This window comes from Capra hircus, chromosome 19 (genome assembly GCF_001704415.2).
Source record: "Capra hircus breed San Clemente chromosome 19, ASM170441v1, whole genome shotgun sequence".
NCBI lineage: Eukaryota > Metazoa > Chordata > Mammalia > Artiodactyla > Bovidae > Capra > Capra hircus.
In genome coordinates this window covers 13,883,019-13,954,255 of record NC_030826.1, presented here as the reverse complement: position 1 = coordinate 13,954,255, position 71,237 = coordinate 13,883,019, and the positions used below count along the sequence as shown (strand labels likewise).

The 71,237-nt window shown below is 44.7% G+C and overlaps 2 protein-coding genes and 2 long non-coding RNA genes across 9 annotated transcripts; 2 read left to right on the top strand and 2 right to left on the bottom strand.

Moving 5' to 3' along the window:
• LOC102180344 lies at positions 2,641-4,493 on the bottom strand. Its single transcript, XR_001919671.1, has 3 exons — positions 4,473-4,493; positions 3,707-3,855; positions 2,641-2,879 (listed from the first exon to the last, which is right to left on the bottom strand). It is a non-coding gene; the product is annotated as an uncharacterized LOC102180344 (long non-coding RNA).
• On the top strand, positions 20,466-23,235 carry LOC102179878 (WAP four-disulfide core domain protein 18). Its single transcript, XM_005693167.3, has 3 exons — positions 20,466-20,610; positions 21,473-21,621; positions 22,991-23,235. The coding sequence occupies exons 1-3, from the start codon at positions 20,526-20,528 to the stop codon at positions 23,036-23,038; spliced, it is 282 nt and encodes a 93-aa protein (XP_005693224.1). The 5' UTR covers positions 20,466-20,525; the 3' UTR covers positions 23,039-23,235.
• LOC102179590 (C-C motif chemokine 3) lies at positions 31,107-69,535 on the bottom strand. 6 transcript variants are annotated; one of them, XM_018064211.1, is made up of 5 exons: positions 69,417-69,522; positions 63,135-63,236; positions 61,394-61,495; positions 32,009-32,123; positions 31,107-31,606 (listed from the first exon to the last, which is right to left on the bottom strand). In XM_018064211.1, exons 1-5 carry the CDS (start codon positions 69,481-69,483, stop codon positions 31,516-31,518), a joined length of 477 nt encoding a protein of 158 aa, XP_017919700.1. In that variant the 5' UTR covers positions 69,484-69,522; the 3' UTR covers positions 31,107-31,515. The 6 variants fall into 6 exon arrangements, 5 of the variants coding, with proteins under 5 accessions (XP_017919700.1, XP_017919701.1, XP_017919702.1 ...); XR_001919669.1 differs by lacking the exons at positions 31,107-31,606; positions 32,009-32,123 and adding exons at positions 32,793-32,899; positions 45,091-45,224 and having other exon boundaries at positions 69,417-69,535; XM_018064212.1 differs by lacking the exon at positions 63,135-63,236 and having other exon boundaries at positions 69,417-69,524.
• On the top strand, positions 54,382-56,016 carry LOC108638245. The gene is made up of 2 exons (XR_001919670.1): positions 54,382-55,391; positions 55,620-56,016. It is a non-coding gene; the product is annotated as an uncharacterized LOC108638245 (long non-coding RNA).

The window sequence follows — 71,237 nt, the reverse complement described above, 5'->3', positions numbered from 1 at the left end:
TGCCTTGGCTGCTGCAGACACCTGATGGGTTCAAATGATAATATGTCACGAGAATTTACTGGATCCCCACGTGTGTGATTGTCACTCCAGTCCCAGAAGTCCATTTTTATAAGGGCATCATCTTGTTTTGTTTTTCACGAAGAAATAATGTTTTACCCAGACAGTTAAATTGCTCCTCGTTTCCAGGTGCATGAAAAGCATCTTGGGGATTTTTCAGGACTTCACCATTGCAGAAAAGGGGATCCCTTCCGGGGCCTGAGAGTGGACTCTTGTCCAACACTTGGAAATGAATTGAGACATGTGCCGACAAAGCCAGAGAATTCACTGGAAAGGGGCACCCAGGTGGAGAACCGCAGGGTAAAGGAAACCAGAGAACTGCTCTGCCATGTGACTCGCAGTCTCGAGTTTTATGGTAATGGGGTTAGTTTCCAGATTGTCTCTGGCTAATCATTCCAACTCAAGGTCCTTCCTGATAGTGGAGGCATTGCTCAGCCAAGATGGATTCCAGTGAGGAGGATTTGGGGAGGCTGACAGGATATTTGGACAGGCATCTCCTCCCTCCTTTTGACCTTTTCCGAAATCTTCATGTTGGTGGCAGCTTGTTAATCCTGAGTTCCTTACCAGGCTCTCTTGTTGTAAGATAACTCGTGGAAGTGGTTACTATCTTTCCTGGCCAGGGTGGACAGTTTCAGTCAGTATTTCTCCTAACAACTTCTGCTGAGAGACTTCATACTCCAGATTCTTTCTGGGAATTAAGGCAGAGGTCTCTTTCTTCTAAAACTACTTCCTGCTGAGAGTGGGCTTAGACCTGCCTAGCAGGGTAGAAGTCTCTCTCCCCCTGATTCAAAACGAGGCATTCTGGGTCCCAAACCAGCATTCATCCTTGTAGTAACAATGATTTGGCCTGAAATTGTTGGACCTTGTCAGATACAAACCTTGTAAGCAGTCGAAATAGAGAGGGGGCCAAACAGGAGGCCTAAAAGGATGATTTTAGCCGGACTCAAGAACAGAAGGCAGAATTTGGGGTGAGGACTGCAAGGGGTATAGCTTTCTTCTGATTGGCTGGTGGTGAGGTAACAGGGTGGTGCTCCAGGAATCTTGCACTCAGCCTGAAGTTATCCTCTTTCTGGTTGAAGGCCTTAGTTCCTGCAGAACTCAGAGATACTGTTATGGGTGCTACTTGAGAGGGAATTGGGACCCTACCTGAAGACTGTACCACCCTCGACTGCCCCTTCCCTGTTTTTCCCTTCCCTTCCCTGATTAGCGAGTGTTTGCAGTTGCCCGATGGAACTCAGAGAACTCAGAGGTCAGGGAGGCTGAATGAAGCGTATACCCAGCAAACAACAGGGGACACAGAAAAGACTTGTACTCTGGACCCTCCAAGAGTTCTGCTCAGTTTCAGTTCAGAGTACTGGGAGGAGATGGCTCTGGCCACCTTCTGCTAAAATGGGGCAGAGTTCTTCCCCAGTTCGGAGAATTGACACTGAATTGGAAATATTGCTGAGTTTCAAATCTGGAATGTGAGTCTTGTATTATCTGGGCCTTATCAATTTCTATAGGGAGAAATAGAGTTTTCCCTTAGATATAAAGGCAGTTTATATCTAAGGTGAGAAAAAGGAGAAGTTTACTAAAAAGCACAAACAACTTTCTAGGGATATCTGTATTACCTGAAGGGGAGAAACATACGTGGAAGTTGTAGGAGGCCATCCTCCAGTATCTTTGCCAGGGAAGGCCATACTTTGGCAATCAGAATGGCAGGTAAATGGTGAAATTGATTGGACACTTTTTAGAGGTATGCTCATGAACCCCCATAAATGACCAAAGGGAAGGGTTTGGGATGAGGATGACCAGACAGTGACAGAAGATTTCAGTGCTAATATGCTTTCGTTCCTCTGCACAGACAGGTGAGGCCACATGACACTGGGCTTATGAGATGTACAAGAGCAGTGTTGGTGACAGGGAGACACAGACACAGAAGACCACATTTCACACTCATCAGGCCAACTGGAGGAATCTTGATGGAAAGAAGTGAACAGAGAACTCGATTCTCGGGAGAGATAAAGTCAGTCCCGTCCATCATTGTTGTCAGAATCTTTGGGAGACTAAGATTTAGCTTACGTCTCAGGGAAGTCTGAATGGAAGGTTACATTCTCAGAGTTTATCTCCTAACTGTATCCTAACTTCAAATCACTTTCAGATAGCAGCTGGCACTTCCCAATTCATGTCACCCACATCCCAGGGAACAGGATGACTCTCCCGGAGTTAGGCATCCTGCTAGATGTCGGTGTGCTGCCTTAGAATGGGGTATCCCCACGCTTGCTCCCGCTCCTATTCCTCTGGGGTCTTGCCCTAATACAAGCTGCTGCAATCGGCCTACTAGGTGCTACATACTCATTCATTTTGTTGTTTGACAAAATCATCTTCACAGGACGCTTGAGAAAATATTCTCGAGCCTTCTGCCCTGTCTAGAGACAGAGATGTGGAAGGAGGAAAGGAGCTAGCTGGGAGGAACTTGAGTCTGATCTGTTGGTTTTCTGAGTGCCTTATATTCATGGGCCCACTGCAGAGTACACACATGGTCCTTCTAGCCAAAGAAGATCCACCAGAATGCCTAAATGGAAAGACAGACATAGCCCAAACTATGCCACAGATTTAGTTTATTTTGAACACAAGTGTTTTTAGAAACAGCCCCTGCACCATTTTAGATCTTTATCCCCCAGGGCTACAATTCCAGGCAAAGGAAAGAGCAAGGAATGGATATGGAAGTCTTGTTATGCCAAGCATCGAATTCGTGGATTCATAAGAAATCTTCAGGTGCTGTTCTTCAGGTATGCTCAATAACTGTCCAGCCCAGCTTTCCCACGGCCACCAGAGCCAACCTTCTAAAAATACAGATTTGATCATGACATTAACTGGGCTTAGAAACACCCAGCAGTTTACCAAACCCTTCAGCAGGAAGCTGTCTCTCCTCACTGGACTCTGGCATGGATGACCCTCCACCATCCCCCTGAGATGCTGCAACCCCTTCCTACTACCACCACTTCCCCGTCTCCAATGGAAGACCCATACTCCTCCCACCCTCTCAACTGCCCTGCCTTCCTCCTGCTAACTTTCTGCACCCTGTATTTGTAAGCTCAATGTTCTCTACTCTCTGACAACCTTTCCAATCTCTCTCCCTCTAGGCAAAGCCCATAACCCTTCTCTTTCTCCCACAGATTGTACAAGAAATCTGTGCAAAGCACTGGTCACCCTACATTTAGATTGTTTATCTATGTCTGTCTCATTTATCCAGTTGTATCTGTCTTTTTGTTTCAGTTTCTGCACAATGCATGCCTGACACAGGAGATACTCAATCCCTAGGGATTCCCTTTCCCTTCCTTCCTCCTCCCGGGCTGTTCCATTCTCCAGGAAGAGTTAAATCCCTTTGGTGAGGAAGGAGAAATAAAGTGAGAAAACCTTGGTTAAGAATGACCTGTGAATCTGTATCATGGATACTTGTCTCAACTGAACCCATCAGCGTTGTCCTGGGAGAAGGCTCCTCTTTTAGGATGAGGCCTCAGGTAGTGTGGCCAGCTGTCCTTCTGCCGTGTTTCGAGCCCCTTTCTCTGGGAGTTTTCTAGACTCTCCTGTGCAGTGGACATTTGAGCAAAGTCCACTGGAGAGTTGTGTGCACCCCTTGGCCAGCTCTTGACCGACTTGTACTCACTCTGAAGACAGCAGTTTTGCAGACGTGACCACACCCATTGCTGCAGCATTTCGCTCCCTCAGGACAGGAATCATCTCCTGAGCACATTTCAACACAAATTCCCATAGTACCTTTGGGCACCTCTGGGCAGAATCCAGGTCTCTGTCGTCCTGAAACACAGGATGGTGTTTGGCGTGTGGCGCAGTCGCTCAGACAGGCCTGAGGACGGACGCTGGAGGCCTGATGCCTCCATCACAGGCAGGACTGCTGCCTCTTCCCTTGCTTCCTTTGTGCTCTGGACTCCTCCCCGAGCCTCCACTGCTCCTCTCTCATGAAGCCACAGTCTGGGCCTTAGGAGAATGCTCTCCTTTCTCTGAAGCCTGCACGGTCTCAGAAGATGAGAAACCTGCACAGTCACAACTCTCTTCTTCCCACCTTAATAGAAGATTCTAGAAAGGCCTCTGCTTACAGAGATCACCATCCCCTGTCTCACACATTCCGTTTGTCCCCCGACTTCCTCTGGGGTCCCATACACAAGGCACAGGTCCTAACTAGAGAGAAAGCTTACCCTTTACCCCCAGTTTCTAATCAGACCCAACCCAGTCTGATAGGGAGAACAGGACACACAGGATGAGTGCTCATTTAGATCAAAGAAAATGCATCTAATCAATGCCAACTCCCCACTCAGTGAGGGGACCTGGTTGCTTCCAGGCAAAACCACCCTCAGGTCTAACACTGGGCTCTGAGCCTTCTCTGCTGTCAGTTAGGGTCCCCTCAGCACCCTCACCTTTGACAAGAGATCCCTGAGCCCATGAGACCTCCAGTCCCATGACGAAGAAAGCCAGCAGAACAAAGATGGTGCCTGTCTTCATGTTGGCCTCTGGTGTGGTGCAGGGACAGAGCCCAGCTATAATTTATACTCACAGTGTCACCAGAAAGGAGGATGAGGTGAGAGGCAGTAGAACAGGAAGAGTATTAAAATGTAAGCTCTCAAGGGAGTGTCCAGGATATTCTAGTTTCTTTGTTCTATTTCACAACTGTTTTCTCAGACTAGGAAATGGTTTCTTGGATATGCAAATACCAAACCAAAGAGTTTGGGAACAATTTTTAGCCTTTCTTTCATTGCTCCATCACAACTTGGCTCTGGTTTCCCCAGTGCCTTTAGGAGCCACGGTCAAAGAAAAGAATTTTCTCCATGTAACTTAGAATTTCACACTGAGAGCTGAAATTTTGAAGCTAGGCATTGTCAGGGCCCATCTGGGGTCTCCAGCAGGTCCAGTTACACAGGATGGTAAATGTGTGCTTTGGAGCCCCTGCTAGGCATGAGGGTGGAATCATAATGGTAGTGAAGTCAGTCATCTAAGGGGATGGATGTTGTGAGATCACAAGCTGGCTGGAGCCCTTGAGAGTTGAGAGACATGGTCTTTCTTGATGATTGGTGGTCTCTGAGGCTACCCTGCTCCATACCAAGAAGTTCCTGGAGAGAAGGCTGTGTGGGTGACCTACATGAGCAGAGTTCAGTTCAGTTCAGTTCAGTTGCTCAGTCGTGTCTGACTCTTTGCGACCCCGTGAATTGCAGCACACCAGTCCTCCCTGGCCATCACCAACTCCCGGAGTTCACTCACTCTCATGCCCATTGAGTCAGTGATGCCATCCAGCCATCTCATCCTCTGTCTTCCCCTTCTCCTCCTGCCCCCAATCCCTCCCAGCATCAGACTCTTTTCCAATGAGTCAACTCTTCGCATGAGGTGGCCTAAGTACTGGACTTTCAGCTTTAGCATCATTCCTTCCAAAGAAATCCCAGGGTTGATCTCTTTCAGAATGGACTGGTTGGATCGCCTTGCAGTCCAAGGGACTCTCAACAGTCTTCTCCAACACCACAGCTCAAACGCATCAATTCATCGGCGCTCAGCCTTCTTCACAGTCCAACTTTCACATCCATGCATGACCACAGGAAAAACCATAGCCTTGACTAGATGGACCTTAGTTGGCAAAGTAATGTCTCTGCTTTTGAATATGCTATCTAGGTTGCTCTTAACTTTCCTTCCAAGGAGTAAGCATCTTTTAATTTCATGGCTGCAATCACCATCTGCAGTGATTTTGGAGCCCCCAAAAATAAAGTCTGACATTGTTTCCACTGTTTCCCCTTCTATTTCCCATGAAGTGATGGGACCAGATGCCATGATCTTCATTTTCTGAATGTTGAGCTTTAAGCCAACTTTTTCACTCTCCTCTTTCACTTTCATCAAGAGGCTTTTGAGTTCCTCTTCACTTTCTGCCATAAGGGTGGTGTCATCTGCATATCTGAGGTTATTGATATTTCTCCTGGCAATCTTGATTCCAGCTTTTGTTTCTTCCAGTCAGGCGTTTCACATGATGTACTCTGTATATAAGTTAAATAAGCAGGGTGACAATATACAGCCTTGATGTACTCCTTTTCCTATTTGGAACCAGTCTATTGTTCCATGTCCAGTTCTAACTGTTGCTTCCTGACCTGCATACAGATTTCTCAAGAGGCAGGTCAGGTGGTCTGGTATTCCCATCTCTTTCAGAATTTTCCACAGTGTATTGTGCTCCACACAGTCAAAGGCTTTGACATAGTCAATAAAGCAGAAATAGATGTTTTTCTGGAACTCTCTTGCTTTTTCCATGATCCAGTGGATGCTAGCAATTTGTTCTCTGGTTCCTCTGCCTTTTCTAAAACCAGCTTGAACATCTGGGAGTTCACGGTTCACATATTGCTGGAGCCTGGCTTGGAGAATTTTGAGCATTACTTTACTAGCATGTGAGATGAGTGCAATTGTGCAGTAGTTTGAGCATTCTTTGGCGTTGCCTTTCTTTGGGATTAGAATGAAAACTGACCTTTTCCAGTCCTGTGGCCACTGCTGAGTTTTCCAAATTTGCTGGCATATTGAGTGCAGCACTTTCACAGCATCATCTTTCAGGATTTGAAAGAGCTCAACTGGAATTCCATCACCTCCACTAGCTTTGTTCATAGTGATGCTTTCTAAGGCCCACTTGACTTCACATTCCAGGATGTCTGGCTCTAGGTGAGTGATCACACCATCGTGATTATCTGGGTCATGAAGATCTTTTTTGTACAGTTCTTCTGTGTATTCTTGCCATTTCTTCTTAATATCTTCTGCTTCTGTTAGGTCCATACCATTTCTGTCCTTTACCAAGCCCATCTTTGCATGAAATGTTCCCTTGGTATCTCTAATTTTCTTGAAGAGATCTCTAGTCTTTCCCATTCTGTTGTTTTCCTCTATTTCTTTGCATTGATCACTGAAGAAGGCTTTCTTTTATCTTCTTGCTATTCTTTGGAACTCCGCATTCAGATGCTTATATCTTTCCTTTTCTCCTTTGCTTTTCACTTCCCTTCTTTTCACAGCTATTCGTAAGGCTTCCCCAGACAGCCATTTTGCTTTTTTGCATTTTTTTTCTGTGGGGATTTTCTTGATCCCTGTCTCCTGTACAATGTCATGAACCTCATTCCATAGTTCATCAGGCACTCTATCGATCAGATCTAGTCCCTTAAATCTATTTCTCACTTCCACTATATAATCATAAGGGATTTGATTTAGGTCATACCTGAATGGTCTAGTGGTTTTCCCTGTTTTCTTCAATTTCAGTCTGAATTTGGTAATAAGGAGTTCATGATCTGAGCCACAGTCAGCTCCTGGTCTTGTTTTTGTTGACTGTATAGAGCTTCTCCATCTTTTGCTGCAGAGAATATAATCAATCTGATTTTGGTGTTGACGATGTCTTGCCTGGAAAGTCCCATGGATGCAGGAGCCTGGAAGGCTGCAGTCCATGGGGTCACTGAGGGTCGGACAGGACTGAGCGACTTCACTTTCACTTTTCACTTTCATGCATGGGAGAAGGAAATGGCAACCCACTCCAACATTCTTGCCTGGAGAATCCCAGGGATGGGGGAGCCTGGTGGGCTGCTGTCTATGGGGTCACACAGAGTCGGACACGACTGAAGCGACTTAGCAGCTTAGCAGCATAGAGCTTCTCCATCTTTTGCTGCAGAGAATAATATCAACCTGATTTTGGTGTTGACCATCTGGTGATGTCCATGTGTAGAGTCTTCTCTTGTGTCGTTGGAAGAGGGTGTTTGCTGTGACCAGTGCATTTTCTTGGCAAAACTCTATTAGTCTTTTCCCTGCTTCATTCTGCATTCCAAGGCCAAATTTGCCTGTTATTCCAGGTGTTTCTTGACTTCCTACTTTTGCATTCCAGTCCCCTATAATGAAAAGGATATCTTTTTTTGGGTGTTAGTTCTAAAAGGTCTTGTAGGTCTTCGTAGAACTGTTCAACTTCAGCTTCTTCAGCGTTACTGGTTGGGGTATAGACTTGGATTACTGTGATATTGAATGGTTTGCCTTGGAAATGAACAGAGATCATTCTGTCATTTTTGAGATTGCATCCAAGTACTGCATTTCAGACTCTTTTGTTGACCATGATGGCTACTCCATTTCTTCTGAGGGATTTCTGCCCGCAGTAGTAGATATAGTGGTCATCTGAGTTAAATTCACCCATTCCAGTCCATTTTAGTTTGCTGATTCCTAGAATGTCAACGTTCACTCTTGCCATCTCCTGTTTGACCACTTCCAATTTGCCTGGATTCACAGACCTGACATTCCAGGTTTCTATGCAATATTGCTCTTTACAGCATCGGATCTTGCTTCTATCACCAGTCCCATCCACAATTGGGTGTTGTTTTTGCTTTGGCTCCATCCCTTCGTTCTTTCTGGAGTTATTTCTCCACTGACCTCCAGTAGCATATTGGGCACCTACTGATCTGGGGAGTACCTCTTTCAGTATCCTATCATTTTGCCTTTTCATACTGTTCATGGGGTTCTCAAGGCAAGAATACTGAAGTGGTTTGCCATTCCCTTCTCCAGTGGAACGCATTCTGTCAGACCTCTCCACCATGACCCGCCCATCTTGGGTTGCCCCATGGGCATGGCTTAGTTTCATTGAGTTAGACAAGGCTGTGGTCCTAGTGTGATTAGATTGACTAGTTTTCTGTGAGTATGGTTTCAGTGTGTCTGCCCTCTGATGCCCTCTCGCAACACCTACCGTCTTACTTGGGTTTCTCTTACCTTAGATGTGGGGTTTCTCTTCACGGCTGCTCCAGCAAAGCACAGCTGCTGCTCCTTACCTTGGATGAGGGGTATCTCCTCCCGCTGCACTTCCTGACCTTCAGTGTGGGATGGCTCCTCTAGGCCCTCCTGCGCCTGCACAGAACTACAGGAGAAAGACACAAAAGCCCCCTCAGGGGCCTGTGGAAGGAGCCCGCCCACTTTCCCATCCCAATTACAAAATCTTTGAGAGAGGCATATGCAGGTAAAAGCTCAATGACGGTGGGAATGAAGAGAAAGCGACTTAATCCTTGGTGGTCAGAGCTCAGACAAGCACCTTAGGACCTCCTGTGGGGAAGCCTGCTACCCAAGAGCAGAGAAAGGCTAAGCCAGCCAAGAAAGGAGGACTCAGCCTGTCCATTCAGGCAGAGAGCTCACATTAGCATCTGGGAATCTCAGCATGTTCAAAGGGTACAAGCCCCCAGGAATGACTCCTTGGTCTGAAGGAGGGACCAGGGTTCCCGGGGAGAGAGCTCAGTCTGGGGTGGAGATCAATGGCCCCATGCAGCACAGCAAAGGGGAAGCCCTGATCCAAACCCAAGATGGCTGGCCGGACCCCAGGATGCTGTATTCTGTAGCCGTGACTGTGGGGCTTATGGACATGGGGAGAGGGGAGGAGAGGGTGAGACGCATGGAGAGAATAACATGGAAACTTGCATTACCATATGTAAAATAAATAGCCAGTGGGAATTTGCTATATGGCTCAGGATACCCAAGCAGGGGCTCTGTATCCACCTAGAGGGGTGGGATGGGGCGGGAGATGGGAGGGAGGTTCAAAAGGGAGGGGATGTATGTGTACCCATGGCTGATTCGGGTTGAGGTTTGGGTCTGTTCTTTGTTGTGGTATGTGGGCTTCTCACTGCGGTGGCTCCTCTTGTTGCAGAACATAGGCTGTAAGCACACGGGCTTCAGTAGTTGTGGTTCATGGGCTCAGCTGCTCTGTGGCAGGCAGAACCTTCCTGGACCAGGGATTGAACCTTCGTCCGCTGCATTGGCAGGCAGATTCTTATCTCCTACTAATCTATTCTTGAATGAGACTTGAAGCTATGGCTTTTCTGGTAAGGCAGGGGGTGAGAAGAAGGTGATTCCAGACAGGTAGTGGGATGACTGAGGAAGTGAAATCTTAAACTCAGATACAAAACATGACTAAGTGACTAATACAGGTGTTACAAGGCATGGAACAGAGTTCCCTGTGCTAGTAGGTCTTTGCTGTTTATCTGTTTTATATACAGTAGTGTGCATCTGTTAATCTTAACCTCCTAATTTATCTCTCCCCTCTTAAGTTTTTAATGGACTAGTTGAAGCTTCTAGTCCCATCCTCCCCTTGGGATGTATCTCAGTTGGGAATATGAGGCAGTGAATACTCAGCACAGAAAAGGAATTTAACTAGAGATATTGTATAACACAATACAATCAGCTTGTTATTGTAGTACTTTGAGTTTCCAATATGAAGCAAAGCATAATTAAGGCCTGTAATGTCTTGCTGAATAGGCATTGCAAGGACAGATGCTGCAAGATTATTAAAGAGAGACTCTGTACAATAATAATGGCGATACTTGGCCTTTTTTAAGCATGAAATTGTCTGGCAGGTCCTGTGCTTGTACTTTATATGAATCATCTCACTGAAGGCTCACAAGCCTGTGGAGTTGCTTCCATGGGCATCCCCATGTCACAGAGGAATAAAGCAAAATTCAAAGAATGTCATTCCTTGTAAACACTTCAAACCCATGATGGAGCACTGATGTGGAATTTCCCATGGCAGTGTTAGAGGACTTGGCCGACTTGGCCAGGCAAAACAGTAGTCCCTTGCATGAGTTATCTTACAACAGGAGGTACTGGTAAGGAACTCAGAACTACAAGCTACCACTAACTGGAAGAATTCAGGAAAGTTCAAAAGGAGAGATGACATGCCAGTCCAAATGTCCTGCTAACCTCCCAGAATCCTTTTCACTGGAATCCATCTTGGCTGAGCGAGGCACGCACCACCAGGAAGGACTCTGAGTCAGAATGATTAGCCAGAGACAACCCAGAAACTAACCCCATTACCATAAAATCCGAGATTGGGAGCCAGTTCCCTGGGTTCTCTTGCCCTTCAGCTCTGTATCTGGGTGTCCTTTTCCAATAAAGACTCTTGCTTTGTCAGCATTTGTGCCTCCTCAGATAATTTGTTCCTGAATGTTAAATAAGAGCCCACTCTCAGACCCTGGAAGAGATTTCCCTTCCTGCAACAAACAGCGACTCTGGTGGGATCTCTTCTTCACTACAACTGACAGCCTGACCACTTGGGGTACTTGTAGACCAGCTCACCCACTGGTGGACCAGACCCAGGGGCCACAACTGGGGCCATTTTGTCCCTGGTCTCCTCCTGATGTGGATGACTGGCCAGGGTGCCTTGACCAGGGAAGGGACAGGAGATTTTATTGACCTCTTTCCCCTTCCCTCTCTCTTCCTCGTTTCAATCCCTCCTATCCTCCTATTTTTCATTCTGTCCTGGTCCTGGACACAGGAGTCTGGTTGAAGGGCCTCTGCCTGATCTGAGGGTTGACACCTGATCACCTCTGGTGGGCAGAGAACTCTGACTCTGGTTCAGGTCTGGTATCTGGCCTCTAGTTTCTGGTAGGGTTGGGTTCCCATCCTCCCTTCCTGGAAGCCCAGGGGAAAGTCTCATAACACCTGGGCACCTGCAAGTGACAAACAGGTGTCTGTAAGGGCACCCCCTTAGTTCCTCCACCACCCCCCTCTTCTTTCAACGTGGCCTCCTTTCCTCCCTTTGAAATCTTGAAGACCTGAGATATTTCCATATACTCTGTTCATACTTGGATCTGAAGTTCGTGTCTCTGAAGGAGGTTTCCTGAGAGACTGCAATCTCTCATTTTAGGAAATGTTTGATGAGGACAGCCGGATCTGTGTGTATTTTATACTTTGAGTTCTGTGTTTTGATTTGTGATGGCCATTCTGCCTTGTGACATGGGACAACATTGTGTGGTCACCAACTTTGTTTTGACATAAGATAAAGTTAGTTTAGATAAAACTCTTAACTGGTTTCAAAACTAGTTTTTTCTGCATATACAGGTAGTAAAAGCAAGCTTGATCAAACGGCTTTCTGACCCTGAGGGAACAAGTCCTAGTAGATTGAGGAATGAAAAAGTACTAAAAAGAGTTGTGTATGTTCAGGATTTTCTAAGATTGGATTGAATTTAGCTGGGTAAATGGATTTTGTTAGGAATGGGCTAGAACAAGACTGGATTTGGTTTCTCCCTCCAAAGTATTCTAGAAATACTGCTTTTGACAACAGATATTGTGTTTATCTGCCTCTAAATGATTTGCTTTGCTTTTGTAATCTCTTGTTACTTTCAATAAGGAATAAGTATTGTCTCACAGTGACTAAAGATCTTATTTGACCATGTGCTTTGGAAACTTTTTGACAAGTGTCCCAAATACCAAATTTCAATTAAAATTCTTTTGATTTCCAAGTAAATTTGGGATAATTTAGAAGGCCTCTGAAGTATCTTGCATACTGGGCTGCATGTATCACAAGCAGGAACCAGTATTGCCAGGAAAAATCACTCTAAAGGCAGAAAGTGAAGAGGAACTAAAGAACCTCTTGATGAGAATCAAAGAGGAGAGTGAAAAAGCTGGCTTGAAACACAATATTAAAAAAAATTAAGATCATGGCATCCAGTCTCATTCAGTTCAGTTCAGTTCAGTTCAGTTGCTCAGTCGTGTCCGACTCTTTGCGACCCCATGAGTCACAGCACGCCAGGCCTCCTGTCCATCACAACTCCCGGAGTTCACTCAAACTCATGTCCATAGAGTCGGTGATGCCATCCAGCCATCTCATCCTCTGTTGTCCCCTTCTCCTCCTGCCCCCAATCCCTCCCAGCATCAGACTCTTTTCCAATGAGTCAACTCTTCGCATGAGGTGGCCAAAGTGCTGGAGTTTCAGCTTCAGCATCAGTCCTTCCAATGAACACCCAGGACTGATCTCCTTCAGAATGGACTGGTTGGATCTCCTTGCAGTCCGAGGGACTCTCAAGAGTCTTCTCCAACACCACAGTTCAAAAGCATCAATTCTTTGGCACTCAGCTTTCTTCACAGTCCAACTCTCACATCCATGCATGACCACTGGAAAAACCATAGCCTTGACTAGACAGACCTTTGTTGGCAAAGTAATGTCTCTGCTTTTGAATATGCTATCTAGGTTGGTCATAACGTTCCTTCCAAGGAGCAAAAGTCTTTTAATTTCATGGCTGCAATCATCATCTGCAGTGATTTTGGAGCCCCCCCCAAAATAAAGTCTGACACTGTTTCCACTGTTTCCCCATCTATTTTCCATGAAGTGATGGGACCAGATGCCATGATCTTCATTTTCTGAATGTTGAGCTTTAAGCCAACTTTTCTACTCTCCTCTTTCACTTTCATCAAGAGGCTTTTGAGTTCCTCTTCACTTTCTGCCATAAGGGTGGTGTCATCTGCATATCTGAAGTTATTGATCTTTTTCCCGGCAATCTTATGGCAAATAGAAGGGGAAGAAATGGAAGCAGTAACAGATTTTATTTTCTTGGGCTCCACAATCACTGCAGACAGTGACTGCAGCCATGAAATTAAAAGACACTTATTACTTGGAAGAAAAGCTATGACAAACCTAGACAGCATATTAAAAAGCAGAGACATCACTTTACTGACAAAGGCTAGGAATGGTCTTGGGGATGGAGTGGTAGCACCCAGAGGCAGGTACACAAAAATTTTGTGAGTTACACTTTAAAATTCATTTTCCCTTTTAGATCTCGAATTTTCATGAACTGATCAATGATACCAAGTATAGAACTAATCATAGTCTAAACTATGATTCTTTTCAGTAGTCAAGTACAGATGTGAGAGTTGGACCATAAAGAAGGCTCAGCACTGAAGAATTAATGCTTTCAAGTTGTGGTGCTGGAGAAGGCTCCTGAGAGTACCTTGGACAGCAAGGAAATCAAACCAGCCAATCCTAAAGGAAATAAACCCTGAATATTCATCAGAAGGACTGATGCTGATGCTGATGCAAAGGGCCAACACATTGGAGAAGACCCTGATGGTGGGAAAGGTTGAGGGCATGAGGAGAAAGGGTGACAGAGGATGAGATGATTGGATGAGATCACTGACTCAATGGACATGAGTTTGAGCAAACTCTGGGAGGTAGTGAAGGAGGAGGAAGCCTGGTGTGCTGTGGTCCATGGGATCACAGAGTCAGACACAGCTTAGCAGCTGAAAAACAACAACAAATTGTAAAGAGGAGTATTTAACTAGGATTATTTGGTTCTTGTGCTTGTGCTTGCTTGAGCTCAGTTGTGTCTGACTCTTTGCGACCCCGTGAACTGTAGCCTGTCAGGCTCCTCTGACCATGGGATTTCCCAGGCAAGAATACTGGAGTGGGTTTCCATTTCCTACTCCAGGGATTTTTCTGGACCCAGGGATTGAACCCACATTTCTTGTGTCTCCCCATTGTGCCAATAGGTTAAGTTAAATATAATCATTCATAATTCTGGTTACTATAACCAAGTTTCTTTATTGATTACACTGTAATCAGATGTTTAACCATGCCTTTTAAGTCTTTTATCCTGTATAGACACTTTTGTGGGCTTCCCTGGTGGCTCAGATGGTAAAGAATCTGCCTGCAATGCGGGAGACTCAGGTTTGATCCCTGGGTTGGAAAGATCCCCTGGAGAAGGGAATGGCAACCCACTCCAGTGTTCTTGCCTGGAGAATTCCATGGATGAAGGAGCCTGGTGGGCTCAAGTCCATGGACTCACAAAGAGTTGGACACGACTGAGCAACTAACACATTCACATTCACATTCGTACTCTGATGCTGTTTCGAAAAGCACTTCCTCATTAAGAGATTCACGGAAAGGTTATGGAAGCACTTCCGACAGTTCCGCATCAAGATGGTGGCTACATGAGAACTCCAGCCCATACAGATTAAAACACGCAGCTGTCCTACCCCTGGGGCCCCTAGATCAGGCACCCAGAGATTTTCACTCCTTCACAGGCAGTGTTGATGCCCTTCTGCTTCCCGTGAGAGTACGGGAGTAAAGTTTCTGAGGGGGCAATGAAACAGGAGAGAAGGGGGCAGGGCACAATATTTAAAAGGACATCCACAGGATATGATGATACTGGTAGAACCAACTAGGGCCAAGATGGCAGAGTTGACTTCCACTAGACCTTGAGCCTCCGGAGAAAGGGATGGCACCCTACTCCAGTACTCTTGCCTGGAAAATCCCATGGACGGAGGAGCCTGGTAGGTTGCAGTCCATGGGGTTGCGAAGAGTTGGATACGACTGAGTGACTTCACTTTCAATTTTCACTTTCCTGCATTGGAGAAGGAAATGGCAAACCACTCCAGTGTTCTTGCCTGGAGAATCCCAGGGACGGGGGAGCCTGGTGGGCTGCCGTCTATGGGGTCGCACAGAGTCGGACACAACTGAAGCGACTTAGCAGCAGCAGCAGCAGCAGGAGACCTTGAGCCTCAGTTTATGCTCACTGTAACATATCAGCAAGCTAACCCACCAGCGCTGGCTAAGTGAATAACTGCAGTTTCACAGTGATCTATGATTCTATCTGACAGTGTTCTAAACTCTTGGGATATTTTTAACAAAACTTCCTGCATCAAATTCTAACGAAGTCCTCTTGGCTTCTAGCTAACTTTGGGATGCTTTGACAGGCCACCGAAACATCCCAAAGAGATTTATTAAATTAATTAGGTTCATTTGGTATGTTAAGTTACATGGAAAGCATTACCAAATGAGTAATAAATAGCCTTAGGTTATATTGTATGGCAAATGTTACTAATATAAACATTCTAAAAATTATATGAAGTTCCAAAAATTCTGACATGTCCTGGTAAAATGTTATTGGTCATAATTCTAGTTATTATCTGCAAGTGTTGTTTGTCACAGAAGTAATCAGTTTACTTTGTCAATTGCATTGTAATCAGATTTTAAAGATGCCTTCTTCAGTCTTTTGTCATTATAGACAGTTATGATTTTATTCTGATGCTTTTGAAAAAGTGCTTCTTTGTCAAGAAGATTTATAGAAAGGACTTCTGGATAAATACAACTTTCAGACCATAGTGCTAAACTGTATCAGATGCCCCACGACTTGCAACCAGGGAAGTATGCATATTGGAAAAGACATAATTTAAAGGACCACCTCCAACTTGGATGGAAGGACCCTTATCTGTCTCTAAGGCACTCTTATCTCATGCACAGTGAAACTGAAGGAACTTGACTCTTGAATTAATTTCCACTCACAATGGGCCCTTGCACTGGACTTGCCTATAGAGAGAAAGACTGATTTCAAAATTACTTTAAAGTGACTCTCAAACAGAGGAGAAACTCCACTCACACCAGGACGAGAAGAAGACACTCTCAGAAGCAGACAGCTCCCCCAAGATCCTCAGTCTGACTTGCGTGATCATTTATAAGGTTTTCTTGACTTCTTGGACCCTTGTATATGAATCAAATGTTTTTCTATGATAGGCCTGATCCCATGCTAGTTTTAGAAATCAATCTAATTGTTGGGTTTCTGCCCAATTACTTATGTCTAGTACTTCTGAGTTTCCTTGGTGAATTTATCCACTCCAAGGCTTTAATTGGTTGGCCTTGATGAAATTGACCTTAAAAAATTATAGTCATGTTCAGATCACTTTGATATCGCTAGATGGAATCATTTCACCTAGCCAATTAATAATGTCTGCTCTGACCCTGGCCATAGATATGAGTTTTCTTCTGTCTGATTTCTCAAACTGTATCAGAGCAACAAGCAAAATTTCAGCCAAAGAATACAATTTCTCACAATTATGGGATGGGTTTTTGTAGATAACACCAGGCTGTGTAATTTAAGTGTAAAGTCTCCTCTATGTTGGGAGGAATTAAATCACATTAAAGATAATCAATGTAGTAACACCAGAAAACTGTGTTGTGTGTCTTATGGACAATACCAAAAACAATTTGCCTGAAAGGTAAGGATTGGTAGAGAACAGTCTAAGTCAAACGACCTGGGATACACTCAGTTCAGTTCAGTTCAGTCACTTAGGTGTGTCCGACTCTTTGTGACCCCATGAATCACAGCACACCAGGCCTCCCTGTCCATCACCAGCTCCTGGAGTTCACCCAAACTCTTGTCCATAGAGTTAGTGATGCCATCCAGCCATCTCATCCTCTGTCGTCCCCTTCTCCTCCTGCCCCCAATCCTTCCCAGCATCAGAGTCTTTTCCAATGAGTCAACTCTTCGCTTGAGGTGGCCAAAGTATGGGAGTTTCAGCTTCAGCCTCAGTCCTTCCAATGAACACCCAGGACTGATCTCCTTTAGGATGGACTAGTTGGATCTCCTTGCAGTCCAAGGGACTCTCAAGAGTCTTCTCCAATACCACAGTTCAAAAGCATCAATTCTTTGGCACTCAGCTTTCTTCACAGTCCAACTCTAACATCCATATATGACCACTGGAAAAACATAGCCTTGACTAGATGGACCTTAGTTGGCAAAGTAATGTCTCTGTTTTTGAATATGCTATCTAGGTTGGTCATAACTTTCCTTCCAAGGAGTAAGTGTCTTTAAATTTCATGGCTGCAATCACCATCTGCAGTGATTTTGGAGCCCCAAAAAATAAAGTCTGACGCTGTTTCTCCATCTATTTGCCATGAAATGATGGGACCGGATGCCATGATCTTCGTTTTCTGAATGTTGAGCTTTAAGCCAACTTTTTCACTCTCCTCTTTCACTTTCATCAAGAGGCTTTTGAGTTCCTCTTCACTTTCTGCCATAAGGGTGGAGTCATCTGCATATCTGAGGTTATTGATATTTCTCCCGGCAATCTTGATTCCAGCTTGTGCTTCCTTCAGCCCAGCATTTTTCATGATGTACTCTGCATATAAGTTAAATAAGCAGGGTGACAATATACAGCCTTGATGTACTCCTTTTCTGATTTGGAACCAGTCTGTTTTTCCATGTCCAGTTCTAACTGTTGCTTCATGGACTACACCTAATGGAAGTTCTTGGCTTAATTCTTCCTTATGACTGTAATAATACTGCTAGCTATGTCATTTGTATTTTACCCATTTTACAAAATAGCTGCTGCTTACATTATCAAATGTGTGACTGAGCTTCTGATAAAATAATAAATATTTTCATATAAAATCAATAGTTATAATTGTGCGTTAATAGATATGGGAAGAAGGAACAAGAGAGAATATTTTCCTGGACCATAAGAGGCTAATAGAGACAGGTGGTCTAGAGAATTTAGGGTACTGGTTTATAGTAACAGTGCATTGAGTGGCCTATCAGGGAAATCTTTGCCAGACCTGGGAATGAGCATTCTCAACACCATGGGAGAAAATAGTCACGAAAGGCAGGCCCCCAAATTTATGATCATAAAGGGGTCATGCCAGCTGGAAACTGGCACTTGCCATCTACCGCTGCAAAGATTAACTTACGATCACTGCAGCTTCTGACCTTCGACACCCCTGAAAGGAATTCAGTGTGGAGATCAGGAACGAGGCCCTCTGTACTCTGGGAAAAGCCAGCAGAATTGGCCTTCAGATAGTTAGACATTTTCAGGAGGCTATTTTTTGGGTCCTACTTCTTGCATCTTCTCATACCTAGAGAAACACCAACATTGTTAATGGTGACATCTGCTTTGGCTATTAAGGATACTATTACAATTGAAAGTCAAAATGGAGTAGCTATAGCTCAGATATCCAAGGAAATTTCTAGGTGACACTATGAGTGCAATTTCAGAAAAGTTATTGTGTTGCTAAGAACCTGAGTTTTCTAAGCTATGTCAGTCTTGGGTGCCACCAGACATTCTCAGAATGATGTCTGCTGGCAGCTAGCAACTTTACTTTTTAAAGTTTTCCTCTTGTAACTATTACATTTCTGCTGCTGCTAAGTTGCTTCAGTCGTGTCCGACTCTGTGCGACCCCACAGATGGCAGCCCACCAGGCTCCCGCGTCCCTGGGATTCTCCAGGCAAGAAATTACATTTCTAGATAAAGGAAATTGCTTTAGATTGTACATTAAGAAAAACAAGAAACATGTATGATGACCAAAAGCACCTGTTGTCTATATGTTGATACCACGTTAAAAGTTGAAACCTACTTCGATAAAACTAGATAACTGGTTACTTGGCTACAAGTGCCCCCAAATTGCCAGGTCCAGACTGGGTTTCAGGCTTAGTCTTCTGAAAAGGAAGGAGATTTATTTTGTCTATTAAAATTCTAGTTATTACTCCTCCAACTACTTCTGATTGGGTCTGTTACATCAAAATGGCAGACCAAGGGACTGAGATTTTAATTAAACAAGACTCAGATCCGGGACTTGAAACTCAGACATACTTTCAATTCAGTGTCTATTCTCCAAATTGAGGCAGAACTGTGCTCCATTTTGACAGGAAGTTATCAGAACTATAGTTGCTCAGTTCTCTGAATTAAAACTGAGCAGGACTCTGGGACTCTGGAGTACAAATCCTTTCTGTGTCCCATTTCTTGTTTGTAGGATATAAGCTTTATTCTGCCTCCTTGTCACCCCACTCCAGTACTCTTGCCTGGAAAATCCCATGGATGGAGGAGCCTGGTGGGCTGCAGTCCATGGGGTCGAGAAGAGTCGGATATGACTGAGTGACTTCACTTTCACTTTTCACTTTCATGCATTGGAAAAGGAAATGGCAACCCACTCCAGTGTTCTTGCCTGGAGAATCCCAGGGACAGACAGCAGCCTGGGCTGCCGTCTATGGGGTCGCATGAAGTCAGACACGACTGACGTGACTTAGCGGCGGCAGCAGCAGCAGCAGCATACCCATTCTCAGCTGCAAGTAGTTACGGAAGAAAGAAACCTCCACCCCAATTCCTAAGAAGTATCTTGAGTATGAAGTCTCTCAGGGAAGAGTCATTAGGGAAATGTTGGCTGAAATCACCCACCCTAGCCATGCACTATAGTAACTATTTGCATGACTTGTTTTATGACAGGAGGTCCAGGTAAGGAACAAGGAACTAACACACCATCACCAACAGGGCGAATTCGGGAAAAGACACCGAGGCACCACAAGTCCTACCTACCTCCCAGAATCCTCCTCACTGAAATTCGTCTTGTGTCACCAGGAAGAAGCTAGAGTCAGAATGATTGGCCAGACCATCTGGAAACTCACCCCACCACCATAGATCCCAGGACTGTGAGTCAAGCGGCAGAGCAGAGATCCTGGGTTCCCTTACCCTCTTGCTCTACACCTGGGCATCACTTGCCCATAAAGTCTCTTGCTTTGCCAGCATGTGTGTCTCCTCAGACAATTCATTTTCAAGTATTAGACAAGAGTTCACTTTCGGACCCTGGAAGTGGTCCCCCTTCCTGCAACACTTGAACCACAGTTCCTCAAAGGCACCGGGGAAACCAGGGCCAAGTTGGGATGGAGTAATAAATGACGGGTTAAAAAGTATTCCCAAACTCTCCAGTTTAGTATTTGCATATCCGAGAAACCATTCCCAAGTCTAAAACCAGTTGTGAAATAGAACAATAAATTAGAGCTTCTGAGGGCACCCTCTGGAGAGCTTCTGTTTGATACTCTTCCTGCTTCACTGCCTCCTGCCCCACCCTCCTTTCTGATGACACTGAGAGTATAATTGGGGCTGGGATCTACCCCTATACCACACCAGAGGCCAACATGAAAATAGGCACCATTTTCGTTCTGGTGGCTTTCATCATCATGGGGCTGGAGGGGACCTGTGCTCAGAGACCTCCTATCAAAGGTAAGGGTGCTGAAGTGAATCCTTCCTGGCAGCAGAGAAGGCTCAGAGCCCAGTGTTAGACTTGGAGACGGTTTGGCCTGGAAGCATCCGTGCCCCCACTGCAGAGGGGAGAGTCAACATTGATCAGACTCATTTCTTTTAATCTAAATGAGCATTTACCCTGTTTCCAATTCTCTTTATCAGATTGGGTTGGATTTGATTACCAACCCATCTGTTGGTAAAATAGATAAATAGATAGCCAATGGGGATTCGATCTATGACTCAGGGAATTCAAACCAGGCTCTGTTACAACCTAGAGGGGTGGGGACGGGTAGGGAGGTTCAAGACGGAGCGGGCATATGTATACCTATTGCTGACTCATGTTGATTTTTGGCAGAAACCAACACGATACTGTAAAGCAATTATCCTTCAATCAAAAAGAAATAATTTAATTTAAAAAAAAAGTTGTGGGTAAAGTGTAAGGTTCTCTCTAGTTAAGACACGTGCCTGAAAGTGGGACTCCATAGCAACCTGCAGAAAAACACAGGGTGTGTGAGTGGAGAGAGAAATCTCTGTAAGCAGGGACTTCTCTAAGATCGTCTTACAAAGCAAGAAAAAGAGGGCTATGACTGTACAGGTTTCTTGTCTTCTGAGTCTGTGTAGCTTTGGGAGCAGAAGAACTCTCTCTGAAGGCACAGACTCTGGCCTTACGAGTGAGAGAGGAGCAGTGGAGGCTGAAGGAGGAGTCCAGAGCACAAAGGAAGCAACGGGAGAGGCGGGAGTCCTGCCAGTGACGAGAGTTGCAGATTCTCAGCCTCAGTTCTCAAACCTGTCTTAGTCTGCATTCCAGGCTCCACAAAAACCACCCTGTTTTTTGTTTCAGGACAGCAGAGACCTGGATTCTGCCCAGAGGTGCCCAAAGATTCTCCGGGGATTTGTCTTCATGGGTGCTCAGGAGATGATTCCTGTCCCAAGGGAATGAAATGCTGCAGCAATGGATGTGGCTACATCTGCAAAAAGCCTGTCTTCAAGGTGAGTACAAATCAGCCGAGAGCTGGCCAAGGCTGCCAACAGCACCCCAGTGGACTTTTCTGGAACAGAGGGCTGCTCACATGTCCACTGCACATGGGAATCTGGAAAACTCTGAGAGAAAGAGGCTGGAGACAGCTGGCTGCATCATCTAAGGCCTCCTCCTTGAAGAGGAGCCCTATCCCAGGAGAGCCCTGATGAGTTCAGCTGAGATATGTATCCATGACCCTAGATGCACAGGTCATTTAAAAAATACATATTTATTTATTTATTTTGGCTGCATCGAGTCAATTACCACATGTAGGATTTTTGTTGCGGTGTTTGGGCTTCTCTCTTGTAGCATGCCAGCGTAGTTTCCCCAGGGCATGTGGGATCTTAGTTCCCCAACCAGAGATCAAACCTTGGTCCCCTCCATTGGAAGTTGGATTCTTAACCACTGAACCACCAGGGAAGTCTTTCACAGGTTACTCATAACCAAGGGCATCCCACTTTCCTTCTCTCCCCACCTCCCGCAAAGGGGCTAAAGTTTTCCTGGAAATGGGTCATCCTTGGAGGAGGAAGGAAGGGAAGGGGAACCCCATGGGACAGAGTATCTCCTGTGTCAGGCAGGTGTGGTGCTAGAGTTGCAACAAAAAGACAAGAACAACAGGGTGAGAGAGACATAGCTAGATAAATAATTACAGCCTAGTGTGCAGAGTGCTTTAGGTACGGCTTGCCTAAGATCTGTGGGAGCAAAGAGAGAAGTCATTGGCTTTGCCTCGAGGGAGAAGATTGGGGAAGTTGTCTGAGAGTGGAGAACATTGAGGGAGCATAAAGGATGCAGAAATTAGCTGGAGGAAGACAGGGCAGTTGAGAGGGTGGAAGGAGTATGGGTCCTCCACTGGAGATGGGGAGGTGATGGTGGTAGAAAGAGGTTGTAGATCTCAGGGGGATGGTGGAGGCCATCCATGCCAGAGTCCAGTGAGGAGAGAGAGGTTCCTTCTCAAGGGTTTGGTAAACTTCTGGATGTTTCTAAGCACAGTTAAGTGAACGTGAAAGTCGCTAAGTCGTGTCTGACTCTTTGCGACCCCATGGAATAGTCTATGGAATTCTCCAGGCCAGAATAACAGATGGGGTAGCAGTTCACTTCTTCAGGGGATTTTCCAACCCAGGGATCAAATCCAGGGATCCCACACTGCAGGCAGATTCTTTACCAGCTGAGCCACCAGGGAAGCCCAAGAATACTGGAGTGGGTAGCCTATCCCTTCTCCAGTGGCTCTTCCCAACCCAGGAATTGAACTGGGGTCTCCTGCATTGCAGGCAGATTCTTTACCAGCTGAGCTCCCAGGGAAGCCCATGCATAGTTAACATCATGATAAAATCTGTATTTTAGAAGGGTGACTCTGGCGGCCGTGGGAAAGCTGGACTGGAGGTTTACTGAGCATGCCTGGAGACCAGTGCTAGAAGATTTCTCATGAATCCATGAATTTGATGCTTGGCATGGTGACAGAACACTCCTGGCTATTTCCTATTCCTGGAATTGGAGCCCTGGAAGATGAAGATCTAAAATGGTGGAATGATTGCTTTCTAAAGAGCTTGTGTCCAAAATAAACTGTCTCTATGGCATTATTCAGGCTGGGTCCTTCTTTCCGTTTAGGCATTCTGGTGGCCCTTCTTGGGCTAGCAGGACCATATGTGTACATTGCAGTGGGTCCATAAAGACAGGACACTTAGGAAACCAACAGATCAGAGGCAAATTCCTCCCAGCCAGCTCCTTTCCTCCTTGCATGTCTCTGTGTCTAGACAGAGCAGAAGGCACAAGAATATTTTCTCAAGCGTTCTGTGAATATGATTTTGGTCAAGCAAAAAAAAAAAAAGAATGACTGTGTAGCATGTAGGAGGCCTGCTGCAGTAGCCTTTATTAGGGCAAGGCTCCAAAGGAGCAGGAGCAAGGGTGGGGATACCCCATTCCAAGGCAGCACACAGACATCTAGCAGGACCGGATGCCTAACTCTGGGGGAGTGACCCTGATCCCTGGGGTGTGGGTGACATGAGTTGGGAAATGCCAACTGCTTTCCCGGAATGACGAGCAGTTACTATACAGTTAGGAGATGGGCTCTGGGGCTGGAACCTTCGATTCAGACTTTGCCTGAGGAAGAGGATAAAACTTCGTCTCTCAAAGATTCTGGCAAAAATGATGACCTGGACTTGACTGCTGCATGTTTTATTTCTTCTTTCCACCGAGACCCTTGCGCTTACTTGCTCAGTGTGGGCCTTAGTATCTGTGTGTCCTGCTCACCAGCACTGCTCTTGTGCATCTTATAACCCCAGTGGCCTGTGGCCTCACTTGTCCGTGCATCAGAATGAGGGCAAATCCGCACTGAAATCCTCTTTCACTGGCTGGTCATCCCCATCCCAGACCATTCCAGGCTCCTGTCTCCCTTGGTCATTTATGTGGGTTCATGAGAATATCAATCAGTTTCACCTGTTATCTGCCATTCTGAACGCCAAGGTACGACCTACCCCTGCAAAGACACTTGAGGATGGCATCCTACAACTTCCACTTACGTTTCTGCCCCCCAGACAGTCCAGATGTCCCTGGAAATTTGTTTGTACTTTTTAGTAAACACATCTTTCTCATCTGCATTTTACTTTTTCTTTGTTTGTTTGTTTGTTTTTTGGCCATACTGCTTGGCATGTGGGATCTTAGTTCCCCAACCAGGGATCAACCCTGTGCCTCCTGCCCTGGAAGTGTGGAGCACACCTGCACCACGGAAAGTCCCTCACCTGCACTTAAACTGCCTTTATATTTAAGGGAAAATTCTATTGCTCCCTATGGAAACTGATAAGACATTTCTTATAAGAAATGCAAATGTATATTAATTTTTGACCTTATTTATTCTGTTTTGTTTTAAACTCTATTTTTATAGTAACAAAAAGTGACATTTTGATAGTCAGGGTCTTAGAAGAGTCATGACACAGTTTCTACTGTTGTTTAGTTAGTAAGTCATGCCCAGCTCTTTGCGACCCCATTGACTGTAGCCCCTCAGGATCCTCTGTTCCTGGGATTTCCCAGGCAAGAATACTGGAGTGCACCTAGTGTATAATCTATGCTTTAGGTAAATTCATTCTTGATATATATTCATGCATTCATGCATTGAAATCTATTTTTCTCCTAAATCATGCTTTCTTAAGAACTCTGTATTGTTCTCTAAGTTCTGACAACTTCACTAAGAGCTAAGTATCTCCATTTGAGAGAAGCAAAAATGTTAGCTCGGAGAGTTAAAACAACTCATTCACAGTCTTACAGCTAATAGATAATATAACTAAAATGCAAGCTGATATCAGCATTCCTCCAAGCAGCCCAGAACCATCTGGCAGAGTTGTTTAAAATGGTCACAATTGAATTTCTTAGGATCTGGGAAATATAGATTTCCCCCCCTAACTCCCAAGCGATTTACATGAAACCAAAAGACTAAAAACCATGGAATCAGTCAATAAGGATTTACCACTCTTCTTAATACGATCCATGTGGCAATAAGCGTGATACCTGGATATCATTTTCCTATAATTCATGACTCAACAAAATCAGGGGCTAACATGAGAGAAGAAAAAGATAATCAGCCAATATAAGCAATAAGACTTCTATGACGAAGGACAAATGATTTATTAGATCAGTTATCTCGATCAGGGTTAGCAAACTACAGTTCTCAGAACAAATCCGGCACAATACTGTGACTTCTCTGGTGATCCAGTGGTTAAGACTCCAAGCTTTCACTGCAGGGGCCGCCACTTTCATCCCTGGTTGGGGAACTAAGATCCCAATACATCACGTGGCAGTGCCAAAAATTTTTTTTAAAATCCAACACAATTCCTGATTTTGTAAATAAAATTTCAGAGGAACACAGCCTTGCCCATTCCATTCCATATGGTATGTCTGTGACTGCTTTCCCATTACTATGACAGAGTTAAATACTTGCAGCTGAGTCTGTAGGATGGCAAAGCCCAAAACGTTTACTATCTGACCCTTTGTGGAAAACTGTCCTGAGTCCTGGTTTAGATTATGTTTTTAAGAATAAGAAAGTTAGACTAGATCAGAGTCTCTGTTGTAAAACTCAAGAGGGAGAAATTCTACATGCTTATGAGAAATGCAAATGTGTATTAATTTTTGTTAAGCAATACTTACTTTGTTTTGTTTTAAACTCTATTTCCCAGGTGACATTAGTAGTAAAGAACCCATCTGCCAATGCAGGAGACATAAGAGATGAGGGTTTGATCCCTGGGTCAGGAAGATCCCCTGGAAGAGGGCATGGCAACCCACTCCAGTGTTCTTGCCTGGAAAATCCCATGGACAGAGGAGCCATGTGGGCTACATTCCACAGGGTTGCAAAGAGTTGGGTAGGACTGAAGCTACTTAGCACTAGCGCTCTATTTTTTTTAGTATTTAAAAGCGGAATTTTGATGTTAAGCATTTTTGAAGCGTAATGACAGTTTTTAACAAATTTTAAAATGTACATACTCTTCAATCTATCTTATTTTGAGGAATTTATTTCAAGAAACACTATGTAAAGACATAAAGATGTTCTTTGCAGCCTAGCTTGAGAAAACAATGAAAGAAAAATATATTCATCAAAAAGAGAGAGAGAGAAAGAGAGTAGTTTAAAACATCACAGCACATGCACTTCCCTCATGGCACAGTGGATAAGAATCTGCTTACCAATGCAGGGGACAAGGGTTCGATCCTGGTCTGGGAGGACCCCACATGCCAAGGAGCAACTAAGCCTGCGGGCCCAACTCCTGAGAGCCTGCGTGCTACACCTACTGAAGCCCATGAGCTTCACCCATAAGCCTTGAGCCCACGCTCCACAACAGGAGAAGCCGCTGCAGTGAGGAGCCTGTGCACCATGATGAGAAGCCCCCAACGGCTCCAGCTAGAGAAAGCCTGCTCTCAGCAACAAAGACCCAGCGCAGCCAAAATCAGACTCACAAAGAACCAGTGCACGAGCGTTCTAAATTTAAAAATATCATAGTCCACCCACATAATAAATATGAAACTACTGAAAAGGAAGAAACATTGATATGAATGTGCTGAGATGAAAAGATGTCGATGAGATTAATTTAAAACTCTGAATATCGAATATACCTTTTATATGTAGATGTTGCAACTATCTGCATAGACTGCAAGTTCACATTGGTCAGGAATTCCCTGGTGGCCCAGTGGTTGGGATTCAGTTCTTACTGCCAAGAATAAAGGTTCAATTCCCTGGTTGGGGAACTAAGATCCTGCTAGCCACCTGGTGTGGTCAAAAAAATAGTTCACCTTGAACTGCCCGCTTTCATTGGTAAACCTCTTGTTGACAATAACTGGCAGAGATACTAGTGCTCCCTAAATATTAATAGCCCATGTATTTCCTTACATGGCAGACGGATTTTGTCTCTTGTGACTAATTCTGAATGGACTGCAAGCAGAGGTGATGTGTGTCACCTCTGGACACACAGTTAAAAACAGTATGACTTTTCTGTCTCCTTTCTCATTCCAGAATCGAGAGCTACAGGAAGGAAGCAGCCTGGATTCCTGAGTCACCACCTAGCAAGCTGCTCTGGGGTCAGTACTACTCAAAGTGTGGTTCATGGACCAGCACCATCAGCATCACCTGAAAGCCTATGAAAAAAGCAGAGCTGAGCCAGACCCCAGACATGCAGCATCAGAGTCTCTCGCGTGGGGCCCAGGACTCTGTGCTTAGACAGGCCCTCCAGGTGGCTCTGGTGCACACTCAATTTTGAGAACCAGCAACCTGACCTACGTCAGATCTGGTGCCAGGGAGAAATTTTTATTTTGTTAATCCATTGAGGGGTTCTTTGTTACTCAGCTACAGCCTGTCCTATCCTGATGCTTCAGAAAATAAACATAAAATGCTGAACTTTTCCCCCACCACTGGTTTCACCTTAACAGCATTTTGGGCAGATCCACAACTTTCTGGTCACATTCAGTAATAAAAATTCTTTCAGTTCATAATTTCAGTCTCAAATTTGATCTCATCTCAGCTTCTTGCCTCCTCCACACCCCCCACTCCTGCAAATCAGGCTCAGGGGGTTTGCAGGAAGAGGAGGCTTTAGTCCTGGATGCCTTCTCTTCTTCTCTTTTAAAGGCCTACTTCTTCTGGGGTCCTGGGGAGAGGGTGGTCTATGTGGCATGATAATGGAGTTAAGAGAACTTTTCTTAACTGCACACAGATGTAGTCCCTGTTGCATTTGGCTTGTTAACGCTGCCTCTTTTTTTTTAATACCAACAAGCCACTGATGCTCTCTTGGGCAGCACACGCATTTCTTTGCATGGAGGGGGTTCTGCGGGTCCTTTCTTTGCCTAGTTCCCTGATGTCGACATCCCACTTTTGCCTGCATCCTTCACCTCTCCCTCCACCCACCCCACTGGTAGCACACCTGGGCCTTTGCTAGCCTGAGGACATTAAGAAAAGGCTCCTTCTTGGAGCACATCTGGCTCTGTGTTTGGTGCAAGACTGTAGAGGTGACATGCAGACTAGATTTCAGCATCCTTTGCCCACATAGTCAGGGACCTCTGTGTACATCAATCCTGAGACCATCTCACCAGCTCCTGCTGTTAGAGACCCTTGAAGCAGTAGACCTACTATGGATAAAATGACCATTTTGAGAGTCCAAGAGGATACTATTATTAATAATATGCTGGCACACTGGCAAAAACTGGGTCTTCCCCAGACAAGGTAGGATATATGATTCCCCAAACTGTGCAGTGTCAACTGAGAAGAAGGCTCAAGCTCCAGAACCTTCCACAGGGTGGTCTGGCCACGAGAAAACTCACTCCATGTGGTGAGAGCCCAGTTGCCCCCACACTCCTTTCCCTGCCCTGCCTCTTATCTTGATTTCTTCTCTGTTGCTCAGTCTGGCTCAGACAGTCGACATCTACAGGAAGAAGAAAGAGTGGCCCACCTGGTGGGTTCTACCTTTGTGCGGAGAGGTCATTACTTTTTCTTCTGAAACCCCATGAAGGGGTCTCAAGGCGGGTGGGGACTGCAAGCAAGCTGACTCACTCTACAGTGGAAGTCCTAAGATGAAGCTCCCAAATTGAATGGAGATCAAAAATGTACACAGAAACATGGTTTATGGTGATACTTTATGGACCACAGGGTCAAGCTTTGCCTGAAGGTAATCCATTTCTTGAAACTTCAATTATGTGAACTAACAAGCTCCCTTTATCAGTTAAGCCAGATTGAGCCAGCTTTTCTGATACAGCAACTCAAAAACCCCGAACTGACAGAGACTGCAGTGCTGCCGGCAGCAGACCCCAAAAGTGGCCTTGGCTGAGGGCAGTAGCTGAGGCCAAAGTCAGGGAGGACATCTCTAACCAGCATGACAGCTGGTCATCCCCATGACTCCTTATATATTCTCATCAAGGCCATCTGCGTCACCAAGGTTACATCAAAAAGGAAAATTCAGGGTGTTGAAGAATGATTACTTCTTGCATAAATCAGCAAAGCCCTGTAAGAAAGAGATTAGCTCACCTTGAAATTGGCTCCTCTGATAGCAGAGAAGGAAGAAAAATATAGTTTGCTTAAGAGAAACGCTTCTGCTTGCTGGTTGAGAATCAGTCATCTGGAAAAGCAGAATTCTCCCTTCCAAGCTAATGTTAGTATAAGCAGAAATGACAGGATGGGAGACTAGAAAGGACAAAAAATGGAATCCATAAGCAGCCCGGTTCATCCTGTTCTCTGACTCCTCCTTTAAGAAATTCATCCTGTGAACAAAACCAACCCTCGTGTTCCCTGTGAGGAGGCGGGCTGGTGGGATGCGTTTGGAGGCAGGGAGCTGATCAGGGCAACCTCCCTGTCTGTGGCATCGTTTCATCAGCAGAGGGCAGTTACATGGGGGAGAAGCTGTGGTGGGGAAAGGGGAGGCCCAGAGCTCCCGGCACTGTGCTATGAGAGAGGAGGAGTCCTAAATCTCTGTTCTAAAAGTAACAGTAGCTGACAGATTTTCTGCTCATTAACCATCCAATGGACTTGAAAAAAACCAGATCAGAAGTCTTGAAAAACTGGAAGGGAGTTGTATCACCTCTGAAACCCCAAGACCAGCCAAAAACAGGCTAGGACTACACCCCAACGTCGCTTCTCAAACTAGCTGTGCGTTATTAACATTTTGAAATTACTGATGCCCAGGTTTCACCTAGACGTCATTAGAGCCTTGACTTTGGAGGCGAGCTCCTGGGAATGAAGTTTTCAAAAAGCTCTCCCAAGTGATTCTGAGGCTTCCCTGGTGACTCAGCAGTAAAGAATCTGCCTGCCATGCAGGATACGTGGGTTTGATCACTGGGTTGGGAAGACCCCCTGGAGAAGGGCATGGCAACCCACTCCAGTATTCTTGCCTGGAGAATCCCATGGACAGAGGAGCCTGGCAGGCTACAGTCCATGGGGTTGCAAAGAGTCAGTCATGACTTAGCAACTAAACAACCACCACCAAGTGATTCTAATGTGAATTCGATGTTGAAAAGTACTTGCTTTCAAGCCAATCCTTAGGCACCCAACTTCAACAGGAAACAGGCAGCCTTAATGAGAGGTGTGCACCCCAAGTGGGGTCACCGGGTAGAATACAGTAATCCTAGTTAAAATTGAACTTCAGATACCCAACAAATAATTTTTGTATAAGTATGTCCCAACAATTGCATGGGACATCCTTCTGCTAAAGAATTCTTCATCCCATATTTTAAAATTTAACTCTGGCCACTCTAGCCCCCAAGTCTCAGCTCAGATATAGGCATGAAGAATATTCCCCCAAAAAGCAGAGTGCAGAACAACGGAGAAGGTGAGCAAGGCTCTCCATCAACTGGCGGGTAGGGTATTCTTGTTAAACTGCAGGCAGGGCTGGCTTACCTGTCACCAAGGCAAGCACTCAGCACAGCACTACTATAAGCACTGATCGTAACACCTAGCACTCGATAAGACCTCAACAAGTGTGAGCCACTATTTTGAAGAAATCATATACAAAAATGCAATTGTGTGCACAAATACACACCACCTTGGTTTTCATTTAAGTAGGTAAATTATGATTTGGTTATCAAATAACATGTCAGGACTTCCCCGGCAGTTCAGTGGTGAAGTATCCACCTTCCAATACAGGGAACACAGGTTCAATCCCCGGTCGGGGAACTAAGATCCCACATGGCATGGAACAAACAAGTCCTTGTGTTGTAACTACTGAGCCCACACACTGCAACTAAGACCCCGCACAACCAAAAATAAGCAAACAAAGAAATATTTTCTAAAAATAAAAATAAATTTTAAAAATTAATGTGCCAGTTTTAACTTTCCTGGACAGTATCTCCAGAGGAATGTCTGGTGTTCTTTTTCTAGGATGTTTTTCCTTGCTCGTGGTCGGCCCCTGTTCATATTTCCCTGTTCTTCCCCCGTCATCCCGTATTAGCCTCTACCCATGATTCCGGCTGCTAGAAAAGCAAAATCAAGAAAGTCACCACAGGAAAAGGCTGGTTTACCTTTTATAGAAGAGCCTTCGATATTTTGAATCACAGTCCTGGGCAAAACCACTCAACCAGTATTTGTTGTTTGACATGTATGATACTACTGCTGGCAGGAGAGCGCCAGTCACACTGATTGATCCACGTACTGAGAGTGAGGACAGTTACAGAGGAAGGGGGAGGAATGAGTGGGGAAGAGGGGGTCAGAGCAGATATTCACGACATCACACACTTCCACGGTGGAAATAAATGACAAAAGTTAAATAGGAGACATTAAAGTGAAGGAGGGCCCCGGTGGGTGGCTGGGGATGGGGTGTGACCCACAGAAGAGGTGCCTTTTGGAGTCCCAGGATCATTGCCCTACTTCCCCGACTGTCCATGAGGGAACTTATTCCCTGCAGCTCCCAGGCCACTCAGGGATTCAGCTCCAGGTCAGTGATGTATTCCTGGACCCAGTCCTCACTGGGGTCGGCACAGACCTGCCGGCCTTTTTTGGTCCAGAAGCTGTGGAGAGAAGCAGAAGGGTTACACACTGGTGAGTGCAATGTGGGGGGATCCTGGGCCCCCAGGGACCCCTCCCTCCTTCTGCCCTGGACATCTCAGGGCCTGTCCACATGCTCAAATCATGTTCCCTTCACCCTGGGGTTCACAGACCTTCCTGGGTCTCCTATGGGGGTCCCCTCGGAAAGCCAGCATTGTTGTTTGCCAAATGAGAGAGAGGACAGCTTCCTGCTATCACCCCTTCCCTCTCCTCCCTCTGCCCAGGGGCAGACCCCCGGGACCCTCTGCAGGCCCCAAACCTGGTGAGAAAACACAGCGGGGGCCGCCCTGGTGTCCTGAGCTCCAAGGAGGTGCCTAAGACCCCCAGGCTCCTTCTCCAGGGTGGGCAGGAAGGCTGGCCCTTACATGACTCCGGGCTTGGAGCACTGGCTGCTGGTCACATAATAGTCGTCCACTAATTTGCGCGGGATCTGCCGGGAGACGAAGGAGAAGCAGCAGTCGGCCGGGGTGTTGGCACCAGCTGTGAGAGATGGGACAGACCGTGGTAAGTCCTTGTTCAGGGGAAAGGCAGCCAGTGGCCCCTCGAGGGTCAAGCAGACCTGCAGGAGGCAGCGCCGGGGGGTGGAGGTGGGGGCATTTCTTCTTTCCCGTTACATTTTTACTTCTGCGTCTCTCTTGTGGCATTTCACATGCTTTGTCTGTCTTGATTTGGTGTTTCTACGTCTCTCTGTGAAGAATTTAGTTTTCCGAACAAACGTTTTTTTTCTCTCTCTCTCCCTGGGTAGCCCCCACTGGCTTCTTGAGGAGAGCAAAGGCCACATCAGTGGGAGCCCACTGGACACAGATTCCACCTATGTCAGAATCCCACCTGGGCCTCATCTTCCCAGGAATCCATAAAATGGGCCTCCCCACCACTGTCTCTCAGAGCCAGAGAATAGACCTGCTAAAATCCCCCCGGGAAGGAAAGTTCTGCTCAGGAAATAGTGTCTGCAGTCTCTCTGAAGCTCTCTGCCTAAGGGCTCAGGTGAAGGACTTCGGCACTGTGGCCCAAGCCCTGGCCAAGTGTTGGGGACAGGCCTAAAGGAAGGGAAGACGGACTCACGGGTGGCAGAGCAGGTGTGGGCAGAGAGGGCCGCGGTGAGCAGCAGGACAGCCAGGGCGGCCCCGGGGACCTCCATGATGCCAGGCGGGTGCGAGAGTCAGGTGGGGCCAGCGGAGCTGGACTCGGAGACTTGAAGCTGCAGCCTCCTGCTGGGGTCTGAGCTGTGTCCTGTCTTTATAGGCAGCCTTGGGACACTAGAGGACGGAAACTTGTGGAGACTGGCGGGGCGGGGGTGGGGGGTGTATTTTTTATCACAGCGTTGGTATCATGCTGTGAGTGGCAGAAGCCAGCAAAGCTTTGGGTCACCACAAAGGCTCAGCGTATTTGCAGGAACGGTCGTGTTGCTTACTTGATGGGGAAATGGTTTCCCCAGTGAGAGGAGGTGAGAGGCTGGTGTGACCAGCCTGCTGCTTTCTCATAAGAGCAGGTCTGTACACCAAGCATCTCCCCATAGAACTGAACCTTCTGGGACCCACCCCTAGCTGTCCCGACAACACAGCTCTGACCTAGACGATAAGACCATGGGGTCTTGAGAAGGCCCCCTCAAGATAAAACCACACCCTGGGTGGGGACAGAAGATCTGGGGAATACTCAGCTGCAGAAGGGGCCGGAGTTGAGGCTGGCCTTTCAGACTTTGGCTCATTCCTCAAACATTCTACCTTAAGCTTTTGATTGTGAGGCATCCATTTCAAAGATATCCATCTTGAATAAGCACATCCCCCGATACAGAACTAGATAATGGGCCAGGCTGCCCTACCCACGAAGTTCCCCTTTTAGAAAGTTCTGGATGACCATTTGAGTGGCTTCCCTTTTCCCTTCCACACTTTCTCTCTTATCTGTTAAATTCACCAATGAAGAGTGAACCTACAATACCCTGGGCGCCCCACCCTCACCCCAGCAAAGGCAGAGCCCCAGGTCTGAGCTCGCTCTCTCTGAGACCTCATTGTGCAGCTGCAGCCATGCTGTCTACCCTCTGGGACTCCAAGTAACACACCTTGTCTTTCAAAGTCCCCTAATGGTTGTTGAGGTTCATCTTACAATAATAATAAGAACCTTACTGGCTGGTCCAGCTTCAACACTGGCCCCAGTTGGCGAAATATCTGTGGGGCCCCCACAAAAAGTACAGTCCAGGTAAGTTCCTGCAGACATCACCATCAACAGGCCGACGGACACAAAATCACTAGTCCCTGGTTTGGAGAAAAGAACGGCAAACCACTTCAACATTCTTGCCTTGAGAACCCCATGAACAGTATGAGAAGCATAAAGATATGACACTGAAAGGTGAACCCCTCAGGTTGGTAGGTGCCCAATGTGCTGGAGAAGAGTAGAGAAATAACTCCAGAAGGAATGAAGAGGCTGAGCCAAAGTGGAAACGACACCCAATTGTGGATGTGTCTGATGGTGAAAGTCCAAAGCTGTAGAGAACAATATTGCATAGGAACCTGGAATGTTAGGTCCGTGAATCAAGGTAAATTAGAAGTGGTCAACAGTTAGAACTGGACATGGAAAAACAGACTGGTTCCAAATAGGAAAAGGAGTACATCAAGGCTGTATATTGTCACCCTGCTTATTTAACTTACATGCAGAGTACATCATGAGAAATGCTGGGCTGGAAGAAGCACAAGCTGGAATCAAGATTGCCGGGAGAAATATCAATAACCTCAGATATGCAGATGACACCACCCTTATGGCAGAAAGTGAAGAGGAACTAAAGAGCCTCCTGATGAAAGTGAAAGAGGAGAATGAAAAAGTTGGCTTAAAGCTCAACATTCAGAAAATGAAGATCATGGCATCTGGTCCCATCACTTCATGGGAAATAGATGGGGAAACAGTGGAAACAGTGTCAGACTTTATTTTGGGGGGCTCCAAAGTCACTGCAGATGATGATTGCAGCCATGAAATTAAAAGACACTTACTCCTTGGAAGGAAAGTTATGACCAACCTAGATAGCATATTCAAAAGCAGAGACATTACTTTGACAACAAAGGTCCGTCTAGTCAAGGCTATGTTTTTCCAGTTGTCATGCATGGATGTGAGAGTTGGATTGTGAAGAAAGCTGAGCACTGAAGAATTGATGCTTTTGAACTGTAGTGTTGGAGAAGACTCTTGAGAGGCCCTTGGACTGCAAGGATAACCAACCAGTCCATCCTAAAGGAGATCAGTCCTGGGTGCTCATTGGAAGGACTGATGCTGAAACTGAAACTCCCATACTTTGGCCACCTCATGCGAAGAGCTGACTTATTGGAAAAGAGTCTGATGCTGGGAGGGATTGGGGGCAGGAGAAGAAGGGAACGACAGAGGATGAGATGGCTGGATGGCATCACCGACTTGATGGACACGAGTTTGGGTGGACTCCGGGAGTTGGTGATGGACAAGGAGGCCTGGCATGCTGTGTTTCATGGGGTCGCAAAGAGTCGGATACGACCGAGTGACTGAACTGAACTGAGAAAGGAGATGCCAAGAGTGAACATCTACATTTTAGGAATCAGTAAACTAAAATGGATGGGAATGGGAGAATTTAATTCAGATGATCATTACATCTACCACTAGGGCAAGAATCCCTTAGAGGAAATGGAGTAGCCCTCATAGTCAACAAAAGAATCCAAAAGGCAGTACTTACATTTCAAAAATGACAGAGTGATCTCGGTTCATTTCCAAAGAAAACCATTCAATATCAGAGTAATTCAAGTCTATGCCCCAACCACTGATGCTGAAGAAGCTGAAGTTGAACAGTTCTACGAAGACCTACAAGACCTTCTAGCTGGGCTAATTGGGAGCTAATATGATGACCCTTAAACTGTTGCTACCCTTTAAACAGAAAAACTCTGCCAGAGATCTATCCTATGGATGCAAGCACAATGATGAGGTCACCTGTATAACAGTATTTGTCACAGCTTATTTATAACAATTAAAAGATGACTTACAGCTAAATATGATAACAAATTCACCTCTTGTAGTAATAATTCGCCCTTAGAAACTGTGGAAGTAAATAAATTTTAGAGGAAGTCCTTGCTATTAAAGAATCCTAGAACATTTCCTGTTTCCTTATTGTAAAGTCAAGGCATTTCCAGGGTTTGTCTAGCACTTCAATGACATCATTAACGACACTTCTGAAAATATCTCCCCTTCCCTCAACAGTTTGTTGGCATTTCTTCTTTGGGCTTGTCACCTCATGGTGGGGAAAGAGCGGCTGACTCAGGCATCACATCTTCTCAAAAAGTCTCAACCACTGTGTAAGAGGGAGTCTCACAGGAGTGGAGAGAGAGTAATGTTGCTAGTGTTTTAAATTCCAACTGGGCTTTCTAAAATCATAATTTGTAATGTTGACTATAGAATACTCTCAAAAGTAGTTAAAGCTGACTTAAATATATATAAAATGCAGAAAAGAATAGAGACTTGTTTCACTTCTCAAAGTTGGGTAGGCAGCGTGGCAAATGAAAGTAAGGATGTAGAGCTGGGGTTGGGGGGGGGGGTTCGTCTACATTCTTCCTGTCTTATTGTGGCATAAATGAACTCGGGCACAATCTGAATAAAATGTCTTTCCCTAAAGGTAGGAAAGGTTCTATTATCCAAACCTAATGACTATTAATTTGGTTTATTTCTTTCAAGTGCATTTTCCCCTAGGCTTATGATAGTTCCATTTACTTATTTGCTTTTTATCTCTTTTTACCGTTTATGTGGGAAAGGGCAGGGACATAATTGTAGCCATGATATGAATGCAAATTTTTATTTTTCTTATTTACACTTAACAGTACAAGACTTTTCCAAATCATTCCAGTATTTTTAAGTATTTTTAATACTGCCTAAATTCCTCATCCATCAGCCTAGTGTATTAATATTGTCATCCACTACTGTAGCACATTTGGGTTGTTTTTGATTTTTAATTGCTATAAATATGCTTCGCCAAATATCTCTGTGCATAAACCTTTTTCAACAAATGAGGTTTTTTTCCTCATAGGATATTTTCCTAGCTGTAGACTTTCTGGGCCAAAAAATAAGGACAATTAGGGCTCCTGATTTATAGAGACATCCCATGTCTAATGTGCATTCATTTATATGCCCAACTGTTAAATAAGATTTTAATGGCATGCTGTAGGGACTGGTGAATGTTTGATGAATGAAAGAGTGATTTAAAAGCCGACTTTATCTATCGCGTCAAGTGTGTCATGTCCCAGACTTCCCCAGTTCCACTCTGTCCATCTGAGTCCGGGTCAAACACGGCTCAGGCTACTGAAGACTCGATGGCATCAGTAGATATGCTGCAGTCAAAACACCTGTGAAGAACATTAGAAGTGTCTGCTCTGAGAAAGGCAGAAGGGAATGGTATGATCCATAAAGCTCTGTTCATGGTAGAAGACCAGCTAAGATTGGTCCCTTAGTGACGGCAACTCCTGGCTCCCCCACCTCCTTGTTTCTGAATCATTTCCTCAGAAGCGGTCCGAGCACCATGATGTCATGGTCCTTTTCACACAAGATGCGGTTTCCAGTGGGACTTGTGTGCTCGGGGTGCTGTGGCATCCCCCGTAGGTGTCACCCTCTGTGATCGGAACAGCTGCAGCAGAGCATCAGATCTGCTCTGTGGGAGGAACTATTAATCTGTAGATCTTTCCATGTCCTTATGGCTCTGACACTAACATCATCTCACCTCCTGTCACTGGCCAAAATCTTTCCAGCCAATCAGCCCCAACAAATGAGCAACTGGGTTCTTCTTGGATGCTCTGAACCTCTGTGTGACCCCAGGGACCCCGACATGTGCAACTCATAACAAGACACCATGCAGCAACTTCCCCTCTGATCATGCCCAGCCTCCAGCTTCTCATGCTCTAGAGTTGCCTATAAAGGGACAAGGATACAGGATGGACTCCTGAGGGCTGGAGGCAGCAGCACTTGCCCCATTCTATCTTGGCTTTGCCCTCTTCCTGCCCATCATCAACGATTTCCCCATGCTGCTCTGGTCAACCAGCTCATCACTACATCCCTCAGCTCATGAGTCTTGTCTGTATCACAAGACTCTCAGCCTTCCTTTCTTTTAGAATTGTTTCTCAATGCTCTGGACGGATGTCTAAACCACATCGCTTAAACTCGATGGTTGAGATTTCTCACATGAAAGCAAAGAATTTCACAGAAGGTTTTAAAACATGCTGAGCTGTTTCCCAAACTTCTCAGGAAGTTTTAACTATCTTATCTCTGGATCTGGTAGACCCATTGTTAGTGGGGAAAATTGAGGTCTAATGCATTCATTAACAAGATGCAAATGCCAGGTCTGATTGGTTCCTAGGATGAAGAGAAGAACAAGGGCTCCCTGCTCCAATAGCTGTATTCCCTGAAGAGGGAGCCAGAGACTGAGAACAAGACAGGCAGAGATTCAAAACAGTGATTCACGGTCAAGAAGAAATGCTTAATTTACTTGGTTCACTTTGTGCCCTACTCTGCAGCCCTGAGCACTAACATCTCCACCAACTTCTGGCCGGCCGCCCTCCAAGGGGGGAAGAAACTGACCTGGCTTTTCTGGGGCTCTTGATTGCCACTTCCTCATGGTTAGGGCAGACAACTCAGTGCCTGCTGTTTCTCTCATTCCTCTCCAGATCTGTCAAAAATTTGTCGATGATCATGTGTTCTTATCCTGGTGCAATATCAGAATCTTTCCTCCTTCCTAGAGACAGGCCGGGCTTGTGGAGAAGAGACAGCCTATGGGGCGTGGCGTGAGGAGTGGATCGGCATATAAAGCAGGTTTATTTCTTTCTGTTTTTCTCTTCTTCCCAAGGTTGCTTTTTTTTGCATCATGCTTATTCATTTGTAATATTAAAAATCAAGTCTTTCATGTCATTCTATTTGCGTAAGAGGCTGGCATTAGGCTCTTAAACATTAACCACTGTGTCTGTCAGTTTACCAGGCCAGCAAAGTAGACTATATAGTTGGCTATCAATTATATGATCATAGATAAACTACCACAAAAAAAACCACTGTCCTTAAAATTTTCCCCATTTGTGAGTTAATTTCCATAAAATAGATTTTGAAAAACAGAATTTCTGGATCAAAGAGTATGGCCATTTTTAAAGCTGCTGACCCACCTAAAGCATTAAATCCAGACTTGTAGGTTTATGGTGAGTATTCAACAAATAGACAAATTACTGGAAAGATAATCTTGAGTTTCACCATCCTTGTACCTACAGGCTTTCCAATTCTGTTCTTTCCATCTAGGGTGTGGTTCAGTTCAGTCGCTCAGTCTTGTCCGACTCTTTGCGACCCCATGAATCACAGTACACCAGGCCTCCCTATCCATCACTAACTTCCGGAGTTCACTCAGACTCACATCCATCAAGTCACTGATGCCATCCAGTCATCTCATCCTCTGTCATCCCCTTCTCCTCCTGCCCCCAATCCCTCCCAGCATCAGAGTCTTTTCCAATGAGTCAACTCTTCACATGAGGTGGCCAAAGTACTGGAGTTTCAGCTTCAGCATCATTCCCTCCAAAGAAATCGGCATGGTTAAGCTTGGCTTATCCTTTTTGAGACCTAGTGGTGTTTTTACATGTCACACTTATACAGTTAGGACAATTGTGGGAGTCCATCAGGGCATCCTGCTCTATGGAAGAAGGCTGTGATCATTCACATCAGAGAGAAATCTATCACATGGAAAGGAAACAGCTAAGCCTGATCCCTGTTCTGTGTACTGTGCTTCATTGCTCAGTCATGTCTGATTCTTTGTGACCCCACGTACTGTAGCCTGCCAGGCTCCACTGTCCATGGGGATTCTCCTGGCAAGAATATTGGAGTGGGTTGCCATGCCCTCCTCCAGGAGATCTTCCCAATCCAGGGATCGAGCCCAGGTCTCCCACACTGCAGGCAAATTCTTTATCATCTGAACCACCAGGGAAGCCCAAGCTGATCCCTGGGTGATGCCAACTCCTGGCCCCACATCTAGAGAAACAATTTCCTCATAAGTCAATTCAGTTCAGTCTCTCAGTCGTGTCCAACTCTTTGCGACCCCATGGACTGCAGCAAGCCAGGCATCCCTGTCCATCACCAACTCCTGGAGCTTGCTCAAACTCATGTCCATTGAGTTGGTGATGCCATCCAATCATTTTGTCCTCTGTCGTCCACTTCTCCTCCTGCCTTCAATCGTTCCCAGCATCAGGGTCTTTTCCAAGGAGTCAGTTCTTCGCATCAGGTGGCCAAAGTATTGGATTTTCAGCTTCAACATCATTCCTTCCAATGAATGTTCAGGACTGATTTCCTTTAGGATGGACTGGTTGGATCTCCCTACAGTCCAAGAGACTCTCAAGAGTGTTGTCCAACACCACAGTTCAAAAGCATCAATTCTTTGGCTCTCAGCTTTTTTCACAGTCCAACTCTCACATCCATACATGACTACTGGACAGACCTTTGTTGGCAAAGTAATGTCTCTGCTTTTTAATATGCAGTCTAGGTTGATCATAGCTTTTCTTCCAAGGAGCAAGTGTCTTTTAATTTCATGGCTGCAATCACCATCTGCAGTGATTTTGGCGCCCAAGAAAATAAAGTTGGTCACTGTTTCCATTGTTTTTCCATCTATTTGCCATGGAGTGATGGGACCAGATGCCGTGATCCTTGTTTTTTGAATGTTGAGTCTTAAGCCAACTTTTCCACTCTCCTCTTTCCTCATAAGGAACCAAGCAAATTGGCAATTGAACGATTCTTATGTGCACCTTAAACCTCTCTGGTAACTAAGGGATTTACATGCACTGTCTGTTCTTCAAAATCACTGTGTTGTGTGTACTCTGATTTTCTCCCTTTGACAAATGAGAAAACAGAGTTTCAGTGAGATTGTCCAAGGTCACACAATTGGTAATGTTGTGATCAAAACTGCAGACTAGAGCAAGCCCCACACTCTTAATTAAACTCTAGGAATTTGTCCGTCAGTGTTCCACATGAAGCAGATTTACCAGGAATGTAGAATTCTCTGGCAAGAGACAGCCTACCTCAGCAAGTCAGAAGTAAGGAATTATTGCTTAAAGACCCCAGAAAGGATGTTGTTGCTGTCAGTCACTAAGTTGTGTCCGAGTCTTTGCGACCTCATGGACTGCAGCACGCCAGGCTTCCTTGTCCTTCACTACTTCCCAGAGTTTGCTCAAACTCATGTCCTTCAAGCTGGTGATGCCATCCAACCTTCTCTTCCTCTGTCGTCCCCTTTTCCTCTTGCCTTCAATCTTTTCCAGCACCAGGGTCTTTTCCAATGAGTCGGCTCTTCACACCAGGTGGCCAAAGTATTGGAGCTTTAGCTTCAGCATCAGTCCTTCCAATGAATATTCAGAACTGATTTCCTTTATGATTGACTGGTTTGATCTCCTTGCTGTCCAAGGGACTCTCAAGAGTCTTATCCAGCTCCACATTTCAAAAGTATCAATCCTTTGGCCCTCAGCTTTCTTTATAGCCCAACTCTCACATCCATACGTGGCTACTGGAAAAACCATAGTTTTGACTATATCAACCTTTGTTGGCAAAGTAATGTCCTGCTTTTTAATATGCTGTCTAGGTTTGTCATAGCTTTTCTTCCAAGGAGTAAGTGTCTTTTAATTTCAAGGCTGTAGTCACCATCTGCAGTGATTTAGGAACCCAAGCACTGTTTCTACTTTTTCTCCATCTATTTGCCATGAAGTGATGGGACTGGATGCCATGATCTTAGTATTTTGAATTTTGAGTTTTAAGTCAGCTTTTCCACTCTCCTCTTTCACCCTCAAGAGGCTCTCTCTATCCAGAGATGATAGAAATCCAGAAATTTGAGCCTGGAAGTGAAGTCTCTTCTAGATTAAGGATGTTTGCAATTCAGAAGAGGTGGCTGAGAAGATGAACTGAAACTTTCACAGCCTTGCTGGGCTGGAGGAAAACAAAGTCCAGTGCTGCCCAAGGGAAGGGACTGCAAGAAACCATCCTCTGTCTGGGCTGATAGGAGGAAAAGTAAACGAAAAGAAAACCATCCCTTGAACAAAGTGGAGGCCAGGCCCCCTCATCTGCGTAGTTTAGAAAATCTCAAACTCGAAAGCATTTTTAAACATGATCCCAGATGCTGATGCCACAAATGCCTTGAAAAGAAGCTTGAGCTTTTTGGTGAGGAACTGGAAACTACCATGAGTATTGCTGCGAATTTGTAAAAGTAAAAATACAAATTTCGGATCTAAAAAATGCGAAAACTGAAATAAAACCTCGGAGTAGACTAAACTCAACTGAAGAAATATTGGTTAAGTTCAAACATACCAAAATGAACCGAGGGGAAACAGGAGAATGAAAAATACAAAAGAGAGGATAAGAGCACATACAGAATAGAGCAGGGCATCTGCCATCTGGTTAATTAGAATCTCAAAATAAGAGGAAAGAGAGAATGAGACAGCAAACAGATCTGAAGAGATAACGGCCAACAGTTTTACAAAATGGTGAGAGATAAAATTCTGAAGATTCAAGGACAGAAGGCATTATCCCCACTGCTATCAATGGGCCAAGTTTTGTATCAGCCACTCCTACCCTCAGTCCTAGCTGGAAAAGGAGAAATACCACTGATGCTGGTCCCTGTCTCACCAGCCAATCCTGATGGCTTTGATGAATAATGCGTTTTCTGGGACTTTCCATAGGATATAATCTGGAGGATCTTTCAGCCTCACATGGTTTATCTACTCCATCATGCCCAATTCCATAGTCCTTTTTATCCCTTCTCCACCTGTCATGGCAATTCAAGTATTTTAACTTCACTCAGCATGAGCCATTGCCTTCTCCAGCATTCTGGAGATTTCCTGGCTGCAAAATTGCACCAACCTCTGTGATCCTTGCCAGGAAGTTATAGCTTGTATCCAGAAAGAGTGCCCCCAAGTCAATAGGTTCCCCCAATCCATTCTTGTGTTCCAGCTTCCTTGATCAGCTTAGTTCAGTTCAGTCGCACAACCATGTCCAACTTTTTGCAATCCCATGGATTGCAGCACGCCAGGCATCCCTGTCCATCACCAACTCCTGAAACTTATTCAAACTCATGTCCATTGAGTCGGTGATTCCATCCAACCATTTTGTCCTCTGTTGTCCACTTCTCCTCCTGCCTTCAATCTTTCCTAGCATCAAGGTATTTTCCAATGAGTCAGTTCTTTGCATCAGGTGCCCAAAGTATTGGAGCTTCAGCTTCAACATCAGTCCTTCCAATGAATGTTCAGGACTGATTTCCTTTAGGATTGACTGGTTGAATCTCCTTGCAGTCCAAGGGACTCTCAAGAGTCTTCTCCAACACCACAGTTCAAAAGCATCAATTGTTTGGCGCTCAGCTTTCTTCACAGTCCAACTCTCACATCCATATATGACAACTGGAAAAACCATAGTTTTGACTAGACAGACCTTTGTTGGCAAAGTAATATTTCAGCTTTTTAATATGCTATCTAGGTTGGTCATAGATTTTCTTCTAAGGAGCAAGCATCTTTTAATGTTATGGCTACAGTCACCATCTGCAGTGATTTTGGAGCCCAGGAAAATAAAGTCTGTCACTGTTTCCATTGTTTCCCCATCTATTTGCCATGAAGTGATGGGCCCAGATGCTATGATATTTGCTTTTTGAACGTTGAGTTTTAAACCAGCCTTTTCACTCTGCTCTTTCACTTTCATCAAGGGGCTTTTTATTTCCTCTTTGCTTTCTGCCATAAGGGTGGTGTTATCTGCATATCTGAGGTTATTGATATTTATCCTGGCGATCTTGACTCCTGCTTGTCCTTCATCCTTGATCAAATTACCCTCAAAATCCAGACCCAAGTTACTTTCCCAGCTCAGGCTGGTACATAGTTGCTAAATTTTGTTGTTTCTTTGAAGTATAGTCCCTTTTACCCTTATCAGAAATATAATTTACTGACATGAGAAGACTATGTAACAAAAATATATGGAATATATGAATGGTCTTATATCTATTAAGGAATTTTTTCTATTAAGTAATTTAAGTCCTCCTCCCTACCAAAATTCTCATAGCCTTCAAAAGCAAATTCTAGCAAACATTTATAGAAGGGATAATGGAGAAAGAATAAACTTTTTAAGAAATGGTACCAAAGTAAGTGGATATCTATAGACCAAAAACAAACAAAACCAAGAAAGCTAGACCTTAATTTCATACCTTACACACACACACACACAAAAAGAAAAACCTCAAAATGCATCATGAACCTAAATGTAAAACATAAAATGACCAAACTTTTTTGAAAAAAAAAAAAAAATAGGAGCAACATCTTCTAGACCTAAGACAAGGGGAAAAAGTTCTCAAATTTGATACCCAAAGCACAACCCATAAAATGAAAAATTGATAAAATTGGAGCACATCAATTTTAAAGTTTTGCTCTTCAAAAGACTTGTTTGACAAAGCTCTTGTGTTTGGAATATATAAAGAACTCTCAAAATTCGACCTTAAACAAATGAATGAAGAATTCAATTAAAAAGTGGACCAAAGTCATGAACAGACATTTCAGGGAAGAGTACATACAGATGGCCAATAAGCAATGGTACTGTGACTGTATTTTTTAATTCTTTTTTTTTTTTTTTTTTTAAGATATAGACTGAAGTAGCGCGGTAGGCAGAATAGTGACCCTTCTCTCAGAGGCCAAGTCCTAATCACTGTAACCTGTGAATATGTTACATTACACAGAAAAGAGGACTCAAGATAGACATCAACTGATTTTGAAATAGGGAGTTATACTGGATTATCTGCATGACCCAGTGTCATTATCAGGATTCTCATAAGGGTAGCAAGACTGTCAGTGTCTGAGTGATGCAATGTGAGAAAGATTTGACTGTCCATTGCTGGCTACAGATAAGGAATGTGGTACAACCTCTAGAAGTCAAAAAAGACAAGAAAATGGATCTTCCCTTAGAGTCTCCAAAAAAGGAAGGCAGCCTTGCAGATACCTTGATTTCAACCCAGTAGAGACCCATTTCAGACTTCTGACCCCCAGAAAGGTAAGAGAGTACATCTGTGTTGTTTTAGGCCATTAAGATGGAGGTTCATTTGTCACAGCAGCAAAAGAAGCTAACACAACTGAAGCACTGTGCGGAACACCTGAAACTTACATGATATTGTAAATCGACTATTAATTAAAATTTTTAAAAAATAAAAATAAGGAGCTTATAGAAACATTTACAGATAAAATGATACTCTAGTGATTTTAAAACATGGCCATGATTTCTTTGACACTCCTCTCAACCAGAAACAGGGATCTAGGTCCCCTCTCCTTGAATCTGATCAGGCTTGTGACTGCTTTGACCAATAGATTATGATGCAAGAGATACAATAGGACTTCCGTGACTAAGTCACAAAAAGCCAGGCAGCTTCTACCTTATTCACCTGGAACACTCATCTTTGACCCCTAAGACTGCCATCTAGAAGGGCCATACATACATAGCTCCATTGAAATTCCCAGCCCAGGCACCGCATGTGACCGAGGAGGCCGTCTTAGAAGTGGATCTGCCAGCCCAGATGGTGAGGGCTATTTCTGACTTGGACTGCTGGTGGCATCGTCGTTGATATCACATCTGTGTGGTCAGATCAGTTGTGAAAGAACATCAGCACCTTCTGCTCTGGGGGGAAGCAGCAGTTAGCACACACTTCACAGATCTATCTGTCCTTGAAGGAGGCCTGCTGCAATACCAGCTCCTGGCCACCCTCTAACTAGGAAATCATTTCTTCAGAAGGACCTCAAAGAACAAGTAATTTCACCAGAAGTGTTTCCAACCAATGGAGAAACTGAGATAGTCATGCAGATACTCTGCACACCCCTCTGTTAACCAAAGGCTGTTGATAGCCCTGGGTTGTGCAACTGACAGTGTGACGCCAACACTGTGATTAAAATACCCACCTCCAGTCACCCCCAGTTTCCGTCTTCAATGCTTTTTTGACTTTCCAAAAGAGGAATAGCAAAGAAGATGGATTCCATGAACTTGAGAGGGGTCATCCACTTCTGTTAAGGGCAAGATTCGATGTCTATGCAATTCTTAGTAAGAAATCCTTTGTTGGCACTTTGAAAAGGAAGTGTTCACTGCAAGTCAGCATGGGTGAAGCTAGGGCAAGTGAGGCTAGACTAACTGCTAGACCAACTCCACTTCCATCTCTGGTGGCAATGGACATCTGAGGAAATGTGGGCTGGAAAAAGCTGTGAACAAAGGCTCTGATCTCTAGCATTTAACAAAAGTAACCCAGAACCAGCTGGAAAAACAGTAAAGTTCAGGAAACTAAAGTACAGTCTATTGTGGGCTGGCATATTATCCTTTGTGCTAGTGTAAAAACAAAAACAGCAACTTTACCCCCCACTTCAAATCTCTTGGTGCCTTAATCCTCCCCAAGACCCCTCTCTTACTCCAACCCTTCTTTTTTAAGTAGATAAGTAGGGTCAGTTATGCAAGAATAAATCTTGAGGATAAGGGTGCATGCTGCTTACAAAAGCACGGAAGGGTGATACCTGTTACCAGGAACTTAGATTCAAGAGTCCAGAAGTTGGCGCAGGGATGCAAGCGATGATACGAATGAATCAGCTTCTCCCTTTCTCCTGCCCATGTGTGTCCCCCACTTCCCTCACATCTGATGCTCTGCTCACCAAGGGACAAAGGCCAGTGTTGGCCACCTGCCCCTTCCTGGTGCACACCCAGGAGCCCACAGTCAGCAGGGAGGACAAAGGCAGCCATCAGAGGCATCCACTACATGTGTCTCCATCTCTCTGAACTTAAAAAGAACCGGGAGAGGCCCTGCTCCCCGCTGGGCTCTGGTTTGCTGGGAGAAATCAGGCAGCTCAGACCCTCTCCATCCACCTACAGGGGGGAGACGGAAGTCTCATGGGGAGGAATCCACAGTCTTCTCTTCTGTTTTCCCTTAAAGCAACTGACAAGAGCTCTTGTTACATCCACCCACCTGTTCTCCAGGATACAGCTACATTCAGGGCCCACGTGGATGAAATGGAAAGTAAACTGTCAAGTGACCAGACAAAAAGGACCTGGTCAATGGCCCTCACCTCCCTTCTCTTCAGTCCCCTACTCATCTGGCTATTCCTCAAATGTCCCAAACCTATTTCCACCTCTGGGTCTTGGCCTTGCTGTTCCCACTCCCAGGACACACCTCCCCTGATCTTTGCAAGCCCAGCTCCTCCTCAACAAGCCAGTCTCAGCTGAAACGACACCCTCCTTGAAGAGGTTCCCCTAACTGGCTTACATAAGTAACCTTCACTCAACCTTCAGGCTCCATCGCAACACCTTGGCTCATTCTCTTCCTAGCTTGTACCTCCATCTCCCTCTCCGTTGTTTGTCTGATTCCCCTCTGAAATTTGAGCACCTGAAGGGCAAAAGCCTTGCTTTTCTTGTCTGCCTCTGTATCCTCAAGTTCTAGAAAGTGCCTAGAACACAGTAGCAGTTCAATAAACATAGGTTAAAAAAATTAAATTAGAAAATGATTTTTTAAAATTAAAAATAAAGTAACATTAAAAACAAACAAACAAACACCTACTGAATGAATGAACCTGAGCCCTAAGGAAGGACACATAAGGAAAATTTCACTCACTTAGATTGTTAGGGTACATATGTAATGGGGCAGGACCTATGGTTCTTGTCACCCCTGTCCTCTGCCTGCCATCTGTCTGTGGAAAAACTTTTGCCAAAGAATAAGTTTAGAGGAGTAAGAACATGCAGAAACAAAGGAAAACACTCACAGGAGACTATGTACTAATAGTGTATTCACTAAGCCACTAAGCATAGTCAAGGACCTTTAGCTGCTTCTCAAGGGCCATAGATAATATTATGATCCATATCCTGTGAGTTGTCTTTTATTAATAGATACTGAAACTCTCACCAGGTGGAAGAAGTGAGATAAGTGATGACCAGACTGCAGCTGTGACATAAGCTGCCACAATTCTGAGAACCAGACTCAACCCTGGAACTGAAGATTAACAGTACGTAAAATAATCAAGATGACGCTGGTCAGACCACTGAGGACAATTTCAAGATGACTGTCAGAGCTGCCTGTGCTATTTCTGCATATATCTGCCTTCCTCTGTCTATAAAAGCTCTTGTTCACTGATTGTCAGTGGTGGGGAGGTGGCCTTTGGACAGATGTCCATTCTTGCTGGTTGCTGGCATCCGAAACAAAGCAAATTTTACTTTCCACCAACCTGGCCTCTTCATTGGCTTTTGAGTGGCGAGCAGCTGAACCTCACTGTCGGTAACACAGACACCTTTCAGTAAGCATGCAAAGCTTTAAAAGCTTAACAAAATTACCCAAAAGTTCCCATAGCTTGTAAGTGGTGAACTCCTGGGCTTAAACAATGCCTCTGACTAGATCAAAAGTTCCTGCTCTTTCCATAAGAACAGGGGGTTAACTTTTTTCCTTTTAGTAGGGGACATTTTCTTTGCAAACAAACTGGAACCCTGTTATGTAAAACTGATAAAAATACAGATACTTAACACCATGAGATATCACCCCACACCATTAGTATGGCTACTGTCAAAGATTCAAAAAATAACAAATGTTAGTGAGGATGTGGAGGAATTGGAACTCTTGTACAATGTTGATTGGAATATAAAATGATGCAATGGCTGTTGAACAGTGTGGTAGTTCCTGAAAAAATTTAAAATAGATTTACCATATGACCCAACAATCCAAGCTCTGGGTGCATAGGCTAAAAAAATTGAAAACAGGGGGAAGAAGGAGCGGGTGGGATGTATGGAGACAGTAACATGGAAATTTACATTACCATATGTAAAATAGATAGCCAGTGAGAATTTGCTGTATGACCCAGGGAACTTGAACCAGGGCTCTGTAACAACCTAGAGGGGTGGGATGGGGAGGAAGGTGGGAGAGAGGGTCAAGAGGGAGGGGACATATGTATACCTATGGCTGATTCATGTTGATGTTTGGCAGAAACCAACACAATTCTGTAAAGCAATTATCCTTCAATTAAAAAATGAATAAATTTAAAATTAAAAAAAATTGAAAACAGGATATTAAAGAGGTGTTTGTATGGCCACATTCATAGCAACATTTGTTTACAATAGCTAAAATGTGGAAGCAGCCCGTGTCCATGAACAGGTGGATGGACATGCAAAGCATGGTATATAGACAGTGCAATAATATTCAGGCTTAGAAAGGAAATTCCAACATATGCTCCAAAATGGATGACCTTGAAGACATTACACTAAGAGAAAAAAAGCCAGTCACCAAGAGACAAACTCTGTATGACTCATGTGTGAGATACCTAGAATAATCAAATTCATGGAAACAGAAAGTAGAATAGTGATTGCCAGTGGCTTGGGGAGGGAGAATGAGAAGTCACTGTTGAATGGAATAGAGTTTCTGTTTTGCAAGATGAAAAAAGTTTTGTGGATGGATGGGGTAGGCTGCACAATGTATGAATGTACTTAACACCACTGAATGTACACCACTGAACTGTACCCTTAGAAATGTTTATGATGGCAAATTCTACATTACATGTATTGTAATCACAATGAAAATAAAGGGGAAAAAACCACACAGGTGCCTGATCTGAGTTTGGTGGGATTGGAGGTGAGGACAGTCACCCCTGCCTGACCTCCTAGAAGGATAACCAATCATCCCTGTGTCAGCACTGGAAGTCCCACATCCCAGGAACCTCCTTGGTCCCAGGCAAACCAGGGTGGTTGGCATCTTCCGTCTTGGTCACTAAACTATCCTGGCATCCTGAGCACAGCCCCTCCAGCACACACTTAGGGTGACAAGACACAACTGTATTCTGCAGACAGCACTGCCCTGCCTCTGGCTCCCCCAGCTGAGTCCAGAAGAAACGGTCCGTCAGTCTTGTCCTGGAGGCCGGCCTGGTTAAGCAGAGAGCCTGGGCCCCTGCCTGGGTAGCTAAGGGTCTGATGAAGCTCCCTGGGCTGGGCAAGGGGCAGGGCCCTTCTGTTCCTCGTAGTCGAAGGTTTCCAGTCCACCCTGGCTGGTGAGGCACAGCTGTCCCCTGGACCCTACTCCCCACCAGCCCCCATCAGGCCTGGACCTTGTGCTCGGGGTGAACCCTGCACTCACCCCCCTACATCTGTCTCCGGTGTTGGGCTGGAGCTGCTGATCCTGAGACAGTCACCCAGCCTCTGAGCTCACGGTCCACACCTGAGGTCAGGCTCACCAAGGGGGCTTAAGCAGGCTTCCAGGGGAGACCAGGAGAGGGGGGGCCATTTCTGACACAGTTCCTGGTCTCTGGGTCTCCCCCACCACCACCCTTAAGACATCAGCCAAACGTAAAAGCCAGGGTCACTCTCTGCCTTCCTCTTTTCTTTGTCTAAATTGATTGAGTTCTCATATTTTAGGTATGTCATTGGTCACAGGGATTCCCAGGTGGCACGGTTGGTAAATAATCTGCCTGTTTTCTTTCTTTTACAAGTGGTTGACCAGTTTTCCCAGCACCAAAAGAGATTGTTAAAGAGATTGTCTTTTCTCCATTGTATAATCTTGCCTCCTTAGTCAAAGATAAGGTGTCCATAGGTGTGTGGATTTATCTCTGGGTTTTCTATTTTGTTCCATTGATCTATATTTCTGTCTTTGTGCCAGTACCATACTGTCTTGATGACTGTAGCTTTGTATTAGAGCCTGAAATCAGGCAGGTTGATTCCTCCAGTTTCATTCTTCTTTCTCAAGGTTGCTTTGGCTCTTCGAGGTTTTTTGTATTCCCATACAAATTGTGAAATTATTTGTTCTAGTTTTGTGAAAAATACCATTGGTAGCTTGATAGGGATTGCATTGAATCTATAGTTTGCTTTGGGTAGTATACTCATTTTCACTATATTGATTCTTCCAATCCATGAACATGGTATATTTCTCCATCTGTTTGTGTCCTCTTTAATTTTTTCATCAGTGTTTTATAGTTTTCTATACATAGGTCTTCTGTTTCTTTAGGTAGATATATTCCTAAGTATTTTATTCTTTTTGTTGCAATGGTGAATGGGATTGTTTCCTTAATTTCTCTTTCTGTTTTCTCATTGTTGGTATTCATGTCACTGTATGGCAAAACCACTACAATATTGTAAAGTAATTAGCCTCCAATTAAAATAAATAAATTTTAAAAGAAAAAAGGAAAAATTCCGCCTGCCAGTTCAGGAGACATAAGAGACGCTGGTTCAATCCCTGGATCAGGAAGATCCCCTGGTTGATGAAATGGCAACCCACTCCAGTATTCTTGCCTGGAAGATTCCATGCACAGAGGAGCCTGACGGGCTACAGTCCACGGGGTCACAGAGCACATGCACTGCACAACAGCATTGATTACAACTCCAAGGAATCAAAACTGCCATGCAATCTCAAATTTTTGTATGGTTTGACTTCCTGAGCAGCAACTTTTTATAAAGGAGGCTCAGAGCCCAGATTTCAAGGAGCCAGAGAACCCAGGAGTCCTCAGCCCAGCCCTGTTCCTGTTGCTGGTCAGCATCCAGAATGATGAGGGTCAGCCTGGCTGCCCTGGCCTTCCTCCTTACTCTTGCCATCCTGCACTCAGAGGCCAATGAAGGTGAGCCTGCTACTCTCCCTGCTCTTAACAAAGAGAACACAGGGGCTGGAGACTGAAGGCCAGGGCGGGCAGGGGGCGGGGCTGCAGTGAGGAGCTGTGGGTGGTCTGGAAAACATGGTCTGGGGTTCCTGCAAAACTGTCTTTCCCGAGGGTATCTCCCTATTTCTGGTTGAGGCTCACTTCTGCCTCCCCTGGGGTGGGGAAAACCTGCCTCTGAAAACAGCCTTCCTGGCCTCTGGTCCCCAGCCTCGAGAAGCTGACCCAGAGCCCTCCAGGTGTCTGCTCAGCTGCCTCCAGGCAGGAGCAGAATCTGGGCGACAGGAACCCACAAAGGATCATGCTCTCTTCACAGCTTAGATGGGGTTTGACCATATTTGGATGGTTGCCAACATTGAAAACCTGGAAACCTTAAAAAATCCCTACTGCCCATTTCTTTCACAAATATGGAAGACCAAGCAGACATGAGCCCGAGTTTCCACAAGCTCACCTCCAACTGGGCCTGAGGTGGAGGTGCTGTCCCCTTAGACAGGGGGCGCTGCCCAGGCCTCAGGGTCCCCACTGCTTGCCACACCCAGCTGCAGTCCACATGGTCTCAGGGGAAATTGAGCCTGAGACACCCTGATCAGCTTCCCTCCTCTCCCTGCAAGACCTGCCCAGTGTGTACATGACACAGAGCTCTCAGTAAATACCTGTGCTACAGGAAGAAGAGGCAGCAGGTGACTGTGAAAGAGGCAGGGCTAAACCCCAGTGTTCTGACCCCCAGCTCACTGCCCTCAACAGGCCTACTTGCCTCTCTGCAGGGGGCTGGAGCCAGGGACGAAGGCGGCACAGAGGGACCTGGGAGGAGGCTTCCCAGGAAGCAACTCTCCTGAGCTGAATGTCAACCAAAATCGGAGACTGAACAACACTGCACACTAGGACTGTCATTTGACAGCCTGCTATGTCAAATGGCATATTTGACAGCTATTTTCCAGGAATTTTGACTGCGAAAAAGCTTTTCACTGCTTTCCAATAATTTCAGTTATTATTGTCATATGACTTCTCATCTGCAAACAGGATCAGTGATAACTTCTCAAAGGGTGGCTGTGAAGAAGGGAGATGAGCCACATTAGGAACTAAGCCAGGCACCAGGCCTGTAGTAGAGTTTCAGGGCACATCTTCCTTGACTCACGAGGGGATTACTGGAAATGGAAAATACAGAAAGTTGAAAATGCATATAGTGCACCTAACCTTCCAGACACCATAGCTTAGCCTCGCCCATCAGAACTCACCTTAGCCAACACTAGGGGAACATCATCCAACACAGGCCTATTTTATGATGGAATGCTGTCTAACACAGGTAATGTTTTTGAACACTGTCCTGAAAATGACCCACAGCATGGTTGTCTGGGTCCAGACTGGTGGTAAGTGCATTAGTGTTGACCCTGGTGATCCCATGCCCAACCCGGAGCTGCAGCTGCTCTGCCCAGCATCTCAAGAGAGAATCTATCCCGTATGTACATAAAAAGCCGACTCTGTGCCACTCGCTTGGGCAACACGCTGGAAAGCACTGAGGGCAAAAGCAGATCCTCTCTCCCCGGGAGCCTGGGTCTGGAAGCTCTGCTTTGGCCAGCTTGTGACCTTCTGTGTCTTGTCTAGCTTTCCTGACCCACAGCTTCCTCATCTGTTCCATGGGGATAATAAGGCCTTTATTGCACAAAACAATCATTGGTATAAATATCAGTTTGCACAGTAATTGCCCTAAGGCTACTATTTGCCATTTTAAAGACAAAGGTTCGAAAAGGGTAGGTGTCCTGCCTGGAGTGACACAGCTTTCAGGAGAAGAAACAAGGATTAATGGAGCTTTCTTGCCTCCTAGCCAAGGCCCTGCTCCTCTGAGCTGAGCAAACCTCCCACTTTTAACAGTCCCCACCACTGCCAGACCTGTGAGGGAGGGTCCTCTCAGATGCAGGGGAACAGTCCCGCCCTGCTCTGGCCCACCATAGGCACCCACTAGCATCTTCATGCAGGAAATTATATTTCTCAGGAAATTATGTGTTTTTTTAATTACAAGTTCCCCCAAAACTCAGTAGAGCAATTGGGAAAATGGGAAAAAATATTCTAATTCTCTGATAGAATACCACATGACAATCAACAGAGAGATGTTATTGACTTAAAGGAATCTGCTGACATCAAGAACAAAAGCGGTAAACACTTGGCACGTGGAGTTCAAGGTTAAGATCAGCATGTGGAGCGACTGGGAGCAGTTAGGGGAGAGGTTATCCCCATCCGGTAGCTTGAGACCATTGCACTGGTAAAAGTGTGAGTCCACAGCTAAGAAATGCTAATGAGTTTGTAAAACTCATATACTTTCACAATCATATAAGTGGTGTTTCATGAAAGAACAAGTTGGGGGAAGCAAATTATGTTCTTAAATGGGCAACTCCAACTGTGATTCTTGCTCAGAGATGTGGATATTATGTTATTTGAATAATAACGTTCACTGACATTGTCCATAACGTTCAATTGCCCAGGGTTTGAATAATTGCTGAAGGTGATAGTTCTTTATAAATGCTTTGACAGAAGAAATACAGAGTCAATGTGTAAATGTCACGGAATACTAGGACTTGACAGCAGAAACACTGACTAACTTTTCTGTAAAATTTAAGTTTGCCGAAGCAACACCAATTTGAAAGGAGAAACTAAATTCAGGACAAGCAGACAAGACATGTCCATCGTTAAAATAGGAAATGAGATTATATGAAGCATTTAGTATTCAAACTCCAACTTGAAAATGCATTTAGACATACTTTCAACAATTTGGCTAACCCAATATGGAAAAACTGTTCTACATCTGAAATATTTGAGGCTAAACAAAAGTAAGTAAAGACAACAAATAGCTTGCAACTAATGCTTCCTGTGTTTAATTTTGTTTGTTTAGGGTTTTTTTGTTTGTTTTATTTATTTGGCTGCAGTAGGTCTTCATTTCAGCATGTGGGATCTAGTTCCTTGACTAGGGATTGAACCTGGGCCCCATTGGGAGTGTGGCATCTTAACGACTGAATCACCAGAGAAGTCTCAATGCTTCCTAAGTTTAAAATTTTTACTTTTGAATGATAAACTTTAAATATTTTAAATATCAAATAGTTAAAGCACTTTTTTCAATTTTTAAATGATTTTCATTAACCCTTTACTTTGTGTTAATGGACCCTCTCCTCATGTTTTCTTTTATCAACTATCTCCATCTGCTACAGAACATTCAATGTGTTCCCGAGTCCATCATCTTGTCACTATACATAGAAACATCATTTATTATTACCTTGGATTTATTTATTTTTATAGAAAACCTCTGAAACTTAAAAAAACAAAAAACAAAAAAACCTATCAGCAAAACATGATTCATTGTTTACTATGTAGTTATTTTTAAAAAGTGAGAATAAAGTGCTGCAAAAAATATACAAACTAACACAACATTGTAAAGAAACTATACTTCAAAATAATATAAAATTTAAATAAAGTAATTTCAAATAAAATGAAAAATTTTAAAATGTAAACATACAGTATACCTAAAATGAATACAATGTTATACATCCATTTATTTCTCAATTTTTAAAAATGACAAACATGAAATAATTTATGATTTGAGATTTTCTAGGAATTCTGATTTCTTATTTCTGAATCCTGAGGACAATCAGAAATTTGAAACACTAGGACCACAGAGTCCCATCCCAGTCCTGCAGAAGGTCTGGGAGATGAGGCTGGGAGGGGCTGGCAGTGGGAGGGAGGAGATGTCTCAGAGGAGGACAATTTAAGGGCTGGGGAGGGGGCTTCCCTGGTGGGCCAGTGGTTAAGAGTCTGTCCTGCCAGAGCCACTGGTTCCCCCCTGGCTGTGGACTAAGATCCCACATGCCTGGGAGAGCAGCCGAAAGATTTTTTTAAAGGGGGTGGGGTGGGGAGGAGGAAGATCAGAACATTTCCTGCCACATGCTCCTGTCTCAGGTCTCCCGCCCTACACTCCTCCTCCCCTCCTCAGGGGCTGTGGGGGTGCAGGTAGAGGTCTAAGCGTTCTCATGGAGAAGTTCCCAGCATCTTACAGCCCTAGGTGAGGCAGACCAGCTGATAACATGCTGTTTCTCCTACATGTCAATGGCAATCCCACTCTCTCATGTGGAAAATTATCGAAGGACCAGGGCCCTCAGCCAGGGGTCATGTAAATACAGCCCCCCAACAGCGGAAAGGGTGCAACCTCAAGAACCAGTAGGGCTGGGAGAGGGAAGGGGGGCGGGGGTCTCTAGGAACGGCGACAAGAGTGAGGTGGGGCGGGGGTGACACAGGAGGCAGCTGCTGGTGGGGGTCGGGGGAGAGGCTGGGGTGGTGGGACGGACTCCTCTTCGCCTGTTGACTCAACATTTCTCATCTTCTCCTTCTTGCTCCTCAGCTTCCAGACCAGAAATGGGCGATCGATCTGTGCCGACCCAGGCCAGGCCTGGGTGCAGAAGTACATCAAATACCTGGACCAAAAGTCCAAGGGAGCTGGGTACAGTGGGACCTTCACAGTCGAGGGAAAATGAGAAGAAGCCACAGAGCCACCTCCCCTCCCCAACCAGCTCCCTCACCCCAGATGCGCCCTGGGCGAGTCCTGGCCCGAATGAAAGCCCGCACTTGCGTTTCTGGGCTCCTGCTCTGATGGTCTGCGCTCTCCTGAAGCTTCGCCGCGAAGCCCCGCCTTCTGGGGCCAGAGGAGACTGCGGCCTCCGGACCGCATCTGTCGTCCCCTTGCAGGCGCCCAGGTCTTGAAATAAATCCGTGCTGCAGAAGGGGACTGGTGGCTTGAATTGGTTCTCTCGCAGACAGCCTGGTCATTTCTTTGATTTTACAGACACTTCTATGTATTTACTGCGTATCTGGGGCCTTGTAAACATTTCAATAGGAGTAGATGTAAATAGTGAAATGATGGAGGCCTAGTTAGGATCAGGAGGAGGACGAACAGTGACCCCAGTTCAGGGTCCTTAGACAAGGCGAACAGTGTGAATACAGGCGACCGTGGGGAGACCCTCTGTTTGCCTGTACAGAGCTGAGGTGCACAGCAAACACACCTCGTCACTCCCTCGTCCAAGTGGGCAGAGCGGCTCATCCTTCCTAGAAAGCTCTTCTCCAGGTCTCTGCCACTCAAAACATTTACTTCTCTGTGCCTGCATCGACCACCTGTAAATAGCGCCCCCTTGTGCTCGCCCATCAAATCTGCGCTCTCCCCCAAAATCCACGCTCCGTCCCTAATCCATGCACCCCACACTGAAGTCCTACAGTCTCTTTAGATGCTGCCTGACCCTTATCCTTGACACCTGGGGTAAAAGTGACCCTGGAAATGTGGCCATCCTCCTCGCCACCTCCTCAGCTAAAGACAGAGGCAGGTACAGGGCAGTGCTCTGTGGGCGTGAGGAGGAAAGGGAGGCAGGCAGGAGGCGGAGGCTGATGCCATTCTGGCCGTGCGTCACTGGACACAGACTGCAGAAGGGCCTCAGGGACACCAGTGTGGCCCAGCGCACACCCTGCACCTCAGTCCTTGGGGAGACTCCCATGGAGGAAGGATGCTCTTTGACCCCAGAGGTCAGAGGTCTCTGTCCACCCGCGAGTTTAGTGGTGGGGAGCGGACGACCACCTACTGTCAGGGGCAAAGTCAGGAAATGAGCACAGTCTGTCCTCGGAGCCCACGGCTGCCCTGGCCAAGGCCATTTCCTCACTGGACGGCCCCCTCCTCTTCCAAACTCCAGTCCTTAGCATCCCTGTGCTCTTGAGTGCACACAAATCCCATCGGAAACCAGTTCTCTGCACCTCCATCCACACTAAAATGGGATGGAAGCTCAACTCTCAAAGCCAAAGGGGCTAGAGTGAGTGAGGAGGTGAGGAGACCTGGGGTCTCTGGGAAGGACGGGCACCGGGAGTGCAGGGGCGAAGGGCAGGGAGAAGGTGGGCACAGCAGGGGCCACTGACGACCTCTGCAGAACAGGCTCCGCAAGTGGCAAACCGTGGCCGTTCACCCCCGCTGCCAGGCAGGTCGGCTCTCCTCCTGAGTTACTGGGGCGCTCGGGCCTGCGGGGAGCTGGGTGGATACCGAGCGTCCCCTCAATGGGGAGCTATAACTACCACGGCTGGGCTCCTTCTCCGAGCCCCCCTCCTCAGGAATGGAACCTCCATCCTCCAAGCTGCTCAAGATTGAAACCCCTCTCCCTGATCCATCCATCCAATCCATCAGCAAATCCTGTCTATCAACAAATCCTGTCAACTGTCTCAAAACCTCTCAATTCCAGCGACTTTGGCTTCTCCACCACCACCCTCCTCAAAGCTCTCATCTGCGTGACCTCAGGATGTGCCTCAAGCAGATGAGGGTTTGGCCAGTATGCAGACTCCAACCAGGCACCTGGAGTCAAGGCTGAGCATCAAGAAGATGCTCACAGGCATTCAGAACTGAATTATGTGGGAAGAAATTGCTGCAGGGCATCAGCTATAACCTTAGAAGGAGATGGAAGATTCCATCCCCACAGATCAGAGAATTACAAGAAGGATCTAAAGGATGGATGGATTGGTTTCAAGTGTCTTTCGTGCCAGAGGGGAGGGTAATAAATGTCCCGAAAGAGCTAAAGACACGAAAAAAGTCTAGCAGAGCCATGAGGAATGTTTGCTATACCCCCAGGGAAGGCTTCTGTCTACACAAGTCACACAGAAGAAACACTGGAGGGTCTAATCAGAACTTAGAAGACACCAGCCCTATTTAAAAGATCTGAATTCCAAGCCTCCTGTTGCCATTTTGAGTATTAGAGTTCCGTGTACCCAGTCATAGTGGAGAGAATCACACTTGAAGTGCACAAACCCAGGTCAGAAGTCCGTTTTGGCCAATAAGCATCCTCTAGTGCTGGGATGATGATCTGGTGGGGATCATATAAAATTGGCCCAGTAATCTCAATTTGCGTAAGATAGTAACACAGCACCTTAGTGGGTAAGCCTCACAAAGGTGGTAATTAAACATAGAAAGATGTGGGGACTTCCCTGATGGTACAGTGGTTAAGAATCCACCTTGTAATGCAGGGAACGTGGGTTCAATCCCTGGGCGGGGAGCTAAGATTCCGCACGCCTTGGAGCAACTAAGCCCGCATGACCCAACTAGAGTCTGTGCACTGAAGGAAAGATCCCGCATGATGCAAGGAAGATCCTGCGGACCATCTAAGACTCAACTCAGCCAAATAAGTTAATAAACGTTTCATTAATTAATTTAAAAATATAAATCAGGTCCAAAATATTAATATTCATATGCAGAGATTAAAAGATTTTTGGTTTTTTTGGCAGCTCTATGCTGGTTGCTGGATCTTAGTTCCCCAACCAAGGACTGAACCTGGGCTCTCTGCAATGAAAGCACTGAGTCCTAACCACTGAACCACCAGGGAATTCCCATAAATTTGTAATCACTGGAATCATGTATATAATTTTGAACCTAGAGCACTTACAGTTTTTAATGGCCTCTTATGATCAACCTAGATAGCATATTCAAAAGCAGAGACATTACTTTGCCAAGGTCCGTCTAGTCAAGGCTATGGTTTTTCCAGTGGTCATGAATGGATGTGAAAGTTGGACTGTGAAGAAAGCTGAGGGCTGAAAAATTGATGCTTTTGAACTATGGTGTTGGAGAAGACTCTTGAGAGTCCCTTGGACTGCAAGGAGATCCAACCAGTCCATTCTAAAGGAGATCGGCCCTGGGTGTTCTTTGGAAGGACTGATGCTAAAGCTGAAACTCCAGTACTTTGGCCACCTCATGCGAAGAGCTGACTCATTGGAAAAGAGTCTGATGCTGGGAGGGGTTGGGGGCAGGAGGAGAAGGGGACGACAGAGGATGAGATGGCTGGATGGCATCACCGACTCGATGGACGTCAGTTTGAGTGAACTCCAGGAGTTGGTGATGGACAGGGAGGCCTGGCCTGCTGCATGGGGGTCGGAGCACGAGGTCGCAAAGAGTCGGACACGACTGAGCAACTGAACTGAACTGAACTAGGGTATATAACAGATTATCCTTGTAATTCTAATACAAAATGTGTAATTAATTTATTTTGTGCTTGTGATTTTTGAGTTGAGAGATGTAAGAACTTGGCTAAGTTAACAGAGAACATTGACATGTTTAACACAACTTGATTTTTCTATAGTCATAAGTTTAATTTGTTATATTTACAGGAGTGCATTACTTTGGAAGGTTCTGAGTGTTAGATTGGGTGTGGAAAGTATTTTTTAAAATTCAATAAATTAATTAAAGCAACTTAAATTTTTTGTCAAAGTGTAATCCACAAAAATTTAAATGGGACTGATTGTTTAAAACTGATCTTTTCTACTTGATTAAGCACTCATTAAGGACTTCTTAAATTTTGCTATAAGCAGGCTAAGATGGGTGAAACATGGGAAGCTATATTTTTTCTTCCTTTTAAAAAACTTTTTATTTTATATTGAAGTATAGCCCATTAATAAGGTTGTGATAGTTTTAGGAGGTCAGCAAAGGGACTCAGCCGTACATATACAAATACATGTTTCCATTCTCCTCCAAACTCCCCTCCCTCCCATCCAGCTTACCACATACGCTGAGCACAGTTCCCTGTGCTAAACTGTAGGTCCTTGTTGGTTACCCTTTTAAAATAGAGCAGTATGTTCCTATTCATCCCAAACTCCCTAACTATCCCTTTTCCCCTTTCACCCAGAAGCCGTAAGTTCATTCTCTCAGTCTGTGAGGCAGTTTCTGTTCTGTAAATAAGCTCATTTGCGTCATGTCTTTTTAGATCTCACATCTAAGGGATGCGGTATGATGTTTCTGATTCTCTGTCTGACTTACTTCACTCAGTATGACAGACTTTGGGTCCATCTCTGTTGGTGCAAATGGTATCATTTCATTCTTTCTTATAACTGAGTAATATTCCATTGTACCCACTCCAGTACTCTTGCCTGGAGAATCCCATGGACAGAGGAGCCTGGTGGGCTGCAGTCCATGGGGTCATGGGGAGTCAGACACGACTGAGCGACTTCACTTTCACTTTTCACTTTCATGCATTGGAGAAGGAAATGGCAACCCACTCCAGTACTCTTGCCTGAAGAATCCCAGGGATGGCGAAGCCTGGTGGGCTGCTGTCCATGGGGTTGCACAGAGTCAGACACGACTGAAGTGACTTAGCAGCAGCAATATTCCATTGTATATACGTACCACATCTTCTTTATCCACTGGTAAGCTATATTTTTAATTTGTTGCTTTACTGAATATTCATTTAAAAATCGAAGTAACTGCAATAGATTCCTACACACAAACTTTTCCTGCAGACATGAAAAAACTCACGCCAATAGAAATCATCCTAATCTCCTGCCCTGATAACCACAATATGCTCCACAAGGTCTCTCCACTTCCATTATTCCCGCATCCCTTCCATTCTCCACTGCAGCCACCTGAAAACCCTCCAAAGCTTCCCGTTATACCCAGAATAAAATCCAAATCCTTGTAGCATGTCTTGTCAAATGCCCCATAATTGGGTCCCTGCCTGTCTGCTGAGGCTCAGCCTGCTCCCTTGTTTTGAAGCTCCAGCCACACCAATCTTCTTTTCTCATCTCAAATGTATGATCCTCATTTTTGCCTCAGGACCTTTGGATATGCTATTCTCTTTCCTAGGGCTTCTATTCCACCCATTCTTAGCTCGCCAGCTCCCATCCAGTTCTTCTTCTCTTGCTTTCTCTCTCTTTTTAAAAAATCTTCTTTCCTTCCTTCCATTCTTTTTTTCTTTCTGGCTCCATCTGTTGGTAATTGCAGCATGTGGGATCTTCATTGTGGTGCAAAGGCCTTACCCCCAGAATATATATGTGGAAGGATATGAATATACACATAACTATGTTTATCTCCCAGTAATACGATTATAGGCACATCTTGCCATCAGTTTGTCCCGTACTTCCTGACTTTTCTGTAATAAGTAAACATTCCTTGTGCAAACTCAAATGAGATTTTTTTTTTCAGCATTCCCAGACTTCACAATGTAGGGAGAAAGGGTTCAGTGACCAGCTTTTTGCCCAAAGGGCAAGAACAGAGAGACACCTCAGGCTTTCCAGTGTTTCTCTGGGTGACCACACAGTTGTGCGACTTTAGATAACCCCAAGCTCCTAACTCTCGCAGGACAGACAGTGGTGGAGAAAGTCAGGACTCACCTGCTGTAGCTAGAGGCAGGCAGACACGCTGGCAGCCAACCTGGAGGCACTCTTTTTCTATCCCGCAGTCCCTGTCCTCTCTGCACTCATTCACACAGATGCCTGACAAGAGGAAAGATGCAGTTAAAAGCGTTGAAGTCTTGACTTCGAAAATAAATAACTTAAATGCCTTTACAATAACATTCAAAAAATAAATCTAACCAATTATGTGCAGAAAAATATGTGATACTCCTAAGAAAAAAAATTAGCTATCTTATAAATGGAGAGAGACGCCATGTTTATGGATGAAAAGATTGTCATAAACATATCATTTCCCCCACCCTAATAAAGTTAGTACTATCTCAGTCAAAATCATAGAAGAATTTTTCACAAAAATGGATAAGCTTATTCTAAAAGTTTATATGGTTTCCCCCAAACCAACAGTAATCAAGAAAATAAGATAATTTTAAGCAAAGCTGCCGAACTGAAATGCAATTGGGTCAACTGGATTGTTCATATATATATATATTTTAAAGGAATCTTCATTGCAGCACTGTTTATAATAGCCAGGACATGGAAGCAACCTAGATGTCCATCAGCAGATGAATGGATAAGAGAGCTGTGGTACATATACACAATGGTGTATTACTCAGCCATTAAAAAGAATACATTTGAATCAGTTCTAATGAGGTGGATGAAACTGGAGCCTATTATACAGATTGAAGTAAGCCAGAAAGAAAAACATCAATACAGTATACTAACGCATATATATGGAATTTAGAAAGATGGTAACAATAACCCTGTATGCGAGACAGCAAGAGACACAGATGTATAGAACAGTCTTTTGGACTCTGTGGGAGAGGGTGAGGGTAGGATGATTTGGGAGAATGGCATTGAAACATGTATAATATCATATATGAAATGAATTGCCAGTCCAGGTTCGATGCATGATACTGGATGCTTGGGGCTGGTGCACTGAGATGACCCAGAGGGATGGTAGGGGGAGGGAAGTGGGAGGGGGGTTCAGGATAAGGAGCACGTGTATACCTGTGGCAGATTCATGTTGATGTATGGCAAAACCAATACAATATTGTAAAGTAATTAACCTCCAATTAAAATAAATAAATTTATATTTTTTTTAAAGCAAAAAAAAAAAAAAGCCCTACCAAGTAAAAAAGGAATCTTGTCTCTTTCCTCATACCACACAACAAAGTCTGTTCCAAATTGGAACAGCAAAATTTAAAACACATAGACAACAGAACTGCAGAATAAGGTATCCCCTCAAACTCCAAAATATGAGTGGATGAAAGACACAACAGGGAACTCCACCAGAGCAGTGAGGTGTCTGCCTCTGTGCAGCAATCTGTGGGAAGCAATGCAGTGACTGATGGAGAAGCCTAGGGACATCGTTTCCATGGGAACTTCCTGAGGAATCTACTAAGAATGGATTGTCAGCTAACCCAAGCACTGGAGAGGGGAAAATGGGGACTAGTAAGGCATGGCAACCCTCTCCAGTATTCTTGCCTGGAGAATCCCACGGACAGAGGAGCCTGGCAGGTTACAGTGCATAGGATCGCACAGAGTGGGACACGACTGAAGAGGCTTAGCACGCAGGGTAGTGGGTAGTAAGTACTCAAAGAACTTAGTATAAGGTAACTGTTGGAACTATTCGGGTGTGTGTATGTTAAGCAGTTGGAAGGCTGGGCGGGACCAAGCATTCTCCTGTGGAGCTGAGGAATTCTGGCAGGGCGCTCTGCCTCACTTGCTTGCGGGGCTGGTGAGCACACGCGGCCGCAGCCATCGCTGACGCACTTCTCTCCCGCCGCGCAGTCCGGGTCTTCTCGGCACTGCTCCTCACAGACACCTTCACGGTCAGAAAAGACTGGGCTGAGACACTTACATACCATGGATATTTATGTTGTGAATGACCATGTCCTAATAACATCAGGATACACTTTGATCTGGGACTTCACTGTGTAAACATGAGCTCCAATTGAACCTCATCTGACCCTTCCAGTAAATAAGATCTGGGTTATTCGGATTTGAATTCAGGGTTGTTTACCATTAAGACACATGTCCCTTGTGTTATGCAACTCAGTGAAATTAACCTTGAATACAGAGTTGAGCTCCCAGAGGTCAAGAAACTATTTTTTTTAATATTTATTTTTAATGGAATGTTAATTGCTTTACAATATGGTGTTTCTGCCATACATCAACAAAGAAATTATTTCTGATGGAAACGCTTAATTGGATTCTAGTCTTGATACTCATAGAGATAGAGTTTAAAGATGGAGGCAGACCCTCAAAGCTGCTTCAAAGTCTTGGGCAAAAGAGCATCTCAACCAACAAGCACATCACCACCTACAAGAGGATTCTCACTGTGGGTCCTGCCAGTGGTTGACCTGCTTTGCCACCACTATGAATCTCATTCAGTTTCCCTGTTATCGTCTGTAAATGGGGGTTGTCTGGTGTGTGGCTTGAGCAAGTAAAGAGAGGTTGGACTAGATGAGTGACTCTCAAATGTGGCTGATGATCAGAATCATCTGGGAGCTTTCAAATGAACTACAGAAAGTAGGACTTGGTCCAGACTTGATTACTCAGGTTCTCCAGGGTTGAGCCTATATGTGTATATTTTAATGAGGGCTCCAGATGACGCTGATGCTGAGCTGGACTAGAGATTCTCCCAGAGACAGCATGTCTCTGACAGTTTAGGATTTCATAAGCTGTTGCCAATTTGTGGAGGAAAGTTGGGGGTCATAACCCTTTGTTAACATTCAGCCATTCATTCATTCGATCATGGTTTATTTACTCATTCATTCCCTTGTTTCTAATTCATCAACTTATTCTTTTAAAAATACCTATCATATGTAAAGAACAGGGACTAGATATTTGAGGAAATAGAGGTATGAGTCAGGTTTCACATCAGCAAGGCAGAAATAATCAGGATGGGAAATCAAAATTTGCTCTCAACAGACTGTAATTCACAACATTAAACATGTTTGATAGAAAGTGACATGAAAGAGGTACTGAAAAGAGTGGAGAGAAGTGGTTTAACCATTACTGTGCTAGAGAATTGGCTGGGATTTAAACACACACACACGCATACACACTGACAAAGACCATTCAATGGGGAAAGAATGGGATTTTTTTTTCAACAAATGATGCTGGGACAAATGGACATCCACATGCAAAAAAATAAATTTGGATTACTATCTCAAACCATAAATGCATACATACATGGTATATAACTACATACAGAAAAATTCACTCAAAATGGATCAAAAACCTGACTATAAGAGCTAAAACTACAAACTCTTAGAAGGAACCATCGGTGTGAATCTTTGTGACCTTGAATTGGGCAATGATTTCTTAAAAATGACACCCAAAACTCAAGCAACAAAAGAGGTAAAGAAATTGCACTTCATAAAATTAATGGCTCTCTCCCTCCCTCTCTCTCCCTCCCTCTCTCTCTCTCTCCCTCTCTCTTTCAGGCTGATCCTCTGGAGTGCAGGGGCTCTCTGAGTCCACTTTCCTGCCTGGGCTTCTAAGACCCTCTCGAGAAGGTGCCCTGCGCCTTCACCCCAGCGAGAGGGCGCCTGAGGCCTCCGTGAACAGAGCAAGCCCCGTGCAGGGGCTTTATTGGCTTTCTGCGTAAACCAAGGAATATCAGCCTCTTTCTCTCTCCTTTACTTTCTTATCGGTCAACTCCAGACCACGAGGTTCCGGTCCATTAAAGGATCTCAGCAGGAGCCTGGTACACTTGGCAGATCGGAGGGAGTGACGTCAAGGGCCTATTGAGGCCGGTGGTCAATGGACAAAGAGAGGACCAATCATTTCAACTAATGACTCTCCATATATGCCTTCTCTGAAGGTGCCATCACACCCTGGGGAGGAAAGAAAACTAATTAACATTTCTTTAGGCTATGAAGTCCTTTCCTTGTGCACGGGCCCAGCAAAATTGTGCATAAACGTCAGCCAACAAACTTGGGCTTTCATCCTGCCTCCAAAAGAAGACTTTCAGACATTGCTTGGATTATTTACTGCCCTTTCTTTGTCTGTAAACCATGTTTATACTACAGAGACTTTAGGGAAAGAGTTAGGGGTTAGGGAAAGAACAAAGAACATTATGCAAAGGGTTTACTTATAAAAACTTTACTTATATTCCCATTTGTTGGGACAAATGTCAAACAAATCAAGAAAATCAATGTTTGTGGCTAATCATACAATTGTTGATTGGGGACCCCATGGTATGTGGTTATCTGACTGCTGAGAGGATATTAACAACACTGTGTGATATGGAAGGTCACTGACACTACGATGGAACATTACTATGACAAAGGACTTCTTGAGTGGCTTGACTGTGGATTAGCCCCACCTCGTCCTAGGATCGTCCTTGATAAACAGAGTGGGCCTGAACAATGGGACATTTGGAAACTTGCCACAAGTACCATAGCACGGAAGAATTTGGGACTTAGACTGGACATTTCATAGGGACCAGTCGTGGTCATAGTAACTATTTCTTTCACTATAATCAGTCATATTTTATACAGGCCTGTGTCCCACTTCCTTTTGTTATAGCCATAGAAAATTTACAATTTAATAAGACTTTTATGTTCTGTAACTTGTATTAATTGCAAACTATATACTTGCCTTAACTCCTCTATTTCTTTACGCTACTCAATTTTGTGTTATTCCTGTTCAATTCAATCATAGTGCCTACAACTGGGAACAAATCAAATTTCATTTACAAAATATACATGATAATGCCTCTCTGAATGTACAATTACTGCAAAAGAAAATCTTTAAAATTTTTTCTAAAAATCTGCCCTCTTCCCCTAATTTGGAAACTTTAGCTGAACAAATTATCCAGGCTAGACCCACGAGGATGGTTTCAAAGTATTACCCACAGTATTGGGTCTGGAACTGTAACTCTGGTGATTGTCTTGATAATTATATTTGTTGCTTACCGTCAGCTTTCTATAAGGTTGGGTAATACTAACCAAACTCGTTTGGTCAAGACCTTTTTTACAAATATAATAAAATAGGGGGAATTGTCAGGAAGCATTTAACAGGAGGCTTCCTGTGTGCTGTGTGGATCTGTCAGGAATCCTCTGCTCCTGATTAATTCCTGAACACTCAGGAAATAAGAGGAGAGGCAAGCCTCTCCCGGGATGGAGGAGTCCAGGCATTTCCTTCATTAGTGTTTCTACATGGCGATAAGTACCCTCCTCCTTCTTGTGAACCACAGGGTAAAAGTGACTGTTTACAACTCTCTCTCTCTTTAATATGGATCACCTACGTTTTGTAAGTCTGGAATTTTAATCTTTATCTTTCCTGAGAATAACTACCTTGTAAGACAGTATATATGCCCACACCATGTTGATTAAAACACCTTTGCTTCAAAAAAATTAATAAATAAATAAAATAAAATTAGATTAATGACTTTTGTCCGTTAAAGAACACTATTGAGTAAATGAAAGGACAAATCATAGAACAGGAGAAAATATTTGCAAATCATATATCTAATAACAGTCTAATATCCAGAATATATCATGAATTCCTACAACTCAGCAAGAAAAGGACACTTTTATCTTGCAAAAGGAGGACTTGAATAGCTATTTCTTGAATACATCATAGGCAAATTATCATTAAGCATATGAAAAAGTGTCCAACATCATTAGTCACTGGGGAAATGTGAATTGAAACCACAATGGGATACCACTTCACAATCACTATGATGGCTATAATCAAACGTCAGGTGTCAACAAGTGTTGGCAAGGATACGGGAGCAATCGGAACTCTCGCTGGTTGATCGTGGTTATATTGGTGCAGGCTTTGTGAAAAACAGCTTGGCAGCTCCTCAAAAGAATTAAACATAGACTTGCTATGTGACTATGTCCACTCCTAGCAATTTTTTGTCCTCTCCTAGCAATTTTACCCTAGAGAATTGAAAATATGTTCACACAAAAATTTGCACACAAACACTCATAGCAGCATTAACTTCATACTAGCCACAAAGTAGAAATAACCCAAGTGTCCATCAAGTGATGAATGTATAAATCATATCTGGCAGATCCGCACAATCCAGCCATGAAAAAGAGTGGAGTACTGATAGATGCTACAACTTAAATGAACCTTGAAAATAGTGAAAGAAGCCAGACACAAAAGATCACATTATCAAATGACTTCCTTTACGTGAAATATCTAGAATAGAAAAATGTTTAGAGATGGAAAGTGGATTGGAGGTTGTCAGGGTTGGGGGAAGTTCAGAACAGGGAGTTGGATAATGGTATGGGATCTCTTTTGGGGGTGATGAAAATGAGCTACAGCTAGATGACCGTGATGGCTGCCCAACTATGTGAATATACCAAACCCACTGAGTTGGTACACCTTAAAATGGTAAATTTTATCTCAGTAAGTACACACACCCCACACAGAGAATGCTAGAGACCTCAGAGAGCCTGAGAAGAGGATGTTGGCATTGGTCTCTTTTAACAAGCTTTTTTGGGTGATTCAAAAGTGCTGGCAGAGTCTCTTCTACTTAAAATGTGGTCTGTTGGCCAGGGTTATTAGCATCACCGTGAAGCTTGTTAAGAATTCGTAATCTTGGGCCCCACTCCAGACCTGAATCACAATCTGCAATTTAACAGGCTCCTTGGATGATTCCTGTCATTTTAAAGTTTGAGAACTACTGCCTTAATCTAGAAGGAATGAGTATGTTCATTATGTTTATGGTGGAAATAGCCAGTACAGTGGGGCTTTCAAGGATTAAGGAGATTTCCACAGGCAGGAGTTGGGGAGGTCGTCACATAAGAACACACATTTGCATTTTGAGGAAATCAGCCACCTGATTAGAGCTGCACTTTGGGAAGAACAGTCACATTCATGCATGGAGTTGGCTGGAATTCAATACACAATACGTGTTTTGGATGAGAGAGAGTTCCAAGAGTATTGCAAGGGTCCAGGTATGTAACTAGGGTGGTACAGGTCAGTTTGGAAAGGCTGTATGAGAAGTTGCGAAAGAAGATTTCACAAAGACTGGTCATTGATTGCATCAGAGTGGGAGGAGCAGGCTTCTCAGATGGCGCAGTAGTGAAGAACCCACCTGCCGATGCAGGAGACGTGGGTTTGATCCTTAGGTTGGGAAGATCCACTGGAGGGGGAAATGGCACCCCACTCCAGTATTCTTGCCTGGAAAATCCCATGGACAGAGGAGCGTGGTGGGCTACAGTCCATGGACTCTCAAAGAGTGGGATTGGAACTCTCGCTGGTTGACTTAGTGACTGAGCTCAAGGCAGGAGAAAGGCAACCAGAGAAATCATGTTTGACTGGGAGTCTATAAGATTGGGGGTGGGGGGGCGGTGTTGGTAGAAAGAAAAGAAAGCCAAAGGCACAGGAAAGGAAGAGCAAAGAGAGACGCCATCAGAGAGCAAAGAGAGAGTTTCGGACTGAAAAGATCCTGAACAATGTCAGTTCTGCAGAGATACCAAGGAGACTGACAACTGAGAAAAATTATTAGATTGTCAACCAAGAAGGTATTGGTGCCCTTGGAGAGTGGAGTGTGGGGTGGGGGTGGGGGGGATTGGTATCAGTGGTGACTGTAATGGTGGTGGTTGAAGATATATTGGACGGGCTCAGGGGTCAGTGGTTGGGGAGAAAGAGAAGACAGAAGAAGGTTCAGAAAAATGTTGTCTCAACAATACAGGAGTTTATATGCTTGTAGGTAGAATCAAATGGAGAGAAGAGGGTTAGAAACACTGGGGAGAGACCTAGAAGCTGATGAAGCAGAGACAGAGGGGGAGGTGAGGGCAGTGCAAATGGAGAGATTGGCCTTTGGAGAAAGGGAGAGAGGAGGTCGGCAGACACAGAGGGATGCTGGCATGGGGACTTGTGGGGAAAATTAAAGTGTGCCTCAGGGTCTCCTCATGCAGACTGTTCTCCATGTTTACCCATCCCCGCTCCACCCCCTCTTTAGACTGCACAGGATAGTCCTAGATTTCCCACTTCCGGACTCTCTTGTTCTGAGAGGTGGGACGAGACTTACCCATTGCCTGGAGCCTTGTGTTGAGGGTGAGGAGACTGGCCAGGAGGAAGAGGCCACCCAACTTCATGTTGCTAGTTGAGGCCTTACTGTGCTGATGATAGAGCAAGACCCAAGCAGCTGAGATTTATACCCTCCTAAACAGAGGGCTGGGCCAGAGTTCATGGCCACCGTCAACACTTAGGTAACTTGAATACCGGACTTTGTCAAGCAGTGAACTTTTCTGGGAAAAAATAAACTCACCAACTTTGTGGTGCTGGGCAATGTTTGTTTTCCAAACCAGCTTTTGAGACAAGGGGACTATATCTCCTTAGTAATAAATAAATATATCAGATGAGAGAGAGAAAGTAAGAGAGGGAGAAAGGGAAAGACAATGAGAGAAGAGAAGATAGATAGATGATATATAGAAGAGGTAACTCAACAACCTCTGTGTGCAAAATGCTTTCCTCTTTAAGCATCACGACTGAGGTATGACAAGATTAAGTAGCTGGCTTGAGGTTGTTCAGTCACTAAGCTGTGTCCAATTATTTGTGACCCCATGGACTGCAGCACACCAGGTTTCCCTGTCCTTCACTGTCTCCTGGAGTATGCTCAGATTAGTGTCCATTGAGTCAGTGATGCCATCCAACCATCTCATCATCTGTCCCCCCTATCTCTTCCTGTCCTCAGTCTTTCCCAGCATCAGGGTGTTTTCCAGTGAGTCTGCTTATTGTGTCAAGTGGCCAAAATATTGGAGCTTCAGCTTCAGCATCAGTCCTTCCAATGAATATTCAGGGTTGATTTCCTTTAGGATTGACTGGTTTGATCTCCTTGCAATCCAATGGACTCTCAAGAGTCTTCTCCAGTGTCACGATTCCAAAGCATCAATTCTTTGGTGCTGAATCTTCTTTATGGTCCAACTCTCACATCTGTACATGATTACTGGAAAAACCATAGTTATGATTAGACGAACTTTGTTGGCAAAGTGACGTCTCTGCTTTTTAATATGCTGTCTAGGTTGGTCATAGCTTTTCTTCCAAGGAGCTAGTATCTTTTAATTTCATGGCTGCAGTCACCATCCACAGTAATTTTGGAGCCCAAGAAAATAAAACCTGTCACTGATTCCATTTTTTCCCCATGTATTTGCCATGAAGTCATGGGACTGGTTGCCAACCAAACTCAACTGGTTGAATGTTGAGTTTTAAGCCAAGTTTTTCACTCTCCTCTTTCACCCTCATCAAGAAGCTCTCTAGTTTCTCTTCACTTTTTGCCATTAGAGGGGTATCATCTGCATATCTGAAGTTGTTGAAATTTCTCCTAGCAATCTTGATTCCAGTTTGTGACTCATTCAGCCCAGCATTTCTCATGATGTACTCCTCATATAAGTTAAATAAGCAGAGTGATAATATACAGCCTTAACATACTCTTTTCCCAATTTTGAATAAGTCAGTTGTTCCATGTCTGGTTCTGACTGTTGCTTCTTGAGCCCCATACAGGTTTCTCAGGAGACAGGTAAGGTGGTCTGGTATCCCCAACTCTTTTGTTTGAGGTTACAAAGCTACTAAATGGGATTCAAACTCAGATATTGTTGGCTTCATGTTTCATGACTCCTTTCCTGTAACGTTCTGTTTATGTATCAGCACAGGGGTCTAAATATTGTATTGCATCGTATGATACTGTTAGGGGCCACATTTGTTCTCTCTCTTTCCTAAGGTGGTGCTAATCATTTGTGCATCTATGCGCATGTAGCAGAAAAATTCTGAAACAATAACCTCTCAAGTAGTAACACCACTTACTACCTCTTAGGAATAACTGAGTGAGTTGGGGGCTTTAGGTAATCAAGAG

Excerpts from the sequence above, each read along its gene's own strand:
- LOC102179878 (XM_005693167.3), top strand. The coding sequence starts at position 20,526 with ATGAAAATAGGCACCATTTTCGTTCTGGTGGCTTTCATCATCATGGGG. Across the intron at positions 20,611-21,472 it reads TCAGAGACCTCCTATCAAAG|GACAGCAGAGACCTGGATTC; the intron begins GTAAGGGTGCTG and ends TTTTTGTTTCAG. Across the intron at positions 21,622-22,990 it reads GCAAAAAGCCTGTCTTCAAG|AAGGGTGACTCTGGCGGCCG; the intron begins GTGAGTACAAAT and ends TCTGTATTTTAG.
- LOC102179590 (XM_018064211.1), bottom strand. The coding sequence starts at position 69,483 with ATGAAGTTGGGTGGCCTCTTCCTCCTGGCCAGTCTCCTCACCCTCAAC. Across the intron at positions 61,496-63,134 it reads CTCACCAGCCCCGCAAGCAA|GCATCTGTGTGAATGAGTGC; the intron begins GTGAGGCAGAGC and ends TCCTCTTGTCAG. Across the intron at positions 32,124-61,393 it reads CCTGCCTCTAGCTACAGCAG|CTGGTGCCAACACCCCGGCC; the intron begins GTGAGTCCTGAC and ends CATCTCTCACAG.